General features: G+C 41.6%; 1 protein-coding gene and 1 long non-coding RNA gene across 3 annotated transcripts; both read right to left on the bottom strand.

Annotated features, from left to right (window-relative positions):
* Positions 1-18,870: 18,870 nt before the first annotated feature.
* On the bottom strand, positions 18,871-39,740 carry LOC122644106. Of its 2 annotated transcripts, none has more exons than XR_006330236.1 (4): positions 39,604-39,740; positions 39,428-39,455; positions 21,640-21,644; positions 18,871-18,881 (listed from the first exon to the last, which is right to left on the bottom strand). It is a non-coding gene; the product is annotated as an uncharacterized LOC122644106 (long non-coding RNA). The 2 variants fall into 2 exon arrangements; XR_006330237.1 differs by lacking the exons at positions 18,871-18,881; positions 21,640-21,644 and adding exons at positions 21,057-21,067; positions 23,492-23,506.
* Positions 39,741-42,169: 2,429 nt separating this feature from the next.
* LOC122644096 (NAD(P)H dehydrogenase (quinone) FQR1) lies at positions 42,170-45,542 on the bottom strand. The gene is made up of 4 exons (XM_043837700.1): positions 45,422-45,542; positions 43,817-43,910; positions 42,841-43,103; positions 42,170-42,712 (listed from the first exon to the last, which is right to left on the bottom strand). The coding sequence occupies exons 1-4, from the start codon at positions 45,442-45,444 to the stop codon at positions 42,481-42,483; spliced, it is 612 nt and encodes a 203-aa protein (XP_043693635.1). The 5' UTR covers positions 45,445-45,542; the 3' UTR covers positions 42,170-42,480.
* Positions 45,543-72,089: the final 26,547 nt, after the last annotated feature.

Below are 72,089 nucleotides of genomic sequence, written 5' to 3'. Positions count from 1 at the left end.
TTACCTCATAGGTTCCAACCGATCCCTTGACCATTAACCAATGTTTGGAATCAATCCAAGCCATTTCTTGCACTTTCGGGCTCTAGCGGACGATACAGTAGGCGGACGATGCCATCGTCTGCCAGGGTAAAATTGAGCACAACCTGCCTGTTCTATTTAAAGGCCACACTGCTTGCATAGTCCGCCAGGTGCATGATCCGCCTAGACCAAATTGGTACTAAATTAGAGTTTTGACTCCGGACCTTGGACACTGACACTCTCTCACCTACTGTACACTTGTATGATGGCATGCTAGGCTAGCGTACGCGTACGGGAGGACCATACACTACACAGAAGATAAGATTACCTCTGCTTCAATGATTTTGAGTGGATCGAACACTTGAACTATTTTATTGCGTGTTTCTCATTAGGCATCATGCTAGGTGTGGATGCTGATTGGCTGTGTATGATATGCATGATTGCTTCATCTTTAACATGTTTAATTAATGGAATTAGACTTTATATGTAAGGGAATATGATCAACTATGCATATTGATAATATTGAGAAGGAGATATGTATATTGTAGGATGCTTTACATATATAATTCTTTATAATGATTGATCTATGGAATTGATTCGGGTGGTGACCGCTCGACCGTTATTTTGGTATCACACCCACCATATTGTTATTTGGTGTGGGTGCAAGTTGGAGAGACGAGAGGATAGTGACTTTCGGCTTAGGTACTATGGACTCGATCTCCAGGCTACACTCACACAGTGTGGGATTGTAAAAATAACTATTGCATTCAATAGTTGTTTGCGGGCTAGAAAGTAATGTACCTAGTACTACGACTCTTCCAACAGCAGTGTAGGTATCGGGCAAACCCATGGGTCCCGACCGTATTTCGGGGAAGACCACCACGATGTCATTGCCGTATTTCGGTGACGCCAGGATGGGGTTTGTATTGGGGGCTCGCGGACAACTTGGTGAGTGAGTCCGATCTTGCGGGTTTTCTTGGTAACATGGGATTGACATGGTCAGAATACCATCCGTTTATGGCACCATTATTTGTCATTATGGTACTGTTTACCGATGATGCTTCCTGTGTTATTATAGTACTTTACCTGACTTTGGGTGTAAGCTGGAGAGACGAGAGGATAATGAACTCCGGATTAGGCACTATGGACTCAATCTCCAGGCTACACTCACACAGTGTGGGATTGTAAATATAAATATTGCATTCAATAGTCATTTGCTGGCTAGGAAGTGATGTACCCAGTACTACGACCCTTTCGACAGGGGTGTAGGTATCGGGCAAACCCATGGGTTCTGACCATATTTTGGGGTAGCCCACCGCGAAGTCATCACCGTATTTCAGTGATGCCAGGAAGGGGTTTGTATTGGGGGCTCGCGGACAACTCGGTGAGTGAGTTCGGTCTCGCGGGTTTCCTTGGTAACATGAGATTGACATGGTCGGAATACCATCCGTTTATGGCACCGTTATTTGTCATTATGGTACCGTTTGCTGATGATGTTGCTTGTGTTATTGTAGTACTTGACTTGACTTAGAATGTTGTTGCTAGGTGAAAAATTGAACAAAAGCATTCATGCATCATATGTGATGTGCATACTTTAGCATGCATTGATGGTGTATCTATTATTGTATATTGTGAATGGTTTGATCACTCGCTGGGCTTTGTAAGCTCATCCCTCGGGAACCCTTATTTTTAGATGTGGATACAGGGGCAGCGGATCCAGTGGAGATTGATCCGGCCTATCTTGGTGGTGAGGATTATGAGGCTTGGGGTGGTCAGCCAGAGATGGAGCATGTATCTGACTACCTGTGTGTTGAGTGTGCTCATGAAGCACCGCAGCTCGGGCTAGGGGCCCTGTGATTTGGAACTTTATTTTTCTCTGGTTTGGTTAACATTTTGGATTACTGTAACCAATAATCTTGGGATTTTATTTCATTTCCTTCTTTGGATATTATTATTTGCTATATGTGGTATTAAACTAATGAGTAGGAAACTGAATCCGTTATTTATATAATGAAATTATCATTTAGAATTCCTATTATATTCGGATTGACTATTACATATTTATTCCGCTACAACTCTGATTTTTGTTCTTATATTTTGAATAAGAATCCGGGCAGTGTACATGACACAGCAAAGCATCGATCCTGTAGTTTGATATGGAATACAGGGGTATTCCTGTCACATTTCCTTGAGTTGAGGGATGGGGGTGTGACACCAGCTACCAGCATTGCTGATGAAGAAACTGATTTTAAGTATGATGATGATGACATTGACGCCGAATCTAGTGGAGGGCATGGAAAGGACGACTCAGATGATGATACATCATATGAGTATGATGAGGAGGAAGAACTTAACAATGAAGTGAATGAAGATTGGAAGACAGATGAGGAATTAGATGAGAACTTGGATGACTAGGACTTGCTAGATGAAGAGATAGGTAATGTTGATGCAGTAACTGATTTTCAGTTACATTTAGTTGTTGAAAATGTAAATCAGTTCAGATCTACCCTTCAAATGTTGCCATACAAGGAGGCTTTGATATTTTGAGATTAAAAGATGAGAGTAAAAGGGTGACATCCAAATATGCTTCAGATGGGTGTCCATGGAAGGTACCTGCATCACCTACTAGTGATGGTGTAACTTTCATGATCAAGTCAATAGGACCATCTCATACATGTGAAAGGATATCAAAAAAACTCCAATGCAACATCTCCTTGGATAACAAAGGTACTTTCTACCAGGCTAAGGGAAGAGCTTGACATGAATACTAAGAGTATGATTTCTACCATGCAACAACAATATGGTATTGTAGTAAACAAGTTACAATGCTACAGAGCCAAGCTAATTTCCAAGGGAGAGCATTCAGGCACCCATATAGATGCATATGTCAAATTACCATCATATTATGAGATGCTTTTGAACAAAAATTCTAGCTCAATGATTTTACTGAAAATAGAGGCAAGGCATGACCTTAGTGAAAATCCAAGTTTTTAGAGATTTTTTGTTTGTTTTGATGCTTGTAAAAATGGATTTTTGAATGGATGTAGACCTTTTATAGGTCTAGATGGAGTTGTCTTAAGGGAAAATTTGGTGGAATATTGTTGTCTGTCGTTTTTCTTGATGGAAACAATTGCTTGTTTCCTATTGCATTTAGTATTATTGAAGTGGAGAACACAGAAACTTCGGAGTTTTTTCTATATAGTTTAGCTAATGCACTTCAGAGGGATGTCGATTACATGAACTTGACATTTATGACAGATAAGCAAAATGTATGGTTTCATGAAATTTATTTCCTTTTTATATTTAATCTTACATTACATGTACAAATGAATCATACATATAGTCTAAATTGTGTTATATCATGTCTTTTGTAGGGACTTATACATGCTATTAGCACCATATTTCCAGGTGCTCACCACAGGATTTGTTGTAGACATCTCTATAATAATTTCAAAACCTCTTTTCTTGGTCTTCTATTGAAGTCACAATTTTTTGGAAAGCAGCACAAGCAAGCAATGAATTTGTGTATAAGAAAGTAATTGAAAAGATGAAGGACACCAATATGGTTGCACATAATTGGTTGTTGAGGAATCCCCCTTGTACATGGTCCAGCCATGCTTTTGACAGTAGGGCAAAGTTTAACCGTTACTAATAATGTGACAATGTCATTCAACGCTTGGATAGGGCCACTAAAAAATAAGACTGTTCTAACCCTAATAGATGAGATTAGGGTGAAATTTATGACTAGATTATGGGAAAAGTACAGTTTTGCTTGCTCTCTCTTGAGGGTAAGGTTACATCAAGTTTTAAAAAAAAAACTGCTGATGATTGTCAGTGATATAAGGTTTTGTAAGGCACATTTTTCTGGACAAAATCAATTTGAAATCACTGATAGAATGACAAGATTTACCGTCAACTTGAGCACTAGACCTTTTTGTTGGGGAGTTTGGAACATTACATGAATCCGTTGTAAGCATGCAACAACATGCATTAGAGATCAGAGGAGAAACATTGAAGATTTTTGTGACTTGTATTACAGTGTCGAGAAACTCCGGCGAATATACAAGGAGATGATTAGTCTAACCCAGACCTGCAAGTGTTGACAGTTAATACAAATATACTAAATGGTGTGCTCCAACCTCCAAAACTAAAGAGGCAACTAGGTAGACCTCGAAGAAACAGGCAACAGGAACTAGGTGAGACAGACCATACAGAGTTTAGGAGGAAAAATCAGTCAGTGAGGTGTGGTCATTGCAAAGACGTGGGCCATAATAGTAGGGGTTGCCAAAACGGACCAATTTTCAATCAAGTAGCTATTGTTAAGGTATTAAATTGTGTTTTCATTCACAAAAATATGGACACAATTTTGATCTATTTTGATTTTATTTTCTGTAGATAAACTTAAGGAATGCTAAGGTGAATGTTTCTCAAAGAGTGACTAGGTCTCAAGCCTCTACTACAACCACTATCACTAATTAGGCAAGGAAAAGAGCAAGAATGGTAGCCAAGCAATCATGGGAAAAGGCAAAAGCTTGGAGAACAGGAGAAGGTTCATCTGGTGTTAAATGATGGAGCCCAAGGAGAAGATGAAACCAATTTTTTTTCTTTTAAACATGGTTGTAATAACATTTTAATAGGCTACTTGGTTGGCAATAGTATTTCGTGAAGTAAAACTGGAGTGGTTTTATTTGGTGAAGTAATACTGGAGTGGTTTTATTGAGTGAAGTAATACTGGAGTGGTTTTATTTGGTGTTTAAAACAATATATTGTTTAATCATTGCAGTAATGCTATTTCATTTCTTGTGTTGATGTTTATCATCTCTAGTAGGATTTTAAGTAAATGTAGTACTGAAAAGAAACACCAGGTTTAACATTCAAAGATAAGTCATTTGCTTAATAAACACCAGGTTTAACATTTAAAGACAAGTGATTTGCTTAATACACACCAGGTTTAACATTCAAAGACAAGCCAGTTGCTTAATATCCTCAAAGTGTTAGGAGTATCATTACTAAAACTTTGAAAATTATATTTAGCGGGTTCAAAAGCAATACAATTACCACAACCAATAAGACTATTACAATATTAACCCTATTTAGTAGTGTTTCATCCGACTTCCTTATCCGCTTCAGTGCATTCTTTGCCCTTTACAAGTATGGAATTCTTTCACCTACATTTGTCTTTGGGTTGTCACTGGGCACAGTCATTACTCTTGGTCCTTGTATGAGGTTACACCAAGAGAAGAGTTTACAACCACCTCCTCCAAGATACTCTGTGCAGCATTGGTATAGCCTATTTGGGTTGTTTGAAGATTGTGAAATTCTTACTACTGCTCTTCTATTACAAAAGCATTTTATGTTCAAATACCTCAAGTAAGACATTGTTTATATGTAAAATAAACAAGATAAACATCAATACATATAGAGAACATAATTTAATTCTGTTTATTAATAGATTATGTGTAATGGTTGATTCTAAATGGTATCCTGACTCAATCAATACTAAGTGATGGAGATAGCCAATGTATAATCTACTTGCTATCTTAAGAATCTAAAAACTTGCAACTCATAAGGAATAAGCTTGTTTCTGGAATATGAAGCAGGAAATCCTAGCCAGATGCTTTGTCAGTAGTAGCAGACATAACTGTTTCAAACTTTCCAAATTGAGAGCACTTCATTGTCCCTAAGACAGGTCCAAAACAATCATGTAAAGGAGGTCTATTTTATAACATAAAGCAAAATTATACTGAATCATCTCTACTTGAAACCCTTATGATGCGGGCAAATGCATACATAGCGGTATTTAGTACCCAAAAATCAATGCTAAGAGCTTGAAATGTAGCCTACACTTGTTCATGATTTTTCAATGTACATAAAGACCAAATCTTCGAAGAAACACTAGTGGCGCCAAAAATTCAAATTTAGGGTCCCACTCCCTTTAAGAGCATTCATTGTTTAGAACTTAATTCAGAATCTGTCTATTGACCCAAACATTTTTGGGGTGCCCCTAACCAGTTTCATTCCTATTACAGAAAGATGCACTTTACTTTCAATGACAATGACCTAGTATTAAATCTTGGGTGAAAATTTCACATCCCTGTTTCTCTAGGTATCTTATTATGAACAACAAATTCTCTACTTATCTCCATTTTTTTTTAGGGGGGTGGGATTGGGGCTATAAAAGTTGGGATGTTTCAAGGACACTCCTGAAAATTATCCCAAAACAGTGTGTATTGTACATGTGATGTTTTAGCATTATGAAAGTTCTCAGGTAGCCTTGTGAACCAATTTCATCAAAGTCACCGAAACAATGATAAGCTTGGTGATTTTCTCATGCTGACATCCACATGCAGATGCATCTGGTTGGACCTATAAACAAATTGATAATCATTCCTTGACTTAGCTATGATCTTAAGACAGGTTTTCATCCACTTCTCTATTGTTTAATATACTAAGTCACGTTATATGAGAAAATATGCTTCAATTGAACTCCCTGCCTCATTTTCTTAACAAACTAAAATTCAGAATAATACGAAAAGAAGTTCATTAGAACCCTGGGTAAGAATTGCCAGCTTGATTTAAAAATGAGAGCTCTTTCACCAAACTTGATTTATCCCAAGATAGACTCATAGGAGGTATTCCAGCTTCTCTTAACAAAATGAATTTACAAAAATGAGAGCAACAACCTTGATTGAACAATGGCATTGATTGAACAACAGAATAGGAAAAGAAGTTCAATGGAACCCTAGGTCACTTACATTTTCTTGTTTCACTTTTTGTAGGTGGATGGTGATGAGTTGCCACAGGTGATGGTCGTCGGAGATGGAGTTGCCGCACTTGATTATCGCCAGAGCTGGAGTTGGCGCAGGTGATGGTCACCCACAATTACTCTGACATTGCATTCAAAAACTTACTCAATAATACTCTTAGTACATCTTCTTAACCCTCCTTTACCAATGCTCTTTAGATTGAGGACAGAAATTGTAATATTCCAACATAATGAGGAGATCTAGATATGTAAATTTTGAGGATGAAATTTCTTTAAGGGGGTGGATTGTAATATTCTGGAATAATGAGGGATTTAATTTTGTTGTATGTATTGAAATTGATGTCAACACAAGAGCCGATATTGGTTCAGATGGTTAAACCAAGTGGAATAAATATTTTTGGGCCAATTATTATTAGGCTGGTTTAATAGATGGGCTCAATGACTGATTAATGGGGATGCATGACATTGGTTTTATGTTAATGGCTATTTGTAAACATGAAGTCAGCAGATGAGTCATTACAAACACTATAGCTGCATGGAGTTAAATGTACTGTACATGTGAGTGCCAGCAAGGAAGCATGCATGGCTAAGTGAGTTTTGTTGCCACTTGTCATTAAGAAGATGAAGGACTTCTTTTTCTTGGTTAGAAGGGATCTACGCACAAACAGAAGAATAAAAATAATTTTTAAATTCCTAGATGGATCGGTCAAAATGGGTTCTTAAGAATCCTAATTCAACATGGAGTCTGAACCATGACAATAAGATTTCAAGAAGTTTACTCGATCTAGGAACCTATCATATGTGTAAGTACTGTGGTCCTCGGGCTCTGACGAGGTTTCCGCAGCCTTCTTGGCAACCGTTTGTATTGGTATGGATAATATTGTCAATGTATAATATTGATAAATGGGGATTGGGATCATGCATTAAAATATGCTAACATAATGTGAAGTCGCCACCTAGGGTTAGGGCCTAGGACAAAGTGTAGCTCTATCCGTTGTGAACGGAATCGGGCTATGTGACTCCATATGGTCTGACCAGAGGTTCGAGTAAGGGGTCAGGTTACGAGTGTGGGAAGGTATTAGGCACCCACCTCGCCCGGCCAAAGCCGGTCTCTCTGTATTAGATGCTACATAAGGACGAATGTTCTCTCTCTTTTATTACGAGGATAGGGGGATATTATGAACTACATTCAGACGCTGTAAGTTAAATTAGAACATAATAAACTACATTACATATATGAAAAACATATACTAAAACGATGAAATACGAAAGGACTTTATTGAAACGATGAGAATGCAGTAATTATACCTGTACGATTATATTCCCTTGCCTTAGGGGAGATGGACGAATGGGCTGACACCGATTCCTTCTGAGCAGAGCAACGACTCTTTCAAGTGATTTGGTGGGAGCAAACAAACATAATAACGTCTGTAATAAAGGGGTTTTGACTGTTAGCCGTACACTGACGGGATAACAACGCCTAGGAGTGGAAATGCTCTATGCTTGGAGGGATAATCAAAGGATCTATCCACGCCAGAGAAGGCTTCACTCACTCACACTCTCATAAGAGAAAGAGGAGAAAGGAGGGTGAAAATGGAGAAAAGAGGGGTGGAAATCACTTGGGGAGCGTCTCTCTACCCGAAAATTCTTGAAAAATAAGGGAGGGAGACCCTCCTATTTATAGGGAGGGGCCCCTTCTCTCTCCTGGCCAGATAAATCCTCCACGGTGTCGTGGAGGTGTCGACGGCGCCATGGGGAACTTTTCCACGGTGTCGTGGGTGACGTCAGTAAGCTGATGTCACACCCCTTCATGGCACTCGTGGAAATCAGGTACACGTCTCCACGGTGCCATGGGAAGGAGTCCCACGGCGCTTTGTGAGCGCAGTGCCTTTTTCCCTTTGTTTTTGGGCCTGAAATGGGCTCTAAGGTTTCAAGGTTCCAGTGAGGAGTGTCGCTCTTCATCCATGTCTAGTTGTCATCATTGTCAATTAGGGGGTGACAAAAATTAGTGTCTACAGTTTGCCCCTCTTTGGTCGAGGCATGTGCTAATAACCGAAGGGTAAGGACAAAAGACCAACTAATTTTGTCACCAAGAGCATGTACTGCTGACGCTTTGCTCAATGGCGACAGAGTTGCTAAAAACAGACGGTTAATCACGACAAAATCTTTCGATAAACCTCAAAAGAAAAACTCAAAAAAACCAAATCTCTATTATGTGAGCATCGCTCAATCAAATTTTAAGGGTGATAAGGCACTGCTCGACCGGAGATCAAAATTTGAAGGTGATGAGGCACTACTCGCCCGAAGATCAGTCTTGGAGGTCCTTACTGTGGATCAAGTTTTGAGGGTGATAAGGTATCGCTCGACCAAGGATTAGGTTTGAGGTTGATAAGGCACCGCTCGACCGAAGATCAAGTTTTGAGGGTGATAAGGCACCGCTCGACCGAAGATTAGGTTTGAGGGTGATAAGGCACCATTCGACCGAAGATTAGGTTTTGAGGGTGATAAGGCACTGCTCGACCAAAAATCAAATTTTCACTGGGGATAAAGTTGTAAGGTTTCGAAGGGTTTCACTGAGGACTAAAATTCTGAGGGCGATAAGGCACCACTCTACCGCGCATCATGTTTTGAGGGTGATAAAGCACCACTCGACCAGAGACGGGGTTTTGTCAATTCCACTGGGGATGCATAGCTTCGAGGGTGATAAGGCATCACTCGACCAGAGCTCAGGTTTTTGAGGGTGATAAAGCACCACTTAACCGGAGATCAGGTTTTTGAGGGTGCTATAGCACCACTCGACCGGAGATCATGTTTTTTAGGGTGATAAAGCACCACTCAACCGGAGATCAAGTTTTGACAACTCCACTGGGGATCACATATAAACACATTCCCCTGGGGATATGGGTGAATGACGGCCTCGTGGTGAAAATCATGTCAGATGCACCTTCATAGGGATTTATTAGATACAGAATTGTTGACTTATATGCTAGTGCAGGGGGAATTCGAAAAGTAATCCTATTGAGGATGCGAAACTGCGAATAGGTGCTAAAATGATCCAAACTGATAGGTGTGTACAAATGATAGAAGAGTTGAATACATAGCCATGATGCAAATGGAAAAGTAATCAAAAGATGCTTATTTGATGCAAAATGGCCAATTAGTGCTGCTGAATCCGATATGTGCAGACTCGTGTTAACGGATTTATATATATATATATATATATTATTTCTTCTTGTCCACAGCGCCGTGTGGGGGTCTGCACGACACCGTGAGTGGGCGGAACCGTCCTGACACGGCTTCGTGCGGACGACACAGTGCCCAGACACATGGCTCCGTGGCGGATTTCCCACGACGCCGTGGGCCGCTGTTCCATGGGGCCGTGAGATTCCCACGGTGCCGTGGGTGCAAAAGGGTTTCTATAAATAGGCTCCCCCCCTTTCATTCCTTCACTCTTATTTTCATTGCGAAGCTCTGCCCTTTTGTTTTTTGACCCTCTCTCCACTTTTCTTGACCTACACGATGTCCTTCCGCAGCCGCGCACGCCAAGCCCAAAGGGAGCTGCTTCTCGGTACCACCGGTCGAGATGCTAGAGCTGCTTGGTACCCTTCTGGGGTCACCTTGGCTGACACCGCCCGCCGCGGTTGCTGCTCCATATGGGTCCAGGTCAGTCATCTCACTCATGCTTTTTTTAATTTTTTGCATGAAAGAACCTTTAGACCTTGACCTAGGGCTGGCAACTTGAAATGAGACCTAAGCGTTTCTTAATGTGCAAATCGAGGCAATGCCTCTAGATACCACTTAGGCACCTAGTGATACACAAATCAAAGCAAGGCCTATTAGACACTACCCTAAGTGTCTGTTGGCATACAAATCGAGGTGATGCCCCTAGATACCACCCTAGGTACCCAGTGACACGTAAATTAAGGCGAGGCCATCAAACACTACCCTAAGTGTCCATTGGCATGCAAATCAAGGCGATGCCCCTAGATACCACCCTAGGTACCCAGTGACATACAAATTAAGGTGAGGCCATCAGACACTACCCTAAGTGTCTTTTGGCATGCAAATCGAGGCAATGCCCCTAGATGCCACCTTAGGCACCCAATGGCACGTAACTCAAGATAAGGCCATTCGATACTACCCTAAGTATCTATTAGCACGCAAACAAGGTAATGCCCCTAGATACCACCTTAGGCACCCAGTGACACGTAAATCAAGGCAAAACCATTCGACACTACCGTAAGTGTCTGTTGGCATGCAAAACAAGGCGAGGGCATTTGACACTACCCTAAGTGTCTTTTAGCACGCAAACAAGGCGATGCCCCTAGATGCCACCTTAGGCGCCCAGTGACACGTAAATCAAGACGAGGCCATTCGACACTACCCTAAGTGTCTATTGGCATGCAAATAAGGCGATGCCCCTAGATACCACCTTAGGCACCTAGTGACACGTAAATCAAGACAAGGCCATTCAACACTACCCTCAGTGTCTATTGGCATGCAAATAAGGCGATGCCCCTAGATACCACCTTAGGCACCCAGTGACATGCAAATCAAGACAAGGCCATTCGACACTACCCTAAGTGTCTATTGGCACGCAAACAAGACAAGGCCATTTGACACTACCTTAAGTGTCTTTTGGCACGTAAAACAAATTTTCATTTCTTAGTCTCTATTTCTTCTCTTCTTTTTTTTAGCTCATTTGATTATTGTCCTTACTAACAATTTCTCTTATTATTTATTATTATTTTTTTATAGGGCAAGTTCCTCCCTTCGCCCAAGAAGTATTGTGGGCTAAAGGGTGTCTCAGAGTGGTACCCTACACTCTGCTCAGCAATCAGGTCCCGAGTGGCGTGGGTCAATTTAGGACACATTGCCGCGTCTTCCGCCTTAGAGCTGGACAGTTCGACAGCGAGGGTGTTGATAGAGAGATGGTGGCCAAGCACCCACACATTTCACCTTCCCTTTAGTGAGATGACTATCACCCCTCTCGACTTCTACATGATCATCGGGCTTCCCTTTAGAGGGGTGCCCGTGACCCTGTCTTTAGACGAGAGGGTGGTGGCTTTGGTGGAGCCACAAGAGAGCCTGGACTTTTACAGGCGGATGCTGGGGATTGAGGTCGTCAGTCTAGAGATCCTCGCAGTATACTTGAGGAGCGCCTGGAGTGAGAGGGTCGTGACTGACGAGTCTCCCTCTGCTCTCCAGGACCAGCAGGCTAGATGCTTCCTCCTCTATCTTCTGACGGAGGTCGTATTTAGCGACATGACCGAGACGGTGACAGCTGATGCTGCGTACGTCTGGTTCTTTCAGGATTTCGATCTAGCTACGGGCTATGATTGGGGTGGTTCGGCGTACGCCCACTTCCTCTATATGATGGATTTCTTGGTAGTGGGGTCGTCGAACCTCATTGGATGTTGCTATGTCCTCTGGGTAAGCTTTCCTTCCTTTGTTAACCCTCTCTTTTGTTATTTTTTTTTTTTCTTTATTTAACTGATCTATTTATTGCAGACATAGAGCTATGAGGTTCTCTGGTTCCAGGTCCCCACTTTCAGAGCTAGGGATGATCCCGGAATCACTTTTCCCAGAGCTACGCAGTGGTGTAAGTCCTACCTGCTCAGGAGCGGTCGCCATAAGGACGTCAAGTCCATACACACCCTCTTGAACGAGCTGTGGCTCGAGATGGTATGACTTTTATCTTTATGCTTTTTATCATTACTTGCTTATTATTATCATTTTCCTAATCCCCTTTTTGCCTGACAGACTGCTCCCCGCGCCTATTTGGGAGAGATTATTCTAAAGCCGGACTTGTTCAACAGGGCCTCGGCACTCTCCGGCTATCGGATGCTCTTTGAGGGCCCGTGGGGGTTCTCCTTCTACATGGGAGAACGAGTATCCCTACAGTGGTCCGAGACACGACTAATCCCGTGCCCTCCTCATGCTAGAGTTCATGAGCCAGCCCTGATGGATCGAGAGGAGATCGAGCATTGGAGGGCGAGCGAGCCTGGGATAGGGCCGGTGATAGTCGATACGGACTACACCACCTTCCTTCATCGGGAGACAGTCTGTGTCCCCCTTACCCGAGAGGGACCTCTGGTAAGATCTTTCCCCTCTTTTCATTCTTTCTTCATTTACTTTATTAGATTGTTAAGCTAATTCTTGTTTTGCTCTTGCTTCTTCTCTTGACAGTTCCCAGACCGTCCTGTGGTTCTGGGGGTCTATGGTGACGGGAGTTCATCCCACGCCTCTCGAGCAGTGGAGGCGGAGTCGGGCGTCGGACCTTCTAGAGAGGGCCTGACCATACGGATTATTGGTCCAGATGACCACATCCCAAGATATCATTTGTGGTTTATCCGCCACCATGAGCCCAGGATGGTCGAGGTCATCCTGCCACCTCCTCGTGCCGCGAATGTCGATCTAGGCCTCCCTCACCCTTATGACAGGGTAAGCATATCTGACTTTTCCAATATTTATTCATTAATTTACCAGCCCTTAACATCTTGAATGAATATTGTGTTTAGGTGGACGCGAGCCGATACGCCGATATTAGGCGTATGATGGCGAGTATGGATGAGGTGATCATCTCTCGCGTGGATGCGACCCACCGGCTGGTAATGCTTTCCTTCTTTTCTCCCTTTCTTGTTCATCTTTCCTCATGAAACTTATCTCTCGATGTTTGACTCTTCGTTCCTTTTTTCCAGAGGACCGATCTTAACTATTATCGGAGAGAGAATGAGAGGATGCGGCTCACGATTGAGAGGCTACAGGGTGATCTGGCCCGAGTCGAGGTTGAGAGAGACGGCCTGAGGATGTCTCAGAGCTGGGAGGGGGGAGGCTTGGATGTCGATGATTACTCCCCCGAGTCGTGACCCTTTTTTTTTTTTTGTTTTAGAAATAATGTCACAATTATGTACATTTACTCTTCTTTTTTTTTTGTTGTTTATATTTGTTTATTCTTTGTATAGATACTATTGTGATTTTTATGTACACTTTTTTTTTTTTTTTTGTATATGTAAACAAGTTGTTTATGAATTCATTGGATACTTTCTTCTTTGGAATCCACACATGACTCAATCCCTTTCCTTAGAAGCACAAATTCCATTGACAAATGATTCCATTACATGAGAAAGGACAGAAAAACTGAGACAGGATAGAAAAACAGACAAAGATAGGAACATTGGATTGATATCACTTATTTACAATATTTTTCCACATTTCGGATAACAGAATCACCACTTCTTGTGTCAACATCTCTGGGGTTCTGAAATTCTTCAACTTAGGCTATTCCTGCCTTGGAGATACTAAGGAAGGGATATAAAAACTGGTGTGAGTCAGACCCATGAATCTCACATAATTGCACCCAGGTGTTTCTGGTTCTTCTACTTCGGCCTTCATCCAGGGGCAGTTCCATTGGATTTCTGGAGCATCTCTTTCCTCCAGATATTTCCTCCAATCTTGGACCTTGTGGAACTCTGGCTTTTCCCTTTTTATTTGGTAATGCAGGGGTCGGAGGTGAGGACACGGAATTGGTGCCACCAACTTCAATTTTTCCATCAACCACATTTGGAACACTGCCGGAGATCCATGAAAGAAGTCTGTTCTGTATTTCTGAGACTGACTCATGGTATCAAACCCTTTGAATGTTTTTGCTAAAATAGTGGGAACGATGTCGTATGCTTCTTCAATCTGCTTAACTACTTCCGTAATCATTGGAGACATGCCTTTTCCTGGAGATGCTAACAGGTACTTCCCAATCATACAGAATAAGTATGCCCGCTTTCTGCATCTGGTCTGACTTTCTTCTACAAGCCTGTTGTTGTTGAAGATCTTCACAACTTTCAACGCATCCACTTTGTCATAATTGAGAACTTGCTTCACCTCCTTTCTATTCATGGCGAAGAAATCTTCCAGATCTCTGAAAAGTTGTTCTTTCTTCATGGTTGGGAGGAACAATCTTCCTTGAGGGGGTGCCATCAAGCAAGCTCGAAATTCTTCAATGGTTGGAGTCAACCAGACTTTTTCGAAACGGAATACGTGTAATTGGGGATTCCAGCATTTTGATGCTTCTCTCAATAAGTCATGATGGAACTTGAAACAACCGATTCTTCCCAGGACTGTCAGATGGAGATCCTCTAGAAGTGTAGGCTCATCCACATTCATTCGGAGAGTCTAGTGGCGCAATTGTTCGTCTAGCCCTTCTTTCTTTGGTCCCCTCATACTACTTGCATCAAGGATCGGGTTAGCATTTTGTGACATAGAATGAATAAATCCTTTGTTAATAACCAGCTCTAGATGACTCTACACTTAAGCTAGGTCAATGAATAGAAGGCCAAATGGCGAGATTTACCTATACGTGCAGGGGATGCCGGCTGGCAAAATTTATGGAAGGAAACCAACACAATGCCCTCTCTCTTCTTTTTCTTTTTTTTTTTTTGAGTCCGTACCCGAATACATCGAGTTGCCTACGTATCCCTTGGGAGGAATCAGGTCGAACGTAGTTCAAGTTACTTCACATATCTCAGACGAAATACTTCTTTAACTGGTCCATGGTTACCAATCCCCGAAGATCTTCTCCGTCAAGATCAGAGAGTTGGACTGCCTGGCCTAGCAATATGGTCTTGACTTTGTAAGGTCCACTCCAATTGGGTCAGAATTTTCCTCTTGAGTCATGAATCGGAGCCCGCTGCTCTCTAAGGACCAAATCTCTTTCTTCAATGCTTTGAGTGCGGACACCTTTATTGAATGCCCTAGCCATTCTTTGCTGATATTTCTTGAGATTGTCCATGGCCTTCATCCTTTTCTCATCCAGGAGATTGAGCTCTTCGTATCTAGCCCTTACCCATTCCCCTTCTGGCAATTGACTATCGAGTAAGACTCGAAGAGAAGGGACTTGAATTTCTACTGGCAATACAGCTTCCGTCCCATATACCAGAGAATACGGGGTAGCTCCGGTAGAGGTTTGGATAGATGTCCGATATGCCCATAAGGCCAGTGGAAGTTTCTCTATCCAGTCATTATGTGCATCAGCCATCTTCTGCAGTATGACTTTCATATTTTTGTTGGCTGCTTCTACCGCTCCATTAGTCTGTGGACGGTAAGTAGTAGACTTATGCCTCTTAATGCCAAATCGGTTACAGAGTTCTTCCACTTTTCCTCGAAAATGCAAGCCTTGATCGAAAATCAATTGCTGAGGGACACCGTATCTGCAGATGATGTTCTCTTTTATGAATTTTGCCACCTTGGCGGAAGTCAAGACTGCATAAGATTGAGCCTCCACCCATTTTGTGAAGTAGTCGATGGCGACTAACACGAATGGATGGCCATTTGAAGCTTTTGGAGTTATTTTACCAACTACATCAATTCCCCAGGTAGAAAATGGCCAAGGGGCATTTAATGAGTGCAACTCTGTTGGAGGAATATGAATGATATTGGAAAATATTTGACATTTATGGCATCGCCTTACGAAGGTAACACACTCAGCTTCCATAGTGGCCCAATAATATCCCATCCTGAGAATTTTCTTGGCCAACATCCTTGCATTCATGTGTGGTCCACATATTCCTTGATGGACTTCTTCCATAATGGTTTGAGCCTGATCCTCATCTACACATAATAACTGGATGCCATCATAAGACCTCTTATACAACAAGTTTCCTTAGAGGATAAATTGAGTAGCATATTTTCGTAAATGTCTCTTCTCTCTTTCTGAAGACTCTTCAGGGTACCTCCTTTCCTTGATGTAATTGATCACTAGAGCATACCAAGGTCATCCATCCTCGGTGAGTGTATTGACTGGCTCTCCATATGCTGGGCTAGTCCTTCTTTCTATCAAAAAAGGTCGGATCCTATCTTGAGTATCACATTCCACCATGGACGCCAAAGTGGCTAAAGCGTCAGCGAACCGATTGCTATCCCTGGGTAGATACTCAAAAGAGACTTCCTTGAAGCATTGAGTCAGTCGCTCCAAATACACCTGGTAAGGCTTTAATTTCTCATCCTTTGTCTTCCACTTTCCTTGTGTTTGACAGATCACAACAGAGGAATCTCCGTAAACTTTAATCCTATCCACCCCTACAAACAAAGCCATTTCTAACCCAATAGCACAAGCTTCATACTCTGCTATGTTATTAGAACAACTAAATTCTAATCGGAAGGCCATCGGCAAGTAAAAATCAACTGGGGTTATTAGTAATACCCCAGCACCAAACCCCTTTTGATTGGTGGCTCCATCAAAGTACAATTTCCACCCTTTATTTGGTTTCAACTTCTGAGGGGAATGCTGCCAGATGGTCGGAGATTGCTCGCCCTTTCACAGATTTTTGATTGACATAAGTTATGTCAAATTCTGATAATAGCAACAATCACCTAGCCATCCTCCCTGTCAATGTTGGTTTCTCGAAAAGGTACTTAATTGGATCCATTCGGGAGATCAACTTGATGGGATGTAATACCATGTAATGCCTTAGACGCTTAGTTACCCAAACCAGGGATGTGCAGGTTTTCTCCACAGGAGCATATCAAGTTTCATACTCCAACAATTTTCTGCTCACATAGTAAATTGTGTGCTCTTCTCCATCCGCCTTGCCAACTTGGGCCATCATTGATCCGACCGCTGTTTCTCCTACTGACAAATATAGGACCAAAGGTTCACCGAACACTGGAGGGACAAGTATAGGAGGAGAAAGTAGATACTCTTTGATTTTCATAAAGGCATCTTGACATTTCTCATTCCACTCTTTTGGCTCTTTCTTTCTTAGGAGTTCGAAGATAGGTTCACAAGTGGATGTCAATCGAGATATGAACCTGCTGATGTACTGGATGTAGCCTAAGAACCCTTGTACCTCCTTTTCTGTCCAGGGTGGTGGCATTTCTGTGATGGCCTTTATCTTTTCAGGGTCTACTTCTATTCCACTTTCACTGACAAAAAACCCCAGCAGTTTTCCTGCTTTGGCCCCAAACACACATTTCAGAGGGTTCAGCCTTAGCTTGTGTTCTTTGATTCTTTCAAAGAATTTTCTGAGGGCTGGAAAATGGCCCTGTCGATCAACAAATTTGACTATCATATCATCGACATACACCTCTACTTCTTTGTGTATCATGTCATGTAGGATAGCCGTGGCCACTCTTTGATATGTTGCCCCAGCATTTTTCAACCCAAAAGGCATCACTTTGTAACAAAATGTTCCCCATGGTGTGGTGAAGGCAGTCTTCTCCCTGTCCTTCGGGCACATACTGATTTGGTTATATCCTGAGAAACCATCCATGAAGGATAGCAGAGCATGGCCTGCAGTATTGTCCACCAAAATGTCAATGTGGGGTAGTGGGAAATCGTCCTTAGGGCTGACTCTGTTCAGGTTATGGAAATCCACACACATTCTGACCTTCCCATCTTTCTTAGGGACCGAGACAATATTGGATAACCATTGGGGGTACTGGGTTACTTGGAGAAATCCTATATTCCACTACTTGATGACTTCTTCCCTGATCTTCTCACTCCATTCTGGCCGCATCCTCCTTAACTTTTGCTTGACTGGGCGAGCATTCGGATATGTCGATAATTCATGTTGCACAATCTTTGGATCAATGCCGAGCATATCCTTGTAGGACCAGGCGAAGACTTCCTCAAATTCCTTGAGGAGAGAGATCATTTGGGATGTTTCATCATTATTGAGAGAAGAACCAATTTTGATCATTCGAGGGCATTGATCGGCCCCTATATTTATGGGATGGGTGTCCTCTCAGAAGAGTTGAGCTCTTCTTTGCTCTAATTGTTTTAACAGATTACGATGTTCTAGGACATTATCATCATCAGAAGAATAGGAAGAAGAAGAAGAAGAAACATACTCAGAATCAACAATTTCATTCATGATAAGGGGAAGAGTATAGACAGACCCAATAGACTGGACATTTCCATGGGACTTAGATACAGACTCAGGGACAGACTTAGACAGGACTATGCTAGAGCTGGTTATAACTTCAGACTCATTAATATGGAAATCTTCCATCATTCTTGCCCAATTTGCTATGGATCCTTAGAGAGGTTGTATGAGAAGATGTGGTGCTGATCCTTCTTCCTCTTCTTCAATGATCACCGCCACTCCGAACAGCTTATCGATCCTACGATCTCCTTGAGCTTCTTTCTTGCTGGCTTGATCCAATTCCGTGGCCACCCAGTCTACTTCATTCTCAAAGAATATTTCAAGCCCTGGTAGACGTTTGCCCTGCTCTTGATTGAACCATGGTTCTTGATTTCCACAATAAGGGAAGTCTTCTCCCTCTTTCACAAAGTACCCGTTCAGAGTCTTGAAGTACGGCATACCATTTGTTGCACTGTTCTTTCATCCTGTGGCTTTCTTCTTTGGGTCCTTCAGGTTAAACCCTAATCCACAACGATTAGCATTGGCCTGTATTTCTAGGAATGATGGTACCCCCTATTGGTTCTTTCCTAATCCCAGTCTTCGAAAGTATTTCATCTTTTTCATAATCTTTATAGAGGCCTTGCTCCATATCATCGGGAATTTCCCTAGGCTCCAATCTTCTTCATTTACAGAGGTAGTGCGAATGTGGCTGATTTTAAACCCACCTAGTTGTACCTCCTGCGAGGATGAACCACCTACTTCAATGTTGGCCAAAGTGTGCACAATTTCTGGGTCTCTGAAAATGGTAATCACTTTTTGGTCATGTATAAACTTCAGCTTCTGATGGAGACTTGACGCCAGGGCTCCTGTTGAATGCAGCCATGGCCTTCCAAGCAACATATTGAAGGATGCTTGAATGTCGATGACTTGGAAGTCTATGTTAAAGCATGCTGGTCCAATCTTGACATTGGTGGTGAGAATTTCGATTACCTCCCTCCTGGAATTGTCGAATGCCCTGATAGTTTGACTGGATGACTTCATCTTGTCTAGAGATAAACCCATGCATCTTGCCACTTTAAGAGGCATTACATTGAGGGTGGACCCATTGTCTATCAGAACCTGGGGAACCTGATTCTTGTTACATTCCACAGTAATGTAGAGTGCCCGATTGTGATTCTTTCCTCCCGGGGGTAAGTCCTCTTCTGAGAAAAAGAGTGACTGAATGGCATAAGTGGCCCCCACTATGTGAGATAATTCTTCAGGTCCCATTTCTATGGGCACTTGAACATTGGTGAGAGCTTTCAAAACAGCTTCTCAGTGGGTTGGTGATGCCATTAATAATCCCCAGATTGAGATGTTGGCTTGGGCCTTCTTCAATTGGTCTAGTACTCAATTTTCTGGCTCAACAACCTCCGTTGATTGGCTAGACCGATATTTTTCCACTGTCAAATCCCTATTCTTGAAGTTTCGGCCACTCCTGGTTTTTGCAACTTCTGACTCCCTTCCTTTGATGACCAACTGGACTAAACAAAAGTCGCCATCCTCTTCGTCACTATCAGTGATGATAAGGGGACCCTTGGGACAAGTTTGGATTTCAGCTCCTTCATCGGACAAGGCCACAATAGACTTTCAGGCTTGATCTAGGATTTTCGATAGGGTTTCTTGCTTCTTAGCAACTTGTTGGACTGTGTGAGAATCTTCTGGTATCAACTGGTTAAGGGCATGAAAGGCTTCCAAAGTCGCTTGGTACATCTTTCTTGCTTCCGCCAATGACTTGTAAAAGTTGTGATCCTTCCTTTCCCCTTGAGAACCTGAACTTTTGGAACTCTCTTCGGGGCTTGAAATAACTGGGTGGATGTTCCCTGTTGGGTCATTAACTGCTCCTTCCTCATTGACATGACACATATGGAAATCGTCATGCGCTCTTATCCACGCACGGTATTCTCTGTTGCCCCGATTTGGGGACGGAGGAGGAGTCCCACATAGGTCTTGTGCCAAAGCTAAAGTTAGCTTTACAGAGTTCTCCAAGTGATGAATTGCTTGAGGGAGCGTCCACTGTTCTTTGATGGGTTCCAGCTGTTGAAGCTCTTCTTAGTACTTATCATCCAAGACTACCGTTCTCATAAGTATTTCCTGGATCTTGTCCACATCCCGATGGATCTTGTTCATTTGGAATGACAAAGCCCATGGTGCGGGTCCATAGATGTTCTCATACTTTTCCAGACGCGTCCTTGGTTGCCAAAGTTCCTCATCCTCTGTTTCTTCTTCCCCTTCGGACTCTTCATCATCGGATTCTTCTAATGCAGATTCTTATTCGGTTTCATCTTCTTCGGATGATTGTTCTTCTTCTAACTGCTCTTCCCCTTCATCATCGATGTCCATTGGAAAGATACCTCTGGTGGGGTCATTCTGAAATTCTCCAAGACTGATGTCATTGATCCATGCGTCCCATGTTTCACTTCTGCGGGGTGGATCCAGATAGGAGAATGAATCCGAATACAGGGCCAGATCTTCAGAAGGGGTTCCAAACAGGTTCCGAGCCAAAGCATTGGCTAACCAAGTTATGTTTTGCAACTCATGGAGGGTCCGAGCTAGTACATCATTCTCATTCGGCATCACCAATTTCTCACAACGTGCTGCAAAATTACTACATATGAGGTCTGGGAATAGAGCAGTGGCCTTGTAAAGGATCTCTTGGGTATTGGTGGAAACATCCAGTATGTCGGCCACTTGGTAGAACACGTTCATACTCCAACGCTCAAAATCTTCTCTAGACACGGTCCAATCACCTCTTGGGACTTCTGGCGAGGATATCTCCTCATCCCCTCTGCTTTCATCCTCATCTGACGATATGAGTTGGATAAGGTTGGTAGGGTCGCTGTTATCGTCGCTCCTGATGTTATTCACCCAATCCATCGCAACTACTCCTTCATCATCCATCATTGGTCTCTGCTCGGCATACTCTATCCATTCTTCGTGGATTTCTTGGTCGTCCACCTCATCTGAGCCGTCATCAGTATGTCCCCCTATATGGATAAGAGAGACTTCTTCTGATAGAACTTGACCAATAGCCAGTGCTGAGACTGCTTTGAGAAGCTGGGGTGTGACTCTGGTGATTTCATTCCCTTCTTCTTCTTCAGGGACCAGGTGACATATTTCGGATGGTGAGAAGCCATACTTGCGGCCATACTTGCACAATGGTGTCATTGACTCGAGACCTTCTAATCCAAACTCCAAGAAATCCAACTTTCGGAGCCGATTGATGGATGTTATGCCTCTGCCGCGATCACATGGCTGTCCACCTGTTCGGATATTCCCGTCACAGTTAGTTCTGAAGCAATAAATGCAAACTTGCATCTTCTTTGCCTGCACTTGACGCGACTGCTCATCTTTCCCTAACTACCATGGGATGGGCTGGATCAATGTAGTAGGATCTTGGAACGGTGCTTCTTCCTACAATATGTTTATCGACCCTAAAGATGACTCTGGAGAATAAGTCCCCTTCACAAGTGGTTGTGAGACTTTCCATGCGAGCATCGGGTATTCCACCCAAGTGGCACCTTCTGGCTTTGGATGATAGAAAGGGGAATCGGGTCGATTCACTTCCTGAGACATCTCCTATTGAGTCTGTCGTTTCTTTTCCTCTTTAAGTCTCTTGGTTAACATTGCTATATAGACATGCGCCTTCATTAGCTTCCTCTTCTGCTTGACTGGATGAATCAAAGTGGCAGGATCAGCCCGCTCAGCATCTTCTTGGAGCATGTTTACTCCATGGTTGGGTAGAGGATTTGTGGTGACATTTGGCGGCTACTTCTTCTGAAGTTCAATTTTGCCTTCGTCAATCAAATCTTGGATTGCATGCTTAAGGAATATAAATCTATCGGTGTGATGACCTTGTTGGTCGTGATAATGGCGATCTGATTGGGCTTATACCATGCAGGGGGGTTGCTAAAATCCACAGGCCTAGGGGGAACTGAATTGATCATTCCCTGCTTCTTGAGCTTGGTGAATAACAACGAGGGTGTCATTCCTTCAAAATTAAAAGTCCTCCTGGGTGCTTCAAGTTCAGTTTGGATCACAAGAGGGGTGGATCCTGCAGTTACCATCTGGACTTCTGCCGCTTGGTTGCTCGTCCCTGCCGCATTTCCTCCTTTGGCTCTTGGACTCTTCCTTGCCGAATAGCTTCCTGAGGCCTCACGGGTCATATTCTGATTCTACCTTTCTTTAAAGATCTTGTATTCAATCTTCTTCCCAATCGTCATAAGAGCATCAAATGTCTTGATATGCTGGTAATATATCTTCTCACGGTACTCCCCATATAGGTTTTCTAACAATATCTCAACCTGTTCCTCTTCAGCGGGGCGGTTCCACATCTTCGCAGCCTTCCCTCTGAACCTCATGATGTAGTTTGAAAATTCTTCACTTGGTTCTTGCCTCAAGGTTTCCAACTCTCTTCGAGTAATATCCATCTCGGTATTGTACGAATACTGCTTCATGGATGCTTTAACCACAGAGGCCTATGATTGGGTTTGAGTGTGATCAAGCTGTGTTAACCACCTTAAAGCAGATCCAGCCAAAGAATACAGGAATGCCTGCCCCATTTGGTTCTCAGAGAGTCCCCACGATCTGGCAATGGTAGCAAAAATCTTGAGATGAGCTCTAGGATCTCCTGACCCATCGAACTTGTCTAACTTCCACTTGAAATCTTCAGGAATTTTTCCTTTGGGAAAGAACACTAGGTCTTCTTCATCTTTCTCCTTGACTTTGCCTTTGACAACCACTTCCAGTTCGGCTACTTTTTCTCTCATCTTCTTCTCCCTTTCAGTTTCAGGATGGTCCGTAGGGTGACTGTCCTCCCCTTCTTCTACTAGTATGGTGATTGGAGTCTTGGGGGTTGCGAAGTTGGTTTTTTGGACTTCCTGCTCTATTAGCCCAGATATGGATCAGCCCTTAGACAGTTTGTTGACTGACTACACCACTTGAGCCATGAGTTGTCGCATTTTGGCCATGTCTGCTTGCAGCCTATCCACTCGATTTTTGACGTGACTTTCAGACAGGTGGTCCTCCGTAGGATCCATGTTACTCACAAGTGATATTTGCACGGCCTCCCATGCACGGCTCCGTGCCAGACTTCACGGCTCGTGGCAAACCTCCATGGCGCGTGGCGCTGTCCCACGGGACTGTGGAGAATTCACGGCGCGTGGCGCGATGGAGAGTTTATAAATAGAGGGCTCCCTCCCTCATTTCTTCACTCTCATTTCTCCTGCGAAGCTCTATGCTTTTTGATTTTTGATTTCACTCCCTTTTATTCACTCACATCATGTCTTTCCGCGACGAGGGACGCTAGTCTCACCGGAGCCACTACTTAGTACTACGCTCGCGATGCACGAGCTGCATGGTATCCTTCGGGGTTACCTTAGTCGACACGCCCGCCATGGTTGCCGCTCCATATGGGGCCAGGTCGGTACTCTTACTCTTTCCCTTTCAATTTATGCATTTTATTTATATTAGCTTCATACCTCACGGCATAGATTTGAGGGAACGTCCCTAGATTCTGCCCCAAGCACCTAATGGCACGCAAATCTAGGTAACACCTCTAGATACCATCCTAGGCACCTAGTGGCACATAAATCTAGGTAACGCCTCTAGATACCATCCTAGGCACCTAGTGGCACCCAAATCAAAGCGAGGCCATCAGACACTACCCTAAGTATCTTTTGGCATGCAAATCTAGGTAACACCTCTAGATACCCTCCTAGGCACCTAGTGGCATGCAAATCCAAGTACGGCCACCCTAAGAGTCTTTTGGCATGCAAATCTAAGTAACGCCTCTAGATACCATCCTAGGCACCTAGTGGCATGCAAATCAAAGCGATGCCATCAAATACTACCCTAAGTGTCTTTTGGCACGTAAACCTAGGTAATACGTCTAGATACCACCATAGGCACCTTAGTGGCACGCAAATCAAAGCGATGCCATCAAACACTACCCTAAATCTTATTCAGCAAATTTTTTTAATTTTATTCCCTTTTTTTTATTATTATTATTTTTTGTATTTCTTTTTTTTTTTTTTTTTAAATTTTTATGATATTTTTTTATTATTTTGTTTGGCTCAAGTAATCGAAGCCGTCATCAGAGTTCCAGTTAGGCCTCTCTGAACGCGGGCTTCGAATGCCCTCATTGCCCAAGCATTTTTGGATACAACATAAAAAAAAAACAAACACAAGAAAGATCCTAGTTATCGGGTTACTGACGATTATGTCTAGGGTTAACATGAGATGCCCTTATTTCGAGGGACAAGTGAGCTTCCATTTTTCTTCGAGGGACCATCGCGGGGCTATGGAATTCCTTACCTTCGGTGGCATCTCGTATCAAAGCCAGGTTAATCGTCAAGTGACCCTAAACTCAGTCTTTCTTACAGGTAACAAAAGTTAGTTTGTGTTGTACCCTAATCATATATGGTCTATTTTCCTACATGATGCATATAATGGGTAGGCTTCCATAGGACAGAACAAGGTCACCCTTGACAGAACCGATATACCTATCGCTCGTGGTCGCGAATTGTAGGCAGGTGGGTCTTTTGATATACCTAGAGAATAGGTCACACAAACTCAAAGTAATCGAGCTAGTGCCTTTTTTGAGTGGCGAAAAGCACTCCACAGCACACTAGTGAATACCCTCGCTGGTAATTCTAAACTCGTACAGTAAATATCAAGGGCTGTATCTTTGCCGCAAATTACCCATAACTACTCATGGGGTCCAATGACTAACTATGGGGGTAAGAGGGGTTCCCATGCAGTGTGTGTGTGAAAGAAAGTGGTACTGGAAGTGGCTATCATCCGATCTCAGAGTACTTAGTATGACATGCCTCACCTCCCCGAGGGTAAAGGCACGACAGGGAATACCCTCGCCGTTTGATTTCACTTCGAGCACTATGCATGATGCGGTTAGTACACACAGGGGTTAGCCAGACAAATCTATTATGGTATTCATTATTATATTTTTCTGTTTACACAAGAATTTGGAGAGAACATTCTGTCATTTATTGGTAGCATCTATTTAGAAAGTTTGACCTCAAGTGAACATTTGTCAACTTTATCCCCAGTGAAGTCACCACTGTAAGTACCGTGGTCCTCGGGCTCTGATGAGGTTTTCGCAGCCTTCTTGGCGACCGTTTGTATTGGTATGGATAATATTGTCAATGTATAATATTGATAAATGGGGATTGGGATCATGCATTAAAATATGCTAACATAATGTGAAGTCGCCACCTAGGGTTAGGGCCTAGGACCCATTAAGTGTAGCCCTATCCGTTGTGAACGGAATCGGGCTACGTGACTCCATATGGTTTGAATAGAGGTTTAGGTAAGGGGTCAGGTTATGAGTGTGGGAAGGTGTTAGGCACCTACCTCACCCGGCCGAAGCCAGTCTCTTTGTATTAGATGCTACATAAGGACGAATGGTCTCTCTCTTTTATTACGGGGATGGGGGGATATTATGCACTACATTCAGACGTTGTAAATTAAATTAGAACATAATAAACTACATTACATATATGAAAAATATATAATAAAATGATGAAATACGAAAGGACTTCATTGAAACAATGAGAATGCAGTAATTATACCTGTACGATTATATTCCCTTGGCTTAGAGGAGATGGACGAATGGCCTGACACCGATTCCTTCTGGGCAGAGCAATGGCTCTTTCAAGTGATTTGGTGGGGGTGCAAACAGATAAAATAACGTCTATAATAAAGGGGTTTTAACTATTAGCAGTACACTAACGGGATAACAACGCCTAGGAGCGGAAATGCTCTATGCTTGGAGGGATAATCAAAGGATCTATACATGCCAGAGAAGGCTTCACTCACTCACACTCTCATAAGAGAAAGAGGAGAAAGGAGGGTGAAAATGGAGAAAAGAGGAGGTGGAAATCACTTGGGGAGGGTCTCTCTACCTGAAAATCCTTGAAAAATAAGGGAGGGAGACCCTCCTATTTATAGAGAGGGGCCCCTTATCTCTCCTGGCCAGATAAATCCTCCACGACGCTGTGGGGAACTTTTCCCCAGCTTCGTGGGTGACTTCAGCAAGCTAATGTCACACCCCCTCATGGCACCGTGGAAATCAGGTACACGTCTCCATGGTGCCGTGGGAAGGAGTCCCACGACGCCGTGGGAGCGCAGTGCCTTTTTCCCTTTGTTTTTGGGCCTGAAATGGGCTCTAATGGGTTCTTAGGTTTCAAGGTTCCAGTGAGGAGCATCACTCTTCGTTCATGTCCGGTTGTCATCATTGCCAATTAGGGGGTGACAAAAATCAGTGTCTACAATATGCATGAAAACTGATTAGATTAGTTGCTGGTATTTGAATCCAAATAAATTGACATGTTTCAATTCAATTTGGGATTCTAAAGCTTACTGAATCTGGGTTTGGTATCACCTGACTTGGATATAATCTACCTTGCCAAATTCAAAAAAAATAAAAAGTAGTTAGAATAGAAATTAAATTACTCTATGTTGAGATCTAAGATGGAAAGCTACAGAACTTCCATTAATTGAGGAGTTCAAAGATTGTTGGGTTTCTTATACTGTAGCACTCGGACAGAGATTGGGAGATGAAACCTATTGCCGCTATGGTTTACTAGAAGAATCCATGGTTGTTGCAGTATTTTAAAGAAGTTATATCAAGGAAGGATTATATATATAAAAAGAGATAGAAATTCGTGAAAGAAAGAGATCGTGAAGAGAGAGAGAGAGAGATTTCGTGAAAGATGGAAGAGCTTATCGGTTCGAAAATTCTGAAATTTCAGGGGATTGGGTTTGACATTGCGGGTATGGTTGGTTAGAAGATCTCTTTCAAGAAGTTAGAAGTAGAACTCAAATAGGGAAAAGTTCTACCAACTCTATATAGAATAAAGAATGGAAGGAGAGTTCCAACAGCGTTGTTTTGGAGTTTTAAATCGAAAAACATTGATTCGGGTAAGTGGTTGATGATTCATATTTTAAATTAGATTTTTGAAGGTCTGGGATTTAGTTCACTTGGCTACTGCTACGCTTAGATTGTTGGAGTTTTCTTTTTTGATGGAATAATAGTATTAGTAAGAAAGAGGAAGGACAGCAGGAGTAAGAGGAGAATGATTGCTATTACCAAGGGAGGGAGGTCTTCCACCATTAAAGCACCTTCAAACTTTGTTTAGAAATTTGATATTCAGCAAACCAGTGAGTTAACATCTATACTTTGTGCTTATTTTATGTTAAAAATATTCTCCTCTCTTGATTTTAAAATTTTGGTTTTACAAGAATGTGCTTAACAACTTTATTTGAGAAAACTACGTTGAAAAATTCATTGATTTATGGGCATAATAGTATGAGATATAGTGAGAAGGAATTTATGATGATATTCTTCATGATTATGGAAGCATGACAATCCTTTGCATGCTTATGCATGTATGGATGTTTTTTTTTTATTGAATTGTGATTGAGAAGATGTGTCTGTAGTACGGTACGGGGCATACTTCTTGTCCTCACCTTTGGTGATGGAGCTGCGCTTGTAGTACGGTGCAAGGCAGGTGTTTGTGATTACATTGATGTGCATGTTCATGATTAAATTCGGATATTGTGGTTATGCTTTTGGCTAGGTGTAAGCATGGTGTTTGTACTTGATTATGTATATGCGAAGTTGTTTTTTTGTGAAATTTGCTATAGGGATGAGTAACCTTAATTTTATGTATGTATATTTTTCCAACTCTGTTATGGAGCATGTTTTTAAAATATTCGTATGAGGTTTAGATGTTATCTTGCTAAGTTTCTTCCTGAAACTTACCCCAATTATGTTTCAGATGAAGAGACCGTAGATATTGATTAGACCTTTGTGGAGAATCAAGAGGACGGAGTTTATGGTTGTGACGGAGACATACATTAGGATTGAATCTTGAAGCTTATTTTAATTCTATTTTGGACTTGAATTTTTAAGGACATGTAACTTGGATAAATTTGAGATTTGAGACTATATAATATTTAGTTAAATTTTCGGTGCTATTAAAGACTTGAATTTTATCATGTTACTTGAATGGATATGGATGGAGACTTCCACTGCAATTTATGTTTGAGATTACCAGATGATTTATAATTTAGTTCACATTCCGGTTCCTATTTCACTAAGACTTAGATCTTGTGGACTGTTAACGACCTAAACTCCTAGACGGATTTGGGGGCGTTGCAGAAATATTTTAGTTTCCCTTTCCTTTATTCCCAGTCTGTTAACAAGGATAGAGATAATCTCAAACTAAGGTCTCAGAGTGAAAAAAAAAAACTCTCAATATGGTCTTCATTTGTGCAAGGTTTCCTCTAAGACAAGTTTAAATATGTGTTCAATAAAAAGCATCAAACATGATATGAAACTGATGAATTCCGTGTACAATAAGAGAGGCAATCCTCAAATAACTTCAATGATATTCCATGATAAGAAAATATAGAGACATATAACTCAGTTTTCCTATTACATAAATATTGGATTTATGTGTCCAGCAAACTCGGTTCGGTCCGGTTCAACCCGGTTTTACTTTGTATTGAACCTTTATACATTTTGGTTTAATATTATCACATGTTATATAAATTTTCTGAGCATTATGTGCCCGTAAGTATTACTTAAAATGGTAGTCATGACTAGGGTTTGGGTTGGGCACCCTTATCACATGGTCGTCGCATTGGGTATTCCTAAACATGTGATGTCAGGGTACGAAAGCTAGTACTCACATGTTCAATGTGTGTATTGACGAAGAATTTACTTTGTCGATTCTCTCATGTATTACTGCCAGATGTAGGAAGGGATAGACATGAGTCACTGAGACCCTATACCTGAGGGAACCCTGTCACTATAAAGTGTGACCGCATTCTTTGGTTCATTAATGACTAAGACTCAAGTGAGTCAAAGCCGATGTTCTGGGAATACGTGAACACTGTGAGTGAAGGAGTTACTTAACATGGTCACCATTGCCCGATTGGAAAACACCAAGATTGAGATTGTCTGTGAATGGTCGGATCGGAATCTGGATCCAGTGTCGTTTTGGAAATGATTTTTGCAAAATCTATTTTACATAAAATGATAGATTATATGTAGTTATTTGATTAAAGTGTTTTATCGAGTTTTGCGGGACCCGATCAGACACACACACTCTTGTATGGACATGTACTATGGAATGGGTTTTGGCAGTACTAGTGTGCATGCCCTGGATTCCATAATGATGATGTTGATTAGTGAGAAAGTTGTACATGATAATAAATTATCCTGGAGGGAGTTGTTTAGAATTTACTAAAATAATTGATTATTTATTTAATTAATAGATATGGTGCTAATTACAATTATCCATAAATTAAAATAATTAAATAATTATATCATTCCCTATTAGATTCTGCTTCTTCACCAATTAGAAGCACTTTGAGTTTAAACATGAAAGTCAACAAAGAGAGAGAGAGTCAGACTCTCAAAAGATTTTTCCCATCCAGGGTTTTAGAAACCCTAGGTTAATAAAACCACCAAAAACGCAGAGGAGGGCACCAGTGCTCCACGTTTTTGGCCGCCCCCCCCCCTTTGGGACGAATTTTTTGGTTCTCCCCTCTCTCTCTTGTGATCTCTTTTTTCTCCTTCTTCTTGCTCTCTATTGTTTTGAGAGTTAGGGTTTTGGAAACCCAGATCTATGCTTAAAGAACTGAAGAGGATCTAAGATTGGCTTGAAGAACCTTGGTTGCACCATTGGAGGTTCAGATCTATTTACTTGGAGTGCTCATTGGAGGAAGAACCATTGCCTGTTGGAGGAGCAACACTTGAGGCTCATCAGGTTAGCAAATTTATGTTAATTCTTGTTGTTTTAATTTTATGATTGTTTATGGGAAGTGAAAGTAACCCGAATCGATTCTTTTCCGCTGCGCATTCGGGTGTGGGATGGATCCCTCTTTTCATGGGATGGAATAGAGATGACTTTTCTCTATTACATAGATCCCATCATTTTATAGGACGTCAAAGAGATGGACTGGGCATTGGTTTGTCATACCAAACCCTAATAGGGTCCTAGCAAGGCACCATGGGTGACCATAGAAAACCCTAAAAATTGAAAATAAGATGCCCAAGCCAGTTAGGGGTGCCCTAGGGCAACCCTGGAGATCCCAAGAGTTGGGAACTCGAAACATATATTTTTATTGGTTTCCCAAGGTAAACCACCATGATCCCATGGACCGTAGCATTGCCTACAGTGTGGTATCAAAGCCACCTTTCTCACCTATGGATATCATATAATTAAAGTTTTAATGTAATTATCATGTTTGGGATGCAAGTTGTCAGATTCTTTATTGAATTTGTTGAAGATGCACATGGGTGGTTATATGTTTGTTGTAACAACCTTCCCAAGGGCACATGGGTAGTTACAAGGTTGTTAGATTCTAGCAACTTGCCCATGTGATTGGTTATATTGACCATGGATTTGAATAATGTTGTTTTTTCAATTATTGAAAAATTGTATCCATGAAAGGGAAGGGAAATTTTTATTTATTTAAATTTTTTTTCATCATGCATGTGGGGATGGAGCGCACGTTGCGAACTGCCCCTGCCCATGCCACATGCCCGCGGCCAGCATGGCGCATGGATAGCAGCCAACGCACAAGCTGCACACGCAGGGCCTGTGCCCCTGGCGCGCTCGACAGTCGCCTGCAGCAAGCCATAGGCAGGACCACGCAAGCACGCGTGGCCTGCCCAATACGGGTTGTGTGCAGCCTGTGGGTGTTGTCCGCAGCTTGTGCCCTTGTGCATTGGAGCAAAATATTTTTTGCAATTTTTCCCTCCTAGTTTTTACAAAAAAAAAAAAAAAAGAGGGGGGATTTACAAAACAGAAATTTTTATTTGTTTTGTTTTAGAGGATGGAGACAGGTGAAGAGAATCTCTTCACCCACTTGAAATTAAAATGAGATTTTAATTGGTTATGGGCTTAGATACATGCTATCACATGTGATGTGGTGGTTCAATGATTGAAGAAACCCATTGTTTTTACTTGCTTGGTTTAATGATGCCCATGCATGATGTTATAGTATTATGTGATTATATGGGATTGGCTTTCTAATAAAATCGATGGTAATTTGATGTATGTGATGCATTGAGATTATGGGTGGATGTGATGTTTCTCTCTCTTTCTCTCTCTCCCCCTTTCTTTTTTATAAACAAATGCACTCCACCCTATAGGCAACCCAAAATGGTGGGTTGGTTTCTCCATACAGGGTTTCTTTATTATGGAAAGGAAAGTGTATATAATTTTTTTCTAAGTTTCCATTGTAATTTTAGAGGAGTTAGGACTCCCAGGATATATTGATGATGATCCACATGTAGCGCTCAAAACTTATGGGGATACAAGTCACCAACTTTGAAGACATGATCGGGCGGAGGAGATGATCAAGGCTTGGCATTTGGTACATCCATGGCATGATTGATACACCCATAATTAAAAGAAAGTTATTATTTTATTTTTATTGGGAGGGTTCTTTAATTGCTTCTGATAAAAATGTCGTCATCCCATAATCACTTTTAATTAATGTTGATTAATTATGTTATTTGATTCCATCCATGATATGTATGTGAGAGTTGCTTTATCCCTCTTTAATGATAATACATGTATGATATGGACTAGTCTAAGTTAGTAGACAAGTCCATGGCCTCCTATTGAAGGTAGATGTAGAGATTGTGTGATATGACCCTGCATACGCCGACAGGACATTGCTAGGCTCGTTATCACATGGTTATCTATATTTACCTCTATCCAGATACATTAAGATATGGATAGTGAGAGGGCACTACGACAGTGGTTCATCTTTCATGATTCCATGATTTTAACTAATGCAATAGGTGAATGCATGACTTGGGTGTATGTCAGCCGATAGGATCTGGACATGACACCCAGGTGGCCAAAAATATTGGAAGCCCATGAGACTGACAGATTAGTCCACATTACCACGGTGTGTATAATGACTCCCGATAAGGTAAGTTATTCATGTAAGGATTGTAGGTATCCAATTCATTTTTTGGGTCATGAGAGAGATCTAAATCATGAAAGACCATTGATGTGTATGCTCAATTTTTATCAATGGTTATTAATATGCATGAGTTTTTACTTGTACATATGTAGATTATTATTCAATGGCTGTCGTTAATTCCAACCTGTTAACACTCATTAGTGAATACAAACTAAATGGTATAAACTATGTCGATTGGTACCGGAGCATTAAATTGCTCCTGACTGCAGAAGGACTTTACACAGTTCTTAATGAACAAGTTCCTCCTCAACCCAATGTAGATGATTTTGAGGCATATGAGGAGATGTAGGATTTCCTTAAGAGGGACTCTAAGGCATCCCTTTATATCCTAGGATCATTGGAAAAGTCAGTACTGGATCAGTCAAGGATATACATACCTCAGGCGATAAAATAGACAAGCTTGCTGAATTGTTTAACAGGCAGCTGACACATGCACACTCTGATGTAGTGAGTCAGATCCATAATTACAAGATGTCCCAGGGGACTCCAGTGATGGACCATGTCATGAAAATGATTAATATATTTGAGAAACTGGAATCCATGGGGACCAGATTTGAACTGCAATACAAGACTGATCTAATCTTAGCATCACTCACCTCTGCCTATACATCCTTTAAGATGTCCTATAAGATGTCAGATAAGGAGCTAGAGTTCACCGAGCTTGCCAATTCACTGGTAGAAGCGGAGGCCACCTTGAAAAAGGATAAGGCTGAGATCCATGCTACTGATTTGAAGCCTTCTTCAAATGGGAAGAAAAAGAAAAAGGAAAATAAGGGTAAGCCTCTGAAACCCAAGGATGGGAAGTCTGCAATAAGAAAGCTAAAGGAAAATGTTTCTATTGCAAGAAGGAGGGTCACTGGAAAAGAAATTATCGTGCATTCCTAGCTACTGTGAAAGATAAAAAATCAGATGATACTGAGGCTGCTAAAAAAGGTACATGTGATGTTTACATTCTTTATGAGCCTAATTTGTCTTTTGAACCGATCAATTCTTGGTTGGTGGATAGTGGTTCCACTGTTCACATTTGCAATAATTTACAGGGGTTCAAGGAGACAAGGAATCTGGAAAGAAATGAGATGCGTCTTCGGATGGGCACTGGAGCTGAAATGGCGATGGCTGTAGGAACTTTAACTCTAAATTTTAGTTATGTTAATTTGGTTTTAAAGGATTGCTACTATGTACCCTCTTTTAAGAGGACGATTATTTCAGTTTCAAAACTCGTTTTGGACGGGTATAATTTTTCCTTTAATTCTAAATTAATTATTCGTTTTAATAATTCTTTTGTAGAATCTGAATATATATATATATATATATGCAAAGTGGATTGTATTTCCTAGATTGCCCTATTAGAACGAATGTTGTTTCGAATATTGATTTGAAACGGAAAGCAGCTCTAGTGAATTCAACATATCTATGGCATCTAAGATTATGTCACATTAATTTGGATCGAATCAGTAGATTGGTAAGGGATGGGCTCTTAGAGTATCTAAGGGTGAAACCATTTCCTACCTGTGAGTCATGCCTTTAGGGCAAAATGACCAAGAAACCCTTTAGCAATAAAGGTATTAGAGCCACAGATCTATTGGAGTTGATACATACTGATGTGTGTGGACCCATTAATATACAGGCAAGGCATGGATTTGAGTATTTCATAACTTTCACCGATTATTACTTTAAATATGGTTACATATACTTGATGCGTAAAAAATTAGAAGCCTTTGATAAATTCAAAGAATTCCAAGCCGAGGTCGAAAGACAGCTCGATAAACACGTCAAGTCCTTACGATCAGATCGTGGAGGGGAGTATCTATCGGATGAATTTAAAGAACATCTCATATCGCAAGGGATAGTTAGTCAATTAACTAATCCAGGAACACCGCAACAAAATGGTATATCCGAAAGACGCAATCAGACTCTATTGGATATGGTTCGAACGATGCTCACTTATAGTAAGCTACCTCTCTCTTTCTGGGGGTACGCTTTAGAAATAGCTATTTATATCTTGAATAGGGTCCATCTAAGTCTGTAGATAAGACACTGTTTGAGTTGTGGAAAAAGCGTAAGCTTAGCATTCAACACCTTAGGGTATGGGGTTGCATAGCACATGTGCGAAAGCAACCGACAGACAAGTTGGAATCTAGGACTTCGAGATGCTTTTTCTTAGGCTATCCTAAAGGCACGATAGGTTACTACTTCTATGACTCGGTTGACCAAAAGGTCATTGTAAGCAAACACGTTATATTTCTGGAGGAAGAAATGTTGACCAAGAGGTCTGAACTTGTAGTCATTAAGGAGTTATTGGATAACTCAGAAACTTCACTTCCAAAAGTGAGACCAATTGACATACCCACTGAAAAACAAACACCTCAAGAACTTCGGTGTAGTGGGAGGACTATTAGACCACCCAACAGGTTTACTTTTCTCAACGAAGAAGAGAAAACAGTGGAAGAGTTCCACATGGTATCGGTTGAATCGAATGATGATCCGATAACATACCCTGAGGCTCTTAAGGATGTTGATGCCACTAGGTGGCTGGAAGCAATGCGCTCCGAAATCGATTCGATGTATTCCAACAAGGTCTGGACTCTGGTCGATCCACCACTTGGCGTTAAGCTGATTAGATGTAAATGGATCTTCAAGAGGAAGAAAGGCACAGATGGAAAGGTCGAAAGACTCAAAGCGAGACTGGTGGCAAAGGGCTATACCCAGAAAGAGGGTATAGACTATGAGGAAACCTTTTCACTAGTGGCGATGATGAAGTCCATCAAGATTTTATTGACAATCGCAGCATACTTTGATTATGAGATCTGGTAGATGGATGTACAAACTACATTTCTTAATGGATTTCTTCAAGAAGAAATTTACATGCAACAGCCAGAGGGATTCTCTTCCTTGGAGGAAGAAAGAAAGGTATGTAAATTACAGAGGTCCATCTATGGACTAAAGCAAGCTTCCAAAAGTTGGAACATCAGGTTTGATTGATCAATCAAATCCTTTGGTTTTGATCAAAACATCGATAAACCATGCGTTTACAAGATCAGTGGGAGTGCAGTATGTTTTCTTATTTTATACGTAGATGACATATTACTGATGGGTAATGATGTAAGGTTTCTTTCATCGGTGAAACGGTGGTTGTCTACAACTTTCTCAATGAAAGACCTTGGTGAAGCTAGCTATATCCTTGGGATCAAACTCATAAGAGATCGCCAAAAAAGGATGCTAGGCTTATCACAGACTACTTATATAGAGAAAGTACTGACCAGATTTAGCATGGAGAACTCCAAACGGAAAAATGTCCCTTTCCGACATGGAGTCAGTCTTTCCAAATCTCAATGTCCTTAATCTCAGACGGACATTGAAGAGATGAAGAGGATTGCCTATGCCTTTGTAGTAGGGAGTCTTATGTACGCTATGTTGTGTACAAGGCTGGACATTTGCTATGTAGTAGGTATTGTAAGTTGTTACCAGTCTAACCCTAGACGAGAGCATTGGAGTGCTGTCAAGAATATCCTCAAGTACCTGAGAAGGACTAAGGATTATTTCTTGGTTTTTGGATTTGATCAATTGTCAGTTCTAGGTTACACAGACTCATATTTCCAAACTGACAAGGACGATAGAAAATTCACGTCTAGGATGGTGTATCTAATGGGTGGAGGTGTCATTGTGTGGCGGAGTACAAAACAGAAATCTACAGCCGATTCCACTACCGAAGCAGAATACCTTGCAGCTTGCGATGTAGTATAAGAAGGTGTCTGACTGAGGAAATTCCTATCAAATTTGGAGGTTGTCCCTGGCCTTGTCAAGGACCCCATTCCCCTGTTATGTGACAACAGAGGGGCCATTGCACAAGCTAAGGAGCCTGGGGCTCATCAGAGGAACAAGCACATGCAGCGAAAGTATCACCTCATTAAAGAGATTATTCAGCAGGGCGACGTGAGTGTCTCAAAAGTGGACAAAACTAAAAATGTGTCAGATGCCATGAAAAAGGGTTTGTCTCCTAGAGTGTTTGAAAAACACATGGAAGGGCATGAGTTTGAAATGTATGGGAAATTGGCTTTGATGTACAAGTGGGAGATTGTTGGATTTATGTGTCCATCAAACCCAGTTTAGTCCGGTTCAATCTGGTTTTACTTTGTATTAAACCTTTATATATTTTGGTTTATTATTATCACATGCGATATAAATTTTTTGAGCATTATGTGTTCGTAAGTATTACTTAAAATGATAGTCACAACTAGGGTTTGGGCTGGACACCTTTATCATATGGTCGTCGTATTGGGTATGCCTAGACATGTGATGTCAGGGTACAAATGCGAGTACTCACATGTTCGATGTGTGTATTGGCGAAGAATCTATTTTGTCGATTCCCTCATGTATTACTGCCAGATGTAGGAAGGGTTAGACATGAGTCACAGAGACCCTGTACCTGAGGGAACCCTATCACTGCAAAGTGTGACCGCATTCTTTGGTTCATCAATGACTGAGACCCAAGTGAGTCAAAGCCGGTGTTCTGGGAATGCGCGAACACTTTGAGAGTGAAGGAGTTACTCAACATGGTCACCACTGCCTGATTGGGGAACACCAAAATTGAGATTTTCTGTGAATGGTTAGATCGGAATCTGGATCCAATGTCGTTTTGGAAATGATTTTTGCAAAACCTATTTTACATAAAATGATAGATTATATATAGTTATTTGATTAAAGTGTTTTATCGAGTTTTGCGGGACCCGATCAGATACACAGACACTGTTGTATGGACATGTACTATGGAATGGGGTTTGGCAGTACTAGTGTACATGCCCTAGATTCCATAATGATGGTGTTGATTAGTAGGGGCGTTGTACATGATAATTTATTATCATATAGGGAGTTATTTAGAATTTATTAAAATAACTGGTTATTTATTTAATTAATGGATATTGCGCTAATTATAATTATCCATAAATTAAAATAATTAATTAATTATATCATTCCCTATTAGATTATGCTTCTTCACCAATTAGAAGCACTTTGAGTTTAAACATGAAAACCAACAAAGAGAGAGAGAGTCAGACTCTCACTGGGATTTTTCCCATCCAGGGTTTTCAAAACCCTAGGTTTATAAAACCACCAAAAAACACAGAGGGGGGCACCAGTGCTCCACGTTTTTGGCTGCCCCCCTCCCTTTGGACGAATTTTTTGGTTCTCCCCTCTAGCTCTTGTGATCTCTTATTTCTCGTTCTTCTTGCTCTCTATTATTTTGAGAGTAAGGGTTTTGGAAACCCAGATCTATGCTTGAAGAATTGAAGAGGATCTAGGATTGGCTTGAAGAACCTTGGTTGCACCATTGGAGGTTCAGATCTGTTTACTTGGAGTACTCATTGGAGGAAGAATCATTGTCTATTGGAGGAGCAACACTAGAGGCTCATTAGGTTAGCAAATTTATGTTAATTCCTGTTGTTTTAATTTTATGATTGTTCATGGGATGTGAAAGTAACCCGAATCGTTTCTTTTCGGCTACGCATTCGGGTGTGAGATGGATCCGTCTTTCCATGGGAAGGAATAGAGATGACTTTTATATATGACATGGATCCCATTATTTTATGGGATGTTAAAGAGATGGACTGGGCATTGGGTTGTCATAACAAACCCTAATAGGGTCCTAGCAGGGCACCATGGGCGACCATGGAAAATCTTAAAAATTAAAAATAGGAAGCCCAATCCAGTTTGGGGTGCTCTAGGGCAACCCTAGAGACAACCCTGGAGATCTCAAGAGTTGGGAACTCGAAACATATATTTTTATTGATTTCCTAAGGTGAACCACCATGATCCCATTTCAAGATAAACTCTTTACAAGAAGGATGAACAAATTAAACTCCTTTTCAAGATTAAGACTTGAAGTCTCCATGGATAAGTCGAGAATTTGATCCTCCAACACCCACCCACCCAAACAAAAAAAAGGGGGGGGGGGGACCGTATCTGTTCTGCCCACCAGAGAACTTGAGAAATCGTGAGAGAAGGATCACCCAACAGTCAAATAACAATCTAGACATATTCTCTTTTCCACCTATGAAAACCCAAAGTATTATAGGCATGAAAAGAGCTAAATAGACTTCCTAATCCCACAACAAAAACTAAATAGGAGGTTTGATACAATAATTCTTTGAGAAGCCAAATCAAAGAATCCACTCTATGAAAACAAGAGCTACTGCCTAAAACCAGTCAACATGTCCATTCAAGGGTTCCAGTTCCAATACTTTATGCTTCATCGAAACCAAATTGCTTTTGCAATGTATTGACAAGATTTTTTTCCACTGGGATTTCAAAAGAAATTGGGAGACTGAAGAAGACAGTGATCTAGGAGAGACAACAAAATTCTGAATTCTTATTTTTTTTTAGATTTAATCCGTATTAATCGCAGTTGAAATCAACACTCAACACAAAGGGGGTGGGAGGGGAGGATAAATACAGAGAAGAAATGGTGGAAAAAGCTCACCTAGTTAACATACGATTCCATTCGAAACAAAGTACCAAAATCATCAAAAAGGCAAACAAAAGAATAAATTGGAAAGGCTGATAACACAAAAGAAGCTTTACAAACGATTAGATAATATGTCTAGATTATTCTTTAATATTGCTATTTTTCTTTGTCGATTAGGAATATATATGAAATAATAGAAGTCCACGAAATCAACAATTCAAGCAAAGAGAAAGAGAGAGAGAGAGAGCAGACCATGAGAGACATCAATTCCTTCTGAAGCCTGCAACAGATAAAGAAAAGAAACAGCGTCAACGGATGATGCCCAACGATAAGAAATACAGAGTCCTGAAGGAAAGGAAAATCCAAGGAGAGAAAAATGGAAATCAAAGAAGAAGAGAAACAAGGATGGAGAAATGGAAGAGAGGAACCTCTGGGTGACGGAATTAGTGTCAACAGAGTTGGTGGAAGCCTTGGCTTGCTTCAATGAAGCTGCAGGTGTTTGCTGCTGCGCCATTGAGGAGTTGTCCATCGCCACACTGTTTCGCATTTCCATCCCTTCCCCCTCTCTCTCACTCTAAGAGGGAGCAGGGTCCAAGCGGTGGGGGCGGTGCATGTGTCTCTGCTACAGGGGAAGATACTCAGTGCTTCAGAGCATCTCAGCTTCAACTCGCTGGGTTGGGGCTGCATAGAGGAGGGTTTTTGAGAGGGAGAGAGAGAACAAGAGGAGAGAGGTCAGATTTGTAGAGAATGGGGTTTGAGCGGGGATTCCGCAGAGAAGGGAGTTTCACTGAATGGTGCTTTGTGTAGCTTAGAGGGTTGGGGCGGTGTATGTGTCTCTGCTACAGGGGAAGATATTCGGTGCTTCAGAGTACCTCAGCTTCAACTCGTTGAGTTAGGGTTGGATAGAGGAGGGTTTTCGAGAGGGAGAAGTAGAGCGAGAGAAGAGAGAGGATGGATTTGCAGAGAATGGGAGTTAGGGTTCAGAGAGATTTAGATGAGAGAGAGAAAGACTGGGGATGATGCATATAGGGAATAAGAGGAAAGCGGGAAGGATGAAATTAAAGTTAGGCGGTAAAAGATATTTGGCGACGATTAATTTTTACCGTTGCTTAAAATAAATATAAGACAACGCAACACAAATTCCCGTTGTGGTAACTCATATTCGGCTATGGTTTATTTGTTTTCGTTGCCGAATATAAATATAAGGCAACGAAATATTAATTACCGTTGCTCAAAATACTATTAGGCTTGTAAATTATATTTGGCAACGGTGTTATTTTTATCGTTGTAATAATTAATTTATGGCAATAATAAATATTATACCGTTGTCAAAAATAATTTCTGGCAACGGTAAAATATATTACTGTTGTCATAAATCTGTTTTCTTGTAGTGTGCAACAGTTCTCCAAAGGTAGGAACAAGAAAGAAGATGCTCCAACGGTAAGAATGAGGAAGAAGAGGGAAGATGTAATGAGAGGTTATTATTAAAAAACCCTAATGGGGTCAAAATGGATATTTCAACTCTGGGTGGTACCTGTGCTTAACGTTAGGGGGGAAAGGTGATATTTTGATAGACTTTAGGGTGTCCGTGATATACGATAAACTTATAGGGGGTATCCATGAAATTTTCCCTAAAAATAAATATAAAATAACTCCAAAATTTCTAGAAATTATCCTTGAAGTGTGGGAATGTCTTAGCTCAGACTCAGTCTATGCACCATTGAGTGGCTAGAACTTGCTGTTGAAAAACCACCAAAAGCCACTCCAAGTGTGGTTGCTCTGAATGGCAAAGTATGCACACCAAGGGTATTTAGTGAATTTTAGAAACATTATGGGAGAAGGGTATGAAGGTGTTGTAGGTTACACTTCAAAGAGAAAAGCAAGGGCTCCAATCCATGATCTTTTGTCACAATTCCCCCCCCTCCTTGTAAGGCCTCCAAATTTTATAGCCCTTAGGTCCCTCAAAGATGTTCGGTGAAAAGCTCCTATGGAAGGTGATCTTTCTGGAACTTTGTTCCCTCGTTAATAAACTTTCTTATCAAAAAAGCGAAAAGCCCCTATGGGCTAGGGCAAGGCTAGGTGAAGGATGATTGCAGGCGCATTGGCACACGATGGAACAGGGTGAGGCCGCGGGCATGTGTGGCATGCATGGCGCTGATGGGTTACACACACACAAGCCCCTAGTAGGCCTACATGCTAAGACTGTGTGCACGCAGGCCTATCAAAGCATGGACTGTTCGTAGGCCAAATTGGGCCAGGCTTGGTTTGGGTTGGGCTAGCTCGGGTCAGCCGAACTTGACTTGGGTTGACCTGAGTTGGTCCAAAACTTTACTTTTTATTGAAGCATCCTTTTTAAGGGTTTAAGATTAAATTGCTAATATCTTTCAATCCGTGCAGTCAATTTTGGTGTATCGCATATCATTGTGAATCTCTCAACAAGCACTTTCCATCCAAATGGTGGCCATGACTACATTCTGCCTGAACATCCATAAAATTTTACGTGCAAGCTGAATATGACCAAATAAGATCATACACATGGTTTTGGGCCAATCAAGAGGTCCGAATACCGAGAAAAATGTCGAGGGAAAAACACCATTTTGCAAATAAAGTACCAAATGACGTAAGATTTGATCAAATACCTTGTAGGCTTGCATGAATGCCTGTTTTATGTAGTACAATGAAATATGTAACTGACAATGTATCCTCCTTTTGTTCTCCTTAATTTTATTTTGGGTTTCGTCTCAAAAAAATGGTAACTCTAAACATATTGAATCCGAACTATTATCCCTGTTATCATAGCAATGAGTTGTGTAACAAACATCGCAATTCACGCTCTCAATTTCGTTATTATTATTACGGAGTGTTCTATATCAGGGAGCGGATGTGCTGAGCCACCTCCTGCTCTGTCTCTCCTCCCCACATGACATGACCTGTTTTCCCTGAGTAGAGAGACATGGAGCGGAGGGTGCTAAAACATTGTCCCTATTCTTATTATTGGGACCTCAGGAGAGACATTCAATTTCATGTTAATAACTTAGCAAAGCTGATTACTACAAGTACTCCAGAATTTGCCTAGACAAGATACATTGTCTTGAAAAATAATGAGGATAGATAAGAAACGAACTGCTTAACATGTATTAATATCAGACTTCATCAAAGAGAACACATACAGAGCTCACGAATTCAAACATATTGGATAGACCCCATCTTATTTATATGACTACAGGAAAATAGACACTTCAAATTCTTAAAAGGGAAAAATTTGAAAGTATAGAATGTTCACAGAAATTTTTGGTGTATGGAAATCAAGCAGATCCCTTGAATTTTTTTGCGATGCCAGCAAAGTACTTCCCTTGGTGGAAAGCCTGCTCCAGTTCGAGCTGGGTTGGCTGTCTAGATCCATCCCCGGCAAAAGTTCCCGAACCATATGGGCTACCACCTTTTATATTCTCCATCTCAAACATTCCAGCACCGAATGTGTAACCGATGGGTACAAAGATCATCCCATGATGAACCAGCTGAGTGATGGCTGTCAACCTGTGAAATACCCCAAATTATTGCATTTGGTTATATCTTTCTCTCTCTAATAATCATGAAAGACTTAATTCTAAAGGAACATTGAAGTAGTTTTAATAGTTATACAGAAGTTTAGATAAGGAACTTACGGAGTCGTCTCTTGTCCACCACCCTGAGATCCAGTGCTGTAGAAAATCCCTGCGGGCTTGCCTGCCAGCTGCTGTGTCCTCCATAAACCTCCGGTTGCATCCATAAATGCTTTAAATTGGGCAGACATCATCCCGAACCTAGTGGGGAAGCCAAAGAGAATTCCATCAGCCTCAGCAAGGTCATTGGGTTGAATGATGGGAACCTCGCTCTTTGGTGGAGCACTCATCTTCCCAAGGATCTCCTCTGACAGGGTCTCAGGAACCTGTTCCATGTATCCATCAAAGACAATCACATTATGCTATACAGAGCCACAGCATAGCATAAGACTTCCTCAAAGAAAAAGTTGGAATCCAGATTAGTGAGCTTCTACAGGTGATATGATTTCTGTTAATAATGAGGAAAAGATTCTAAGAAGCCAGAAAGGAAATTTGATGTTCCTATCTGTTGCCTATTATTGCATTCATGCCAGCATGATTGTTTGCATTTCTTAAGCATATTCTACACAATATTAGGTAGAAAAAGAAAAAGAATTGGCAGCTCAGCCACATGTACTCAGAGATATTCCAACTAAGTGCTTCTAGATGTCCTCCTGGAAGATAACAATTTGAAACTAAAAGCTCATTCAGACCTAGTCTTGCAGCCATCATTCACCGCAACCCAGGAATAAAGCAGCTTCTTCCTCTTACAGTGATGATCACTCATAGAGAACTCATTCAGTTTTTAGATTAGGGAGCTACAGTTAAGAACTGAAACCACAGAGTTTTCCCATCATCACTGCAGCTTTGACAGGGCACCAAATGGAAGTGAATCCCAACCTTGAATTATATTCTAGTGACAGCAAAGGCTGAACTGAATGGCGTAGGGCAGCATCGGAGCATTGGTATGAAGATCAACAGTCCTATTCTTTATTTATTATTTTTTTTCCAGCCTACAGTGTCAGGAAAGAAAGGAATGGCAATGAAGACAAGCATATACCTGCCATAGTTTGACTTCAACACCTTCGACAGATGAAGCGCCTTTTGTAATCTCTTCAGCTAGCTTCTCCACATGTCCATACATGGAATAGTACCTGCAGCAGCAATAGGATGTTTGATCTCCTTTATTCTGAGGTAAATAAATAGCATAATGCCTTTGGAAAATAGCAGAATTGCAGCAATAAGAAAATGAAAACACTCTGTTTATAGTTTCCTTCTCTAAGAGAAAAAAAAGAAAGCTAGTCTACTTAAAACCAGCATACTCTGTTTTCTTATTGGCGTTGTTCATAGAAATTAACAACTTGTAGTTCCACAATAGGAAATCGGCAGTTTTGCATAATGCATGATGTTTACATATTGTGTTGAACCTCAGATTCCTATGCTAAATTCTTGTTAGCCTCAACTAAAGCCTTTTTGTTATATAAATGTTATGGCTGCTGATCTGGCTTTCCTAAACTACATGAGCTGGACTATATAAAACCACTCAAAACTGGTTTGAGTGTCACACAGTTTTCTTGAATGTTACAGCTCCAACCACCTAGCCCTCATGCTGTGTATAAACACTGTTGGGTTCACCACAAGAAATCAGAATAGTCAGCTCATGGTCATCTCTGTGCATCAAACATTAGCAGATACTACTTCTCCCTGTTCCCTTGGGCCCGAGGGGAAGGGTTTTACCTCTTTGTTTAATTTGGACCTTGTATGTGGAGAGTGACAGTCCATATTCCGTATCAATTTTTGAGTGACACCAACAGAGGATATCTCACTACAAACAGTCAAACCCTTAAACCAACCAGTTAGACAAGGACCCCGAGGTCCAAACGCATCAAACAGAACTCTACCACTCAGAAGGGCGAATGAGCTTTCAGTAATTATTTCTGAAAGTGTCATCAAGTACTTTTCTTATTAAACTTACAATAGGAAACAACAAATTAGGACAAGAAAAATTCGGCAAAGTTGAGCCCGTAATAAAAAACATAAACTTTAGAGATATCTAAGTGTGAGGAGGAAACAATTTAAGATTTAATATAACGCTATAGCCTAGACGGAAATACTTGCGGGATAAATTAGAAATACGAAGAAAATAGAACAGTTAGAACTACAGAACTGTATGATCAATCCATAGAAGGGGCAGGAAAAGCTGCAATACAGGTTCTATCAACTGCAATTTCCAAAATGCCCGAATCTAAGCCTAGAATTTCTGCCTTCCGATTCCGATTCCTCATCAATCGGTGCCGGATGACTTTTAAGCGAGCGAAAACTTTAAAATAACGAAATGGTAAAGCGAAAAGATCAAATTTTCGACAGAAATAGACTGGAAAAAGAAAATACGCAAAAAAATCTTTTCCCCCATTATTCAGGAAACCGCAAATGAGATTTTTGAACCCCAAAAAAAAAAAATTCATATAAAGCACTAAAAAATCATCAAAAAATCAAATGATCTTTGAACCTCACAAAGAAGAACTAAAGGAAAGATCATAGGAATTGCATCGAAGAAGAATCTGTTAGTAGTAGTAGTAACTAAATGCTGCAAACAAATCGATGAAGGAAAGATCATAGATGAGCTAAGGTGATCGCTCTGAGAGAGAAAGAGAGTAGTACTTACACGATGTAAATTTTAGTCGCCATTGAAACGCGTCTTCGGAATCGAAGGTCTGGCTCTCAGGCAATAATGTAATTGGGAGCAAAAGCTTTGTGAAACAAATCGATAACTGTTAGAAGGAAACAGCTAAGCTCAAGCCCTATTTATAGTTCCCTCGCAGCTGACATTTAGAATAATTTAATCCTTTTAAATGCTCCTTTTCAATTGCGAATTTCCCAATTGGTCATAATTTCGTATAGCTGTCAGCCGCCGTCTATAATATTTCTTTGAACCAACTTCCCCCTTTTAATTTTTGTACAAAACATATATAAAGTGTTTATTTTGAAAAGGATTTTTTTTTTTTTTGGTAAATAGATTTTTTTTATTGAGATCATAAAGATTGTAATTTTACTCTTTTGTTTTTTTTTTTCCTCAAAAGATACTTAATAGAAATATTTAACCAGAGACAAAAGATAATTTTTTTAAAAATTGAAAGTTATTATTGCAGTATTTAATTCCGTTCCTATGTAAAATGATAGATTTACCATCATTGAAAAAACAATGATGATAAATCATTGGAAATAAGACAAAGATAATTAAATGAAGGAGAGAAAATCTTTTGTGGGGAAGTGCAGCACCCACATGGAGGGCGAAATGACCTCCCCACCCCATGAAAGATGTAAATCTCACCTCCATGATGCCAATGCACATGCTCTCATTGACCCTCGCACTTATGTAGGGATTGATACGCTTCCCATAAAAAATGCTGATCCTTAAAGGACGGTGTCAAGTTTTAAATACACCAATAGAGATCTCACAAAAAAAAAATTCTTATGTTGTGATGTGCTTACACTAAAAAATATTGTTGCAATAGTAATAAACGAGGAAAAGGAATTAAATTCTTATCCTTTAAAATTTTTTGCTAAAAATTATTAAAGGGAAAGTGCCCCCAAACCTATGGTGTTTCTTACTCCTTATATATATATTTTTTAATTTTTTTAAAATTTTTTTTATTTTTCTCTTAAAAAAAATTAAAAAATCACTTTGTGAGAAAATATAAAAAATATTGTAGGTTCGGAGAACCATCTCCTAAACTTAAAATAGAACAAAGCATAATTGCAATTTCAGTCTTTTAATCATTTTTTTTTTTTTTTTGGAGAGGGTTCCCCATGCTACCAATGAGGAGAAGAATCAAGATGCCACACCAATGGCTATCTTAAAAAAGGTATCATTTAGGTAGATCTCACATATTTAGGGTAAGAGAAAGAAATAATACAATAACCCATGTGAATTAGACATTACACTTTCACATTGTGGGAAAGTTTTTCCCATTATTTTTATTTGGATTTGGTGAGAAACACCTTAGCTCTCTCTCTCTTGTTTTATGCAAGTCCTACTAGTGCCTTGGGATTTTTTTTTTGTTATTTTTATTTTGTCTTTAGGAGTCAATGTCTAGTTTTGCTTGTTCAAAACCATTACTTGTTTACAAATTGAAGTGTTTATCGGTGGGCATTTTATTGGTAAAAAGAACAAAGGAACAAAAAGGTAAAGACAACATCTAGAATTTTAAAATTGTGTTAAGGGTTATAGCTCATTTAAATGACCTATAGGGTGGAGAGATTTATTGACATGTGAGTCATTCTCCATTATTTTTTTGGGAGCACAATTGAGGAAGGTTTTACTCAAAAAATTTTTAGTCATGAATTTAAAGTAGTTAGTAGCATTGGCCCTTAATGTGTTTTCGGTTACTGAGGGTGACTATAGGGATAAGGGATTGTAGGATTTTAATCCTCTACAATTCCTAAAAGTGTGTCGTCGGCAGTGTTAGGTGGAGATGTTGACACTTGATAGGTCGGACATCCAATGGTCCAAGCTCAATAGAAGTCAATGAGTTTGGACCGTTGGATGTCCAAGCTGACACTTGATAGGTTAGACATCCAATGGTCCAAGCTCAACAGAAGTCAATGAGTCTGGACCGTTGGATATCCAAACTGCCAGGTGTCGACATCTCCACCTAGCACTGCCGCACTGCATACTTATAGCGAATTGAAGAGGATTATTTTCCAGGGATTGTATTCTAATTCCAACATGGTACGATTAAAGATGGATAGAGACCTAATATTATCCAATTAGATTGATACATGTTCTATTTATTCCATATATGGTTAATAATCATATGTCTATCAATTAGAATCTAGCTACTTATTGTATATCTTCTGATTAAATTTCTATGATATTTTAATGTAAATGACTATTAAGGACCTTTTTAATGTCTTAACAAATTAAAATTGTTAAGGAAATATTGGAGAACTTAAAATCTATTTATATTATTGTTAAATAGCATTAAATGTATATTCAACATTGGGATTGAAGTTTCATTGACAACTAAAGAAATTAATGGAATCTCATCCAATAATTTAAGTTCTAAATTACACTATGGGAAAGATCTCTACTTGATGGTGTTTCCTACGCCCTCTCATAGGGCACCGTGAGATGACGCCTCTGCCTCCTGGATAGATATCCAGACGTGCTCATCCATTGACTCAGACGCTTGTGTAGAGACCATGCGACCGAGTAAAAATCTCTTGCCACTTATACTAATTACTTGTTTTAGGCAAATCAAAAGATAGTATGTTGCTTAACATGGACAAAGTTTATACTTTTTTTTTTTTTTGTTAAGTAGGTCAACCACCCTTGTTTCCCAATAATTAAAAAATCTTAGTAAAAAAAAATTTAATATTACAATTTTAATTAATTTTTATAACTCTTCCAATGTGAATATTAATATGATTCCAATAGGGTGTTTGTGTTTGGAGAAACGATTATTAATGACGTTCTATGGCATCATCAATACATCACCAAAGATAAGAACCAGATCATATTGAGTTGTAAATGAAGACCAATTTTGAAGGAGAAGGAAAGTCCAATCGGGTATTCTTCTCGAATAAGGCGAATAAAATTTTTTCTTTAATAGGTGAACACTTCTAAATTCGAACATGCATGAACGTGAAGAAGATGATAATAGTAATTTTTTCTTCTTTATCAAAAAAAGATAATAGTAATTTTTTAAGCATTCCACGGATTTTGGTTTGATTCCATCGGCATGAGGTGGTGGTAGGCTAAGGCTTTGCTTATCCAATTTCCCATCACATACGTTCTAAAATGACCACCCCACCCCGATATTAGATGCTTAGCATGTGATCCGCTCCCATTGGTCTTCATGTTGGTGCAGGGCCACGTGATCAAGTAGTGTTCTCTCCCCTAAAAATAATGGTACCAGAAAAAGAAGATCAAGTTTTCCCTAAGCCATGGTGAATAGGAATTCACTCGTTGTAGGGCTTTAGATGCACGCAAGAGGGAATTTTGGACTAAAATCTTATAGGAGATTTGTGAACCCTAGGATGGTGTGATGAACCTTCGTTGCGTGAAGGAAAACCTTTTCCAAAAAAAAAATTATAGAGAGGAGATATGTTGACAACAAATCAGGTATTGACTCTCTCTAGAATTTACTAAATCGTCCAATGCCAAAAGGCCCAAAATCATCCAAATGCGCAAAACAATTTTGAAACAAGATAAAAAGATATATTATGAGGCTTTCTAGGGGTATAAAAATTAGACCGATCTAATTGAACTGACATAAACTGATTGGACCAAATTGAAACCAATTGATTGAACTCATTATCGATGCAGTATTGGTTTTAGACATCGATAAAAGAATAAAATCAATCGGATTGATAGATAAAGAACCAACCCTTTCGACTACTACTAAGAAAACAGAAGGGGAAAAAAAAAAAAAGTGATAAAATTTAATATTTTTTTGTACATTTTCTTTTGGGCAAGAGATTGCTATCTAGTCGTGTAGCGTTTGCACCAACATAGGAAGCCAATAAGAGAATACGCAAGAGCATTTGACTGAATAGAATCATTTAGTTCACTAGAACTAAGTGGTAATTTCGTGCAATCTTGCGCCTAGCGGTCTAGGAACAGAACCACACGATAGTCAACGTTTTTTGTCCTTTTTCTTTTTATATATAAAAATCGAATTTTTATCCTCTCCTATTACAGCATGGTGCTGTAATGCATCGTGAGGCGGCTGCAGAGGCCATGTGCACCATGTGAGGTCCGCTGTGCCACATGACCTCTGTAGCGCCGCACGATGCGTTACAACACCGTGCTATAACAAGAGAGGATAACGATTCATAAAAACCGAGATCATATTGATAGAAGGCAATTAAAATAAACCGACAATGGGTTGAGTCTGGTTTTGGTTGACCGAATATCTTATTGGTTCGGTTTTAATTTGACTTGATATATGCACAAATAAAAACTGATCCAATCGGATAGAACCGACCATTGGACACGTGGACACATGTTCGGCTATCTTCCAAAATAAGGATTGGTTTAAAGTGGGGTTTTAAGTCGCCTGAGAAGATGACACTAGGTCACATGTGCCGGTAGGCCTTGTGATGGTCCGGTCTAAAAGAGGTGGGCACATCATAATAGGGATGGATGTGTGCGTTCCCTTAAACTTAAAGCGTGCTCCTCCACCTCATTCTCCTCCTCCTTCCCCTCATGGGTCCTCTCATGGTCTCACTCACTCCTTGGTCCTAAATCCTCAATTCTTTCTAAAATGTGTGTTTCACTCCTCAGTCCACACCCTTGTTTTCATCCCATTTACGCATCCTAAATTGTTGTAATTATGACCATTCCCACGTATATATACATCTAAATGATCTAAAAAAATGTCTAATAATTAAGGAGGATATGATACTATAGGTTTCTATATCCTACATCACTGATCTCCATCTGAATTTTATTGATTGTTGATTTAGGACTGTGCACGTAAGACATCTGCTAATAACTGGAAAGTCCATCCTCCCAAGTGAGTCCGGCTCAGGTTCTCGTACGAAGACGGTCCTTGGGACTTGAGAACCATCCACATGGAATCTAGAGGGGGCAGTAGATTCCATATATAGGTGGTGGCGTGGTGCTCAAGTCCCAAGGACCGTCTTCGTATGAGGACCTGAGCCACACTCCTCCCAAGTAGTTTCACAAGTAAGAACTCTATTATGTATTTCGTTTTGCATCTGTCATTTCATTCATCAACATATAATTTTAGGGATCGAAAAAGATCTCTACCCGGTGGTGTTTTCTACACCCTTTCACAAGGCACCGTGAGAAGACGCCTCTGTTCCTTGGATAGATACCCGAACGTGCTCATCCATTGGCCCAGACGCTTGTGTAGAAACCATGCAACCGTGTAGAGATCTCTTACCCATAATTTTATTCCAAACATGGATTTACATTGCCTAAATCTCTGACCTTGAGGGAGGGTTATGTATCATTCTTCAACCCCCCCCCTCTTATTTCTTTCTTTCTTAACTAATAAATCAAGACAAAATATCTCCACATTGTCAGTGTCATGCATGCATTCTCTTGTGGCGTCTCCTACCATACTTCCATTGGGTTAGTTTGAGAGGTTTCATACCACAACTGGCACCGGATATCACTTACCATTGTTATTAAAGCATCACCTTGAGGGATTAGGAATGGACAGTTGTTGGGAAGAAATACAGAAAAAAAATTTTCATCCGTATGAGTCAAAGAAAACAAATAAAATAAAAAATGAAAACAAAACAGGCAACCACAAATCAAAAGGAACATAAGATTTAATGTAGAATATGTTCCCATGTGAAAGGAAAAATCAGAGGACAATTCCGAGAATCATCCACTAAAATAAGTAAAGGACTACAATGATTCATTCTCAAGTTAATGCCCAAACTTAAGGTTCATTGCAATATTGAGAAAAGAAATAACCATCTATTTGGAGAGATGACAAGGTTACTTCACACTTTAACAAAAATACTACCAAATCACCTCTAAAAACCACAAAAAATTTCTTCCAAAATTTGGAGAACTCAAACCAAATAAGGCAAGCTGTAACTTCGGTTACTTGATTGATGTAGAGCGTGAGATATAGCAAAACAGTCTCAAGAATGACCCAAATGTAAGAGTAAACCTCTATAAAAAATCTACACTTCTTCTCCAGGATCTCCAAGAATAAACTTCTTCTTCTTAGCTTCACAAGCACTTTAGAACACTTTTTCTCTTCTCAAACCTTGCACTCTCTCTCTTCTTAGAGAAAACTCATTAATTCCCTCTCTTCTTTTTCTTGAAAGAAATCCACTACACAAAAATCTACACTTCTTCTTCTCCAAGAATTTCAAGAACAAACTTCTTCTTCTTAGGTTCACAAGCAAGTTAGAACATTTTTTTTCTTCTCAAATCTTGCACTCACTCTTTTCTTAGAGAAAACCCACTAAATCTCTCTTCTTTTTCTTAAAAGAAAATTCCACTACACATTTCACAAAATGTCTCTTTAAATTCTACAACCCACTAAGGAAAGATAGAGATCAATGTCAACTCATTGACGCTTTGACTTTACATGAGTTTTGGATCCAACTTAACTCAAAGACCCCAAAAAATCACAACATAGGGTTGGATCAACATAGTCCAACACCCAACAACAACCACACCACACCACATGAAGACGTGGACGGTCATAAAGTTGGCAATGTTTGACAGTATGCTTAACGTTTTGCATCCCCCACTAATTGCAACAAATAATTTTGGGAATGTTAGCGTATCCTACGCTAACACACCCTTTTTCTTTCTCTCTCCTTTCTATCCTTTTTGATACTCCATCAGTTCAGAGAACCCTCTCCCTATAAAATTTTCATAAATATTAATCTATCACCAGAAGGCGGACCTTGACGCAATAGTAAAATTGCTCCATTCACAAGTTCTAATAAAAAAATAGTCTCTTTATATACACTTTTTTTTTTATTATTATTAATCCCTCGCCTAAAGAGTTTTGGAGACCATTATTCTTCACCCCTTTCTCTCTTAAATATATCAATATTGTATTTGGTACGGACTGAGTTTATCCTACACATTTTAGTTATTTGACCTTTTAGTTTTTCCCCCTTTCTAAGTCCTTTATTTAAGATTAGATTAACTAAAAGAGACTAAGCTTCTTGGGTTTGGAGATGGTAGGTGCAGTTCAGTTCCTAACGGCCAGAGCCAACAGCCTAAGATAGTGACTCTTAGATGAATGATAACATTCATTCACCAAATCCTTAATCCATTTGCAGTGCTTAGCCAGGATTAATCTATCGCTTGCATTTTATATCCAAGTTTTAAAAAAGAAAGATTGATGGGACACCTCTTTCTTGGATTGAGATCATAGTTGGAAAATTAGGGCTTTTCACTCCAACTTGCTCTTTGTCAAAACTTGGTAAGTCGGGTGAGTCAAGTTTTTTTTTTTTTTTTTATTCGAAAAAAAAATGTTGGTAGTTGCATGGTTCCTTCACCCAGACATAGGAGCACACAGAATTACTATTCATTCCCCAATGAAATAAAAAATCCCATCCGGGCAAATGCTCCTTACGGGTTCTCATTGGCCCCCATGCTGGTGCAGGGGCTACACGATCAGACAGCGATCTCTTGCCCTTTTTTTTTTTTTTATATAATATCTTCCTTTTTCTCTTTATTCGAGTGAATAGAGACTGAGGTTATGATTGCATCACAATTGAGAAGAAAAAAATGGGATCAATATTGAAGACAACAACCAAAATTCTAAGGTTTTGTTTGGTTGTAGACCAAACTTATGGTCTATGAATTGTATATAGTACCAATAAAAAAAAGGCTCGATGCGTTTCACATGACTTGGTCAAAACCACCGAGACAATAAAAAGTAAAAATGAGTCGAACTTGGTCTAGACATTTCTTAAACTTAGACGAGTCTTCATAACTCGTGACTAGGTTTCATGTTTTTTGACTTGACTCGAGTGACTAATCAAAACCTGTCTTTCCAACCATGATTAAGATACTATATTAAAAATTGAAAAGGCATTTTGAGCGACAATGAGGGCTACGTCAGTAGCTCCTTTCCCTATCTCTCTCTGTTGCGGCAAGATTTGACTCGAACTCTCCTGTGGCCGAGCTGACCTGCACAAAAGAACATAAGAGGCTAAGGAGTGCTGGCCTGAGTCGGCGGAATAGCTCCGATGCCTAAGTCAGACCTCTTGCAATAGATAATCTCAAGTAGAGAAAATGAGAAGTCAAGTCCCCTTTACCTGGGCTTGGAGTTGTTATTTATAGAGCTTGGATGATAGATCGGTGTAGGCCTTTCATCGGTGCTAGACTGTTGTTCTGGTCTCCAATTTGTATAGGTGGAGGTCTTCTGATGCCGACACTTGTCATAGAGATTCATACGAAAGGCGTGACCTTGGGTCAAAGTGATTCTGTCCTTAGCTTGATTGTCGGCTCGGGTCGGCCTAGAATCTGATAGTTGTAATGAGCTAGATGGATGATCTGAGGGTCGGCTCAGGTCAGATCGGGTATGCCCGACATCTGATTGGTATGATAACTTGGATGGATAATTTGATGGTCGGCTTAGGTCAGATGGGGTCAGCCCAACATTTGACAGGTATGATGAGCTGGATGGATGATCTGAGGGTCGAGTCAGGTCAGATCGGGTCGGCCCGACATCTGACTGGTATGATGACTTGGATGGATAATTTGATGGTCGGCTTAGGTCAGATCGGGTCGGCCCAACATTTGACAGGTATGATGAGGGGGGGGGGGGGGGGAGAGAAAAAAAAAAAATTATTTTTTTTTTTTTTTTAAATATTTTTTTTTTTTTTTTATTTAATTTAATTTAAAATTTTTATTTAGTTTTTAATTAATTATAGTTTTTTTGGAGGGGGGGGGGGGGGTTGTGTTTTTTTTTTTTTTTTTTTTTTTTTTTTTTTTTTTTTTTTTTTTTTTTTTTTTTTTTTTTTTTTTTTTTTTTTTTTTTTTTTTTTTTTTTTTTTTTTTTTTTTTTTATATGGCGACATAGGGTTTTGGGAGATGTATGTGTGTGTGTATATGGATATGGATAATATTGTCAATGTATAATATTGATAAATAGGGGATTGGGATCATGCATTAAAATATGCTAATATAATGTGAAGTCGCCACCTAGGGTTAGGGCCTAGGACCCATTAAGTGTAGCCCTACCCGTTGTGAGCGGAATCGGGCTACGTGACTCCATATGGTCCGACCAAAGGTTCGGGTAAGGGGTCAGGTTACGAGTGTGGGAAGGTGTTAGGCACCCACCTCGCCCGGCCGAAGCCGGTCTCTCTGTGTTAGATGCTACATAAGGACGAATGTTCTCTCTCTTTTATTGCGGGGATGGGGGATATTATGAACTACATTCAAATGCTATGAATTGAACTAAAGCATAATAAACTACATTACATATATGCAAAATACGGACTAAAATGATGAAATATGAAAGGACTACATTGAATCAACAAAAATGCAGTAATTATACCTGTATGGTTGTATTCCCCTGGCTCAGGGGAGATAGACGAATGGACTGACGCCGATTCTTTCTCGGCAGAGTAACGGCTCTTTCAAGTGATTTGGAGAGGGGTAAACAGACAGAATAATGTCTGTAATAAAGGAGTTTTGATGGTTATCCATGCACAGACGGGATAACAATGCCAAGGAGCAAAAGCGCTCTATACTCAGAGGGACAATCGAAGGATCTGTCCGCCACAAGAAAACTTCAAGCACTCACACTCTCATGAGAGAAGGAGGAGAAATGAGGGTGAAAAGGGAGGAAAAGAGGCTAGGAATCACTTGGGGAGGGTCTCTCCACCCAATCTTCCTTGGGAAATGTGGGAGGAGACCCTCCCATTTATAGGGAGGGACCCCTTCTCTCTCCTGGCCGGATAAATCCTCCACGGTGCCGTGGGGGACTTTTCCACGGCACCGTGGGTGACGTCTGCAGGTTGATGTCACACCCCCTCATGGCGCCGTAGAAATCTAGTACACATCCCCACGGTGCCGTGGGAAGGAGTCCACGGCGCTGTGGGAGCGCAGTGCCATTTTTCCTTATTTTTGGGCTTAAAATGGGCCATTTTGTGTTCAGCATGGTTCTTGGTCTTATGGGTCAGGTATCTTGGGTCTAAAAAGAGGGAGAGTGCGTCGTCCATCGTCCATGTCCCGTTGTCATCATCGCCAATTAGGGGGTGACAAAAAATCAGTGTCTACAGTTTGCCCCTCTTTGGCCGAGGCCTGTGCCAACAGCCGAAGGGTAAAGACAAAAGACCGACTAATTTTGTCACCAAGAGCATGTACTGCTGACGCTTTGCTCAAAGGCGGCAGAGTTGCTAAAAACAGGCGGTTAATCGCGATGAAATCTTTCGATAATCCTCAAAAGAAAAACTCGGAAGAACCAAATCTTTATCTTGTGAGCATTGCTCAAACAATTTTTGAGGGTGATAAGGCACCGCTCGACCAAAGATCTAGATAAGGCACCACTCGGCCCACAAGATCAAATATGAGGGACTCCATTGGGATAGAATTTTGAGGGTGATAAGGCACCACTCAACCGAAGATCTAAATAAGGCACCACTCAGCCCCAAGATCTAGATAAGGCACCACTCAACCGAAAGTCAAACTTGGATGGTTATAAGGTGCCACTGAGCCACAACCATCAAGTTTGGAGGGTGATAAGGCACCACTACGAAGATCTAGATAAGGCACCACTCCTCAAGATCAAATTTGAGGTGATAAGGCACCACTCAACCGAAAGTCAAACTTGGATGGTTATAAGGTGCCACTCAACCAAAACCATCAAGTTTGGAGGGTGATAAGGCACCAATCGACCGAAAGTCAAACTTGGATGGTTATAAGGTGCCACTCGACCGAAACCATTAAGTTTGGAGGGTGATAAGGCAACACTCGACCGAAGCATTCAGTATTGAGGGATTTCACTAGGGATTTTTTTTTTTTTAATTTTCTTTTTCTTCTTTCCTTTCTTCTTTTTTTTTTCTTTTTTCTTTTTTCTTTCTTTATGTTCTTTCTTCTCTTTTTATTTTTAATTTTTTTTTTCTTCTCTCTTTTTTTTTTTCTTTTCTTTTTTCTTGGTCCACGACGCCGTGTGGGGTCTCGCACGGCCCCGTGCTTATACTGCACGGCCCGCGTGCACGGCTCCGTGCCGACTTCACGGCTCCATGGGCAAACCTCCACGGCACCGTGGGCCGCTGTCCCACGGGACCGTGGAGAATTCCACGGCGCCGTGGGCGCGATGGAGAGTTTATAAATAGAGGGCTCCCTCCCTCATTTCTTCACTCTCATTTCTGCTGCGAAGCTCTGCTGTTTTTGATTTTTGACTTCACTCCCTTTTTATTCACTCACATCATGTCTTTCCGCCGACGAGGATGCCAGTCTCACCGGGAGCCACTACTCGGTACTACCGCTCGCGATGCACGAGCTGCATGGTATCCTTCAGGGGTTACCTTAGCCGACACTGCCCGCCATGGTTGCCGCTCCATATGGGGCCAGGTCAGTACTCTTACTCTTTCCCTTTCAATTTATGCATTTTATTTATATTAGCTTCATACCTCACCGCATAGATTCGAGGTAACGTCCCTAGATTCTGCCCCAAGCACCTAATGGCATGCAAATCTAGGTAATGCCTCTAGATACCATCCTAGGCACCTAGTGGCACACAAATCAAAGCGATGCCATCAAACACTACCCTAAGTGTCTTTTGGCATGTAAATCTAGGTAACACCTCTAGATACCCTCCTAGGCACCTAGTGGCACGTAAATCAAAGCGAGGCCATCAAACACTACCCTGAGTGTCTTTTGGCATGCAAACCTAGGTAACACCTCTAGATGTAAGGCCATCAGACACCACCCTAAGTGTCTTCTGGCACATAAATCGAGGTAACGCCTCTAGATACCATCCTAGGCACCTAGTGGCATGCAAATCAAAGCGATGCCATCAAACACTACCCTAAGTATCATTTGGCACGCGAACCTGGGTAACACCTCTAGATACCCTCCTAGGCACCTAGTGGCATGTAAATCAAAGCGATGCCATCAAACACTACCCTAAGTATCTTTTGGCATGCAAATCTAGGTAACACCTCTAGATACCATCCTAGGCACCTAGTGGCATGCAAATCAAAGCGATGCCATCAAACACTACCCTAAGTGTCTTTTGGCATGCAAACCTAGGTAATGCCTCTAGATACCACCATAGGCACCTAGTGGCACGCAAATCAAAGCGATGCCATCAGACACTACCCTAAGTATCTTTTGGCATGTAAACCTAGGTAACACCTCTAGATACCCTCCTAGGCACCTAGTGGCACGTAAATCAAAGTGATGCCATCAAACACTACCCTAAGTATCTTTTGGCACACAAATCGAGGTAATGCCCCCTTTTTACAGTCTCTCCCTCTCTCTTTTTTTTTTACTATTTATTTAATTGTTGTCCCAATTATTTTGGCTAACCATTTGCCTTATTTTTCTTTGCAGGGCAGCCCCCTTCCTTCGCCCAAGAAGTATTGTGGGCTAGAGGCTATTTCAGAGTGGTACCGCACACTCTGCCCAGTGGTACAGTCGCGGGTAGTTCGGACCGGGCTGGGACACATCGCCTCGTCCCTAGCTCACGAGTTGGACAGTCCGACTGCGAGGGCTCTGATAGAGAGGTGGTGGCCGAGCACCCATACGTTTCACCTTCCCTTTGGTGAGGCGACGGTCACCCCCCTAGATTTCTACATGATTACGGGATTACCCTTTGGTGGGTTACCCGTGACACTGACTCCGGAGGAGAGGATTATAGCCTCGGCGGAGCCATCAGAGCGCCTGGAGTATTACAGGCAGCAGTTGGGGATTGCCGTTACAGGGAGAGAGATCCCCGCGTCGGTCCTGAGGGGTACCTGGGATGAGAGGGTCGTTACAGACCAGTCGCCGTCCGTCCTTCAGGATCAGCAGGCTCGATGCTTCCTCCTCTTCTTGCTGGCGGAGGTGATCTTTAGCGATATGATGGGTACGGTGACAGCCGATGCCGCATATGTTCGCTTCTTTGAGCACTTTGACGTGGCCGCGGGCTACGATTGGGGGGGCTCGACGTATGCCTACTTCCTGGATATGTTAGACTATCTGGTTGTGGGGTCGCCGAACCTGATCGGATGCTGCTACGTCCTATGGGTTAGTTCTCTCAACTTTGCCTTTTTCTCTTTCCTTTTTTATTTTTATCTTATTCTTATTTATTTGAGCTCATTTATGATTGTCTATTATAGATGTGGAGCTATGAGATCCTTCGGTTCCAGGTCCCTACTTTCAGACCTGGGGATGACCCCGGAACCACCTTTCCTCGGACTACGCGATGGCATAAGTCCCATTTGCTCAGGAGCGGTCGCCATAAGGACCTTGGGTCCATTCGCGGCCTCCTAAACGAGCTGCAGCCTACCGAGGTAAATTTAAAGTGGTTGTTTATCTTATTTTCTCTTTTCTTCTCTTTTTTTTTTTTTGCATTGATCTTGACTCTTACTTGACAGGCTTCTCTCCGTCCTTATTTGGGGGAGATGATTTTAGAGCCGGACATGTTTGATAGGGCCTCAGCTCTCTCCACTCGCAGGGTCCTTTTTGAGGGCCCATGGGGGTTTGCCTTTTACTTGGGAGAGCGAGTGTCCCTGCAGTGGTCTGAGGCTCGCTTGGTGCCCTGCCCTCCTCCTGCTCGGGTCCATCAGCCAGCCTTGATGGATCGGGATGAGATCGGGCACTGGAGGGTTGGTGAGCCTGCGACTGGGCTGGTGCTAGCCGAGACGGACTATACCGACTTCCTTCTCCGAGAGACAGTCTGCGTCCCCCTCACCCGCGAGGGACCTCAGGTAAGATCTTCTCCATTTTTCCCTCTTCTCCTCAGATTGTTAATCTAGCTTTTATTCTGATGTGTTTCTTTTCTTGACAGTTTCCAGGTCGCCCCATGATTCCAGGGGTCTATGGTGGTGGGAGCTCTTCTCGCGCCTCCCGAGTAGGGGAGGTGGAGTCAGGTGTTGGGCCTTCTGGAGAGGTTCCAGCCCTACGGATTGCTGGTCCAGATGACCACATTCCAGGGTATCGTTCGTGGTTTATTCGCCACCACGAGCCTGGGATGGTTGAGGTCATCTTACCACCTCCTCGGGCTGCAGACACGGACCTAGGCCTCCCTCTTCCTTATGATGGGGTAAGCACATCCAACTTTCCTAACTTCATCCGTTATTTTTCAAATTCTTGACATCTTGGATGATTATCATGTTTAGGTGGATGCGAGCCGATACGCCGACATGAGGCGCATGATGGTAATGCTTCGTCTCTTCCCCCCCCCCCTCTTTTCTTTTTTTTTCTTATTTCAATTTTTTATTATTATTATTTTTTTCTTGCTTATCTTTTGATTTTCCTCTCTCTCTCTTCTCTTTTTTTTTTTTCTTTTTTTTTTAGAGGGTTGAGCTCGACCATTGTCGGAGAGAGATTGAGAGACTCAGGCTTGCAAATGATCAGCTGTAGCTCAACCTTACGCGGGTTGAGATCGAGAGGGATGCCCTGATAGCATCCCAAAGCGGAGAGGGGGAAGGCTTGGATGTTGACGATTACTCCCCTGAGTCATGACCGCTCCTCTTTTTTTTTTTTTTTTTGAAGTATTGTTACAACTATGTACATTTACTCTCCTTCCCCTCTTCTTTTTTTTTGTTTATACATTTTGGTATGGATACTGGTGCAATTTTTATGTACACTTTTCTTCTTCCTTTTTTGTACACATAAACGAATTGTTTATGAATTCATTGGATATTTCTTTCTTTGAAATGCACATGAGACTCCATCCCTTTCCTTAGAAGCACAAATTCCATTGGTAAATGGTTTCATTACATGAGAAAGGACAGAGAAATTGAAAAAGGACAGACAAACAAGTAAAGATAGGAACATCAAATTGATATCACTTATTTGTAACATTTTTCGGATAATAGAATCACCACTTTTTGTGTCACATCTCTGGGATTCTGAAATTCTCCATCTTAGGTTGTTCCTGCCTTGGAGATACTAAGGAAGGGATATAAAAACTGGTGTGAGTTAAACCCATGAATCTCACATAATTGTACCCTGATGTTTCTGATTTTTCTATCTCGGCCTTCATCCAAGGGCAATTCCATTGGATTTCTTGGACATCTCTCTCCTCCAAATATTTCTTCCAGTCTTGGACCTTGTGGAATTCTGACTTTTCCCTTTGTATTTGATAATGCATAGGCCGGAGGTGAGGACACGGAATTGGCGTGACCAATTTTAGTTTTTCCATCAACCACATTTGGAACACCGCCGGAGATCCATGAAGGAAGTCTGTTCCGTATTTCTGAGACTGACTCATGGTATCAAACCCTTTGAATGTTTCTGCTAAAATGGTAGGAGCGATGTCGCATCCTTCTTCAATTTGCCTAACCACTTCTGCAATTATTGGAGACATGCCTTTTCCCGGAGATGCTAACAAGTACCTCCCAATCATACAGAATAAGTACGCCCACTTTCTGCGTTGGATCTGTCTTTCTTCTTCAAATCCATTGTTGTTGAAGATCTTCACAACTTTCAACGCATCCACCTTGTCATAATTGAGAACTTGCTTTAACTCCTTCTTATTCATGGCAAAGAAATCTCCCAAATTTTTGAAAAGCTGTTCTTTCTTCATAGTTGGGAGGAACAACTTTCCTCGAGGGGGTGACATCATGCAAGCCCGAAATTCTTCAATGGTCGGAGCCAGCCAGACTTTTTTGAAGCGAAACGCATGCAATTGGGGGTTCCAGCACTTCGACACTTCCCTTAGTAAATCATGATGGAGCTTGAAGCAACCGATTCTTCCTAATACTGTCAGATGGTGATCCTCTAGAAGTGTAGGCTCGTCCACATTCATCCAGAGAGTCCACTGACGCAACTGTTCATCGAGTCCTTCTTTCTTTGGTCCCCTCATACTACCTGCATCAAGGATTGGGTTAGCATTTTGTGACACAGAATGAATAAATCCTTTGTTAATAACCAGCTCTAGATGACTTTACTCCTAAGCTAGGTCAAGGAATAGAAGGCCAAATGGCGAGATTTACTCATATGTGCAAGGGACGTCGGCTGGCAGAATTTATGGGAGGAAACCAATACAATGCCCTCTCTTTTTTTTTTTTTTTTTTTTTTGAGACCGTACTCGAATACAACGAGTTGCCTACGTATCCTTTTGAAGGAATCAGGTCAGACGTAGTTCAAATTGCTTCACATATCTCAGATAAAATACTTCTTTAGCTGGTCCATATTGACCAATCCCCGAAGATCTTCTCCGTCAAGATCAGAGAGTTGGACCGCCTGTCCTGGCAATATGGTCTTGACTTTGTAGGGTCTACTCCAATTGGGTCAGAACTTTCCTCTTGGGTCGTGGATTGGAGCTCGCTGCTCTCTAAGGACCAAATCTCCCTCTTCAATGCTTTGAGTACGGACACCCTTATTGAATGCCCTAGCCATTCTTTGCTGATATTTCTTGAGATTGTCCATGGCCTTCATCCTTTTCTCATCCAGGAGATTGAGCTCTTCGTATCTGGCCCTTACCCATTCCCCTTCTGGCAATTGACTATCGAGTAAGACTCGAAGAGAAGGGACCTGAATTTCTACCGGCAATACGGCTTCCATCCCATATACCAGAGAATACGGGGTAGCTCCGGTAGAGGTCCGGATGGATGTCCGGTATGCCCATAAGGCTAGTGGAAGTTTCTCTGCCCAGTCATTGTGTGTATCTGCCATCTTTTGCAATATGACCTTCATATTCTTGTTGGCTGCTTCTACTGCTCCATTAGTCTGTGGCCGGTAAGTAGTAGACTTATGCCTCTTAATGCCAAATTGGTTACAGAGTTCTTCCACTTTTCCCCTGAAATGCAGGCCTTGATCTAAAATCAACTGTTGCGGCACACCGTATCTGCAGATGAGATTCTCTTTTATGAATTTTGCCACCTTGGCGGAAGTTAAAACTGCATAAGATTGAGCCTCCACCCATTTTGTGAAATAGTCGATGGCGACTAACACGAATTGATGTCCATTTGAAGCCTTTGGAGTTATTTTACCAACTACATCAATTCCCCAGGTAGAAAATGGCCAAGGGGCATTTAATGAGTGCAACTCTGTCGGAGGAATATGAATGATGTTGGCAAATATCTGGCATTTATGACATCGCCTTACGAAGGCAGCACACTCAGCTTCCATAGTGACCCAATAGTATCCCATCCTGAGAATTTTCTTGGCCAGCATCCTTGCATTCATGTGTGGTCCACATATTCCTTGATGGATTTCTTCCATAATGATTTGAGCCTGATCCTCATCTACACATAATAGTTGGATACCATCATAAGACCTCTTATACAACAAGTTTCCTTGGAGGATGAATTGAGTAGCATATTTTTCGTAAATGCCTCTTCTCTCTTTCTGAAAACTCTTCAGGATATCTCCTTTCCTTGATGTAGTCGATCACTGGAGCATACCAAGGCCTTCCATCCTCGGTGAGTGTATTGACTGGTTCTCCATATGCTGGGCGGGTCCTTCTTTCTATTAGGAAGGGCTGGATCTTGTCCCGAGTATCACATTCTACCATGGACGCCAAAGTGGCTAAAGCATCGGCAAACCGATTGCTATCCCTGGGTAGATACTCAAAAGAAACTTCCTTGAAGCATTGCGTCAGTTGTTCCAGATAAACTTGGTAGGGCTTCAGCTTCTCATCCTTAGTCTTCCACTTTCCTTGTGTTTGACAGATCACAACAGAGGAATCTCCGTAAACTTTAATTTTGTCAACTCCTACAGACAGAGCCATTTCTAACCCAATAGCACAAGCTTCATACTCTGCTATGTTATTGGTACAACTAAATTCCAATCTAAAGGCCATCGGCAAGTAAAAATCCTCTGGAGTTATCAATAATACCCCTGCGCCAAATCCTTTTTGATTGGCGGCTCCATCAAAGTACAATTGCCACCCTCTAGTTGGTTCGGCTTCTATGGAGTGCAAATCTTCATCTGGGAAGAGGTCCTCTGTTGCTCGGGAATCATCCTCTGAGGGAAATGCTGCTAGATGGTCGGAGATTGCCCGCCCTTTCACAGACTTTTGACTGACATAAGTTATGTCAAATTCTGATAATAACAACAACCACCTAGCCATTCTCCCTGTCAATGCTGGTTTCTCGAAGAGGTACTTAATTGGATCCATTCGAGAGATCAACCTGACGGGATGTGACACCATGTAGTGCCTCAGGCGCTTAGTTACCCAAACCAGAGATGTACATGTCTTCTCTACTGGAGCATATCGAGTTTCATACTCGAGGAATTTCCTGCTTACATAGTAGATTGCATGCTCTTCTCCATCCACCTTGCCAACTTGGGCCATCATTGATCCGACCGCTGTTTCTCCTACTGACAAATATAGGAGCAAAGGTTCACCGAACACTGGAGGGACAAGTATAGGAGGAGAAAGTAGATACTCTTTGATTTTCATAAAGGCATCTTGGCATTTCTCGTTCCATTCTTTTGGCTCTTTCTTCCTTAGGAGTTTGAAGATAGGTTCACAAGTGGATGTCAACCGAGATATGAATCTGCTGATGTACTGGATGCGGCCCAAAAACCCTCGTACCTCTTTTTCTGTCCGGGGTGGTGGCATTTTCGTGATGGCTTTTATCTTGTCAGGGTCCACTTCTATCCCTCTTTCACTGACAAGAAATCCCAGTAATTTTCCTGCTTTGGCCCCAAACACACACTTCTGAGGGTTCAGCCTTAGCTTGTATTCTTTGATTCTTTCAAAAAACTTTCTGAGAGCTACAAAATGGCCTTGTCGGTCAATAGATTTGACTATCATATCATCGACATATACCTCTACTTCTTTGTGTATCATGTCGTGTAGGATAGCCGTGGCCGCTCTTTGATATGTTGCCCCAGCATTTTTCAACCCAAAAGGCATTACTTTGTAACAAAATGTGCCCCAGGGTGTGGTGAAGGCAGTTTTCTCCCTGTCCTTTGGGCACATACTAATTTGGTTATATCCTGAGAAACCATCCATGAAGGACAGTAGAGCATGGCCTGCAGTGTTGTCTACCAAAATGTCAATGTGGGGTAACGAAAAATCATCCTTCGGGCTGACCCTGTTTAGGTCACGAAAATCCACACACATTCTGACCTTCCCATCTTTCTTAGGGACTGAGACAATATTGGACAACCATTGAGGGTACTGGGTTACTTGGAGAAATCCTGCATTCCATTGTTTGATGACTTCTTCCCTGATCTTCTCACTCCATTCCGGCCGCATCCTTCTTAACTTCTGCTTGACTGGGCGAGCCTCCGGATATGTTGGTAGTTCATGTTGCACAATCTTTGGATCGATGCCGGGCATATCCTTGTAGGACCAGGCGAAGACTTCCTCAAATTCCTTGAGGAGAGAGATCATTTGGGATGTTTCATCATTGTTGAGAGAAGCACTAATTTTGATCATTCGAGGGCATTGATCGGTCCCTATATTTACGGGGTGGGTGTCCTCTCGGACGGGTTGAGCTCTTCTTTGTTCTAATTGTTCTAACAGATTACGATGTTCTAAGACATTATCATCATCAGAAGAATAGGAAGAAGAAGAAGAAACATACTCAGAATCAGCAATTTCATTCATGATAAGGGGAAGAGTACAGACAGACTCAATGGACTGGACATTTCCACCGGACTCAGATACAGACTCAGAGACAGACTTAGACAGGACTATGCTAGAGCTGGTTACAACTTCAGACTTATCGATATGGAAATCTTCCATCATTCTTGCCCAATTTGCTATGGATCCTTGGAGAGGTTGTATGAGAAGATGTGGTGCTGGTCCTTCTTCCTCTTCTTCAATGATCACCGCCACTTCGAACAGCTCGTCGATCCCATGATCTCCTTGAGCTTCTTTCTTGCTGGCTTGATCCAATTCCATGGCTATCTAGTCCACTTCATCTCCGAAGAATATTTTGAGGCCTGGCAGACGTTTGCCCTGCTCTTGATCGAACCATGGTTCTTGGTTTTCACAGTAAGGGAAGTCTTCTCCCTCTTTCATGAAGTATCCATTTAGAGTCTTGAAGTATGGCTCACCATTTGTCGCACTATTCTTCTGTCCAGTGGCTTTCTTCCTTGGGTTCTTCAGGTTAAACCCTAATCCACAACGGTTGCCATTGGCTGGTATCTCTGGGAATGCCGGTACCCCCTGTTGGTTTTTTCCCAATCCTAATCCAGGGAAATATTTCATCTTTTTCATAATCTTTACAGAGGCCTCGCTCCACATTGTCAGGAATTTCCCTAGACTCTGGTCTTCTTCACTTGCAGAGGTAGTACAAATGTGGCCGATTTCAAACCCACCCAGCTGCACTTCCTGCGAGGATGAACCACCTACTTCAATGTTGGCCAAAGTGTGTACCATTTCTGGGTCTCCAAAGATGGTAATTACTTTCTGGTCATATATGAACTTCAACTTTTGATGAAGACTTGATGCTAGGGCTCCCGTTGAATGTAGCCATGGTCTTCCAAGCAACATATTGAAGGATGCTTGAATGTCGATGACTTGGAAGTCTATGGTAAAGCAGGCTGGTCCAATCTTGACACTGGTGGTAAGAATCCCAATTACCTCCCTTCTGGAATTGTCGTATGCCCTGATGGTTTGACTGGACGACTTCATCTTGTCTAGAGATAAACCCATGCATCTGGCTGCTTTGAGGGGCATTACATTGAGGGTGGACCCATTGTCTATCAGAACCTGGGGGACCTGATTCTTGTTACATTCCACCGTAATGTAAAGCGCCCGGTTGTGATTCTTTCCTCCTGGGGGTAAATCCTCTTCTGAGAAAAAGAGTGACTGAATGGCATAAGTGGCCCCCACTATGTGAGATAATTCCTCAGGCCCCATTTCTATGGGCACTTGAACCTTGGTAAGAGCTTTCAAAATAGCTTCTCGGTGGGTTGGCGACGCCATTAACAATCCCCAGATTGAGATATTAGCTTGGGCTTTCTTCAATTGGTCTAGTACTCGGTTTTCTGGCTCAACAACCGCCGTTGATTGGCTAGACCGATATTTTTCCACTGTCAACTCTTTATTCTTGAAGTTTCGGCCACTCCTGGTTTCCGCCACATCTGACTCTCTTTCTTTGATAACCAACCGGACTGGGCAAAAGTCTCCATCTTCTTCGTCACTATCAGTGATGATAAGAGGACCCTTGGGACAAATTTGGGTTTTACCTTCTTCACCAGATAAGGCCATAATAGACTTCCGGGCTTGATTTAGGATTCCTGACAGGGTTTCTTGCTTTTTAGCAACCTGCTGGACTGTATGGGATTCTTCTGGTATCAATTGGCCAATGGCATGAAAGGCTTCCGAAGCCGCTTGGTACATCTTTCTTGCTTCCGCCAATGACTTATAGAAGTTACGATCCTTCTTTTCTCCTTGAGAAACTGAACTTTCGGACCTCTCTTCCGGGCTTGAAATAACTGGATGGATATTCCCTGTTGGGTCATTTATTGTTCCTCCCTCATTGACATGACACATATAGAAATCATCATGTGCTCTTGCCCACGCACGGTATTCTCTGTTACCTTGATACGGAGACGGGGGAGGAGTCCCACATAGGTCTTGTGCCAAGGCCAAAGTTAGCTTTATAGAGTTTTCCAAATGACGAATTGCTTGAGGGAGCGCCCACTGTTCTCTAACAGGTTCCAGCTGTTGAAGCTCCTCCTGGTACTTATCATCCAAGACCACCATTCTCATGAGCATTTCCTGGATTTTATCCATGTCCCGGTGGATCTTGTTCACCTGAAATGATAAGTCCCATGGCGCAGGTCCGCAAATGTTCTCATACTTCTCCAGACGCGTCCTTGGTTGCCAAGGTTCCTCATCCTCCATTTCTTCTTCCCCTTCGGACACTTCATCATTGGATTCCTCTGATGCAGATTCTTGCTCACTTTCATCTTCTTCAGATGATTGTTCTTCTTCTAACGGCTCTTCCCCTTCCTCATCGATGTCCATAGGAAAGATACCTCTGGTGGGGTCAATCTGAAATTCCCCGAGGCTGATATCATTGATCCATGCGTCCCATGTTTCACTTCTTTGGGGTGGATCCGGATAGGAGAATGAATCTGAATATAAGACCAGGTCTTCTGGAGGAGTTCCGAACAGATCACAGGCCAAAGCATTGACTAACCAAGTCATGTTTTTCAGCTCATGGAGGGTTCGAGTGAGTACATCGCTCTCATTTGGCATCACCAAGCTCTCACAACGTGCTGCGAAGTTACTACACACCAGATCTGGAAATAGAGAAGTAGCCTTGTATAGGATCTCTTGAGTATTGGTGGAAACATCGAGTATATCTGCGACCTGGTAGAAGGCGCTCATGCTCCAACGCTCGAAATCTTCTCTGGACACCGTCCAATCGCCTCTGGGAACCTCTGGAGATGATATCTCCTCATCATCTCTGCTTTCATCCCCATCTGATGATATGGGTTGAATAAGGCTGGTAGGGTCATTATTATCATCGCTTTCGATGTTATTTACCCAATCCATCGCTTCTACTCCTTCGTCCTCCATCGTTGGACTTTGCTTGGCATACTCTATCCATCCCTCGTGGATTTCTCGGTCGTCTTCCTCATCTGAGCTATTGTCAGTATCCCCCCTATATGGATAAGAGAGACTTCTTTGGTCAAAGCTTGTCCAATAGCTAGTGTTGAGACTGCTTTAAGGAGCTGAGGTGTGACTCTGGTGATTTCAGTCCCTTCTTCTTCTTCAGGAACCAGGTGACATATTTTGGATGATGAGAAACCATACTTGCACAATGGTGTCATTGTCTCGAGACCCTCTAATCCATACTCCAAGAAGTCCAACTTTCAAAGCCGGTTGATGGATGCTATACCTCTGCCTTGGTCACATGGTTGCCCGCCTGTTCGGATATTCCCATCACAGTTGGTTCGGGCGCAGTAAATGCAAACCTGCATCCTTTCTGCCCGTGCTTGCCGTGACTGCTCATCTCTTCCTAAATACCACGGGATGGGCTGGATCAATGTAGTAGGATCTTGGAATGGTGTCTCTTCCTGCAACATGTTTACTGACCCTATAGATGACTCTGGGGAATAGGTCCCCTTCACCAGTGGTTGTGAGATTTTCCATGCAGGTATCTGGTATTCTACCCATGTGGCACCTTCTGACTTTGGATGATAGAAAGGGGAATCGGGCCGATCCACTTCCTGAGACACCTCTTGTCGAATCTGTGGTTCTTTTTCCTCCTTAAGTTTCTTGGTCAACATTGCTATATAGACGTGTGCCTTCATTAGCTTCCTCTTCCCGACTGGATGAATCAAAGTGGTAGGATCTGCTTGCTTGGCATCCTCTTGAAGCATGTTTACTCCATGGTTAGGCAGAGGATTTGTGGTGACATTTGGCGGCTGCTTCTTCTGAAGTTCAATTTTGCCCTCGTCAATCAAGTCCTGGATCGCATGCTTAAGAGCTAGGCATCTATCCGTATGATGGCCTTGTTGGTCGTGGTAATGACAGTATAGATTGGGCTTATACCAGGTAGGTGGATTGTTCAAATCCACAGGCCTAGGAGGAACTGAATTGATCATTCCCTGCTTCTTGAGCTTGGTGAATAACAACGAGGGTGTCATTCCTTCAAAGTTGAAATTCCTCCTGGATGCTTCAGATTCGGTTTGGATCACAAGAGGGGTGGATCCTGCGGCTACCACCTGGACTTCTGCCGCCTGGCTGCTTGTCCCTACAGTATTTCCTCCTTTGGCTCTTGGGCTTTTCCTTGCCGAATAGCTTCCTGATGCTTCACGGGTCATACCCTGATTCTGCCTTTCTTTAAAGATCTTATCTTCAATCTTTTTCCCAATCGTCATAAGAGCATCAAATGTTTTGATGTGCTGGTAGTATATCTTCTCACGGTACTCCCCGTACAGATTTTCTAACAATATCTCGACCTGCTCCTCCTCAGTAGGGCGGTTCCACATTTTTACGGCCTTCTCTCGGAACCGCATGATGTAGTTTGAGAACTCTTCACTTGGTTCTTGCCTCAAGGTTTCCAATTCTCTTCGAGTAATATCCATCTCGGTGTTGTACGAATATTGCTTAGTGAAAGCTTTAACCACAGAGGCCCATGACTGGGTTTGAGTGTGATCAAGCTGGGTTAACCACCTCAAAGCAGATCCGGCCAAAGAATACAAGAACGCCTATCCCATTTGGTTTTCAGAAAGTCCCCATGATCTGGCAATGGTGGCAAAAATCTTGAGATGAGCCCTAGGATCTCCCGATCCGTCAAACTTATCCAATTTGCATTTGAAATCTTCGGGGATTTTCCCCTCGGGAAAGAACACCAGGTCTTCTTCATCTTTTTCTTTGACTTTGCCCTTGACAACCACTTCCAACTCGGCTACTTTTTCTCTCATTTTCTTCTCCCTTTCAGTCTCAGGAGGGTCCATAGGGTGGCTATCTTCCCCTTCTTCTACTGGTATGAAGATTGGAGTCTTGAGGGTTGCGGGGTTGGTTTTCCGGAGTCCAGTTATGGATCCACCCTTAGATAGTTCATTGACCGATTGAACTAGTTGTGCCATGAGTTGCCGCATTTCGGCCATTTCTACTTGCAGCCTATCCACTCGATCTTCGACGTGACTTTCAGACAAGTGGTCCTCCGGAGGATTCATGTTACTCACAAGTGATATCTCAGAAGATGAATTAGAAGAATGAGAAGGAATCAGGGATCTTGAGGAGAATGGCGGGCTGGCTCGAGTCAACCTTCCGCCGCGTCGGATCCAGATGGATAAGGACGGAATCGTGCTTCTACGAAAGAGAGAAGAATACCTAGTTTAGACCCTAAGAAGGCTAAAAAAGAATTTTATTTTATATTTTTTTTTTGTCATTTTTTCCTTTTGAGTTTTTTATGATTTTTTGGTATTTTATAACATTTATTTCATATTATTTTATTATTTTATTCGACTCAAGTAATCGGAGTGGTCATCAGAGTTTCAGCAGACTCCTTCTGAGACCAGACTTCGAATGCCGTCATTGCCCAAGCATTTTTGAACACAACAAAAAAAAACAAACAAAAGAAAGATCTTAGTTACCGGGTTATTGACGATTATGTCTGGAGTCAAAATGAGATGCCCTCTTTTTTTTTTTTTTTTTTTTTTTTTTGAGGGACATGTAAGGTTCCATTATATGGAAGTGGACTTCCATTTTTCTTTGAGGGACCATCGTGGGACTATGGAATTCCTTATCTTTGGTGGCATCTCATATCAAAACCAGGTTAATCGTCAAATGACCCTAAACTCGGTCTTTCTTACAGCTAACAAAGGTTAGTTTGTGTCGTACCCTAATCATATGTGGTCTATTTTCCTACATGAGGCATGTAATGGGTAGGCTTCCATAGGATAGAACAAGGCCACCCTTGACAAAACCGATATACCTATCGCTCGTGATCATGAATTGTAGGCACGTGGTTCTTTTGATATACCTGGAGAATAGGTCACACAAACTCAGAGTAATCGAGCTAGTGCCTTTTTTGAGTGGCAAAGCACTCCACAGCACACTAGTGAATACCCTCGCTGGTGATTCTAAACTCGTATAGTAAATATCAAGGGCTGTAGCTTCGCCGCGAATTACCCATGACTACTCATGGGGTCCAACGACTAACTACGGGGGTAAGAGGGGTTCCCATGCAGTGTATGTGTGCAAGAAAGTGGTACAGGAAGCGGCTATCATCCGATCTCAGAGTACTTAGTATGACGTGCCTCACCTCCCCGGGGGTAAAGGCACGACAGGGAGTACCCTCGCCGTTTGATTTCACTTTGAGCACTATGCATGATGCGGTTAGTACACACAAGGGTTAGCCAGACAAACATATTATGGTATTTATTTATTTATTTATTTTTTTGTTTTGTACATTTTTTTTTTTTTTTTATTATTATTTTTTTTTTTTATTTTTTTTTTTTTTTATAAAAGTTTAGAGAGAACATTCTGTCATTTATTGATAGCACCTATTTAGAGAGTTTGACCTCAGGTGGACATTTGTCCACCAATTCCCCAGTGAAGTTACCACTGTAAGTACCGTGGTCCCTCGAGACGAGGGTTCCCCCTTGGCCCTTATGGTATATGGCGACATAGGGTTTTGGGAGAAGCATGTGTGTGTGTATATGGATATGGATAATATTGTCAATGTATAATATTGATAAATAGGGGATTGGGATCATGCATTAAAATATGCTAATATAATGTGAAGTCGCCACCTAGGGTTAGGGCCTAGGACCCATTAAGTGTAGCCCTACCCGTTGTGAGCGGAATCGGGCTACATGACTCCATATGGTCAGACCAAAGGTTCGGGTAAGGGGGTCAGGTTACGAGTGTGGGAAGGTGTTAGGCACCCACCTCGCCCGGCCGAAGCCGGTCTCTCTGTGTTAGATGCTACATAAGGACGAATGTTCTCTCTCTTTTATTACGGGGATGGGGGATATTATGAACTACATTCAGATGCTATGAATTGAACTAAAGCATAATAAACTACATTACATATATGCAAAATATGGACTAAAACGATGAAATATGAAAGGACTACATTGAATCAACAAAAATGCAGTAATTATACCTGTATGGTTGTATTCCCCTGGCTCAGGGGAGATAGACGAATGGACTGACGCCGATTCTTTCTCGGCAGAGTAACGGCTCTTTCAAGTGATTTGGAGAGGAGTAAACAGACAGAATAATGTCTGTAATAAAGGAGTTTTGATGGTTATCCGTGCACAGATGGGATAA

Source organism: Telopea speciosissima, chromosome 1, assembly GCF_018873765.1.
Source record: "Telopea speciosissima isolate NSW1024214 ecotype Mountain lineage chromosome 1, Tspe_v1, whole genome shotgun sequence".
In the NCBI taxonomy this organism is placed as follows: domain Eukaryota; kingdom Viridiplantae; phylum Streptophyta; class Magnoliopsida; order Proteales; family Proteaceae; genus Telopea; species Telopea speciosissima.
This window is presented reverse-complemented; position numbering and strand designations above follow the sequence as displayed.

Coding starts and splice junctions, on each gene's coding strand:
- LOC122644096 (XM_043837700.1), bottom strand. CDS start 45,444: ATGGCGACTAAAATTTACATCGT. Junction 43,911..45,421: donor GCGACTAAAATTTACATCGT/GTAAGTACTACT, acceptor TTGCTGCTGCAG/GTACTATTCCATGTATGGAC. Junction 42,713..42,840: donor GGTGGACAAGAGACGACTCC/GTAAGTTCCTTA, acceptor GGTATTTCACAG/GTTGACAGCCATCACTCAGC.